Here is a 72,089-nt window from a genome sequence, read left to right on the forward strand (position 1 = left end):
CCACTGATCAACAATGTAGGTGGGAACTTTACCACTGACCACCAATATGGGTAGGGTACCAACCCTCAATGTAAAATGATCCTTCACTGCTGACCAGCAATGTAAGTGGGCACTTTATCTATGAGCACCAATGTAAGGGGTATTCTTACATATGACAAGCTATATAAGAGGGTACTTCTCCACTGACCACTAATGTAAGGGTGAATCTGTATCCATTTCAGACACCTGAAAGTACTATATGTAAGTACATGATGCCAAGGTGGTGAGGTTAGACTAAAACTTCCCATCTGCAAGGGCAAACCTTCAGTAAAATACTCAGATATTCTGAAATCTGTAGCATTATGAGCACTGTTATAATTATCCAGATTTTTTTTACTTAGCATTGGCAATTACACTTTACAAGCCAGAAACTTACTGGCAGAAGATCGCATTTTGGATTTAATTGGGAGATTTTGGACAATGTAACATCACTTATTAATTATCAAAGAACCATCAAAGTTGTGATAATTATGAACCTTCCATGATTCCAGGCTGAGATTTAGTTTTATGAGTAGGAAATAGATGTTTGGATTTATATTAGAACATAATGAACACATCAAAGCCGGCTGTGTACAATCTTAATAGTTGTATTTGTTTGTTGAGGATGTGGGAGGAACCGTCTTCTGTAGAATATAGAATTTGATACGACAAGCGCATCTCCTGTTTTCTTTCTCCGGATTCTGAACATGACAACTAAGGCTTTTACTTGACTTTCCTTACTTTTTTTTAATGGAGACATTTCTAAGGTTCAAATGTTGCCAATTTTAGCCCAACCTGGCTGGAGTTGTGAAGAATATCACATTCCCTTCCACAGAAACCATAGCCCTCCCATTGAAAATGCCTTCATCTGCTTTTCTCTGAAAATAGACATGACCATGTTTGTTTAGGCATCATATATGGTCAGCACTTCTTTGGCTAAAAAAAAACACCATCATATAAATCCAGATGCTTGTGTAGCGTTATGTTCATCCTCCCCTGCCATACTTTTCCTTGTCACAAATTTACATTGCAATCTGATCACAGGAAAATGAAGAAATGCTTCTTTCTGTCTGCAAAAGACTGATGGCATCATCCCAGCCTAGACCTACCTTTCCCAACCCTTTTACCATGGGGTAACTCTTGAAATAACTTTCAGGTCTCAGGGAACCCCTACCAATATTTATGATATGCCTAGTTCATGGTACATTAGCCCAACGGGAACAATGTTACCTTTACAGATATCTAAAATAATCATTGGTGTCAGTGGAAAGTGACCTGAGAGGCACAAATTACTTACTGCTCAAAAAATCCTTAACAACTTTTAAAGCAGAGGTAGGCAAACTCCGGCCTTTAGGCCAGATACGGCCTAGCCAGTATTCCAGTCTGGCCTAACGCCCCCCTAGGTATTTATTGTTGGATGTGGCCTAATTAAATTGTCGCGTTATCGTAAGTTCCCGCGATATAATCTATATCATTGAGTTCCCGCACAGTAACCCCAAATACTATGGCTAAAGAGCAGAAGCAACGCGTAGCTAACAGTCTCCCCAAGGTTGACCCTGAACGTTGTGTCTCCAACCCCGAATGGACTGACGGATTATTATTCGTCTAACACGGCAACAAAGCCCTGTGTTTAGTGTGCAACGACACCAACAGCACTTTCAAGCGGTCGAATATCAAAAGGGCATTTGGATGCCAAGCACGCGCACACGTACAGAGACTACACCGCGGATGAGCGGAAGACTGAGGCTGCTCTGTTGCAGTCACGGTAGAAAAAAAACCTTTCCTTGGACACCTTGTTTCTTCTAGCCTAGTGTGCCTTCATGACCTGCTGAAATGGCCCAGTAGTCCAAAAAGTTTGCTGTCCTAAAAGAACCCCAGGGTTCTAGGGTTATCTCTATTTTTATTATCATTGTTATGCCACCCTGTGCCCTGATAACTTGTTGCTATGAAATGTGAAGAAGAAATCATTGTTAAAAATAAAACTCAATAGCAATTCTGCAGCTGTCTGTCCCAGTTGATTGACAGCATAGCTTTTGCAGGATCAGAGCTGAGAAAACGTATAAAGCAGACCTATCACCACATATTTTATTTTATATAAAAGGGTGGCTAACATACATGTTCCATTTCGGGCATGCAAAGAAAGGGCTTTTCTCTCCAGTAAAAAATAAAAAGTGACAATCTCACACATACACACTGAAAGTGACACTTTATTTTTTACATTTTCATTGTAGTGAGACTTTTTGAACTTAGCAAGATGTTCCAGACGTTTTGCAGCTTTTCAAGATGCTTCATCAGTTCTGAAGAATACAAGAATAGGTCCAGTTGGATTTGACTGGGTATGCATGAGATCCGCACTTTCTTTTTTACATTTTCCGCAAGCATGTCATCCAATTTCAAGGCTGCGCAGTGCAAGATCGGGTGACATAGGAAGAAGAACCAGGAAAAAGATGACAGCACTCAATGTCCAGTCTGTGCCAAAAACAAGAGGGAAAATAACACATTGCAGGACCAACTGGACTAGGATCACTGAGGGATCAACAGGTTTCCAACTAGGTAAGTTTCCTTTATTTATTTTTTTTAAGGGCTAAAATTAAAAACAGTTCAAATACCACTTATTGAGCAATTAGAGGTAGCACATACTTTGCAGTTTTTATTTCATAGTACAAGGTTTTGTAAAAACTGCATTGACGTTATGTTCTGTGACTGTTCTACAGGTAGAATTTGAGGAATTATCCTATAAAAACAAAAGTAGCAAACTTTTTTGGAGCTTGAACCTTTAAATGAACATGTCATCTATAATTATACAAAGTTTCTGACTTTGTCTTTAAAGCAGGCATATAACTATCACTCTCTGATGTTTTATAAAGCTGCAAATTATCATCAGACACGGTTCTAGAAGACGCCTGTTCCTGGCAGGTATGTAAGACGGCAATCAAGATGTTGACACCGTCTCTCTATCTCTAACCTTCATGTTTTTCTCTAACTGCTGAGCATGAAGATATAAACCTCTGAATTTAAGGCCGTGGTCTGGTTTGCACTGTCCCAGCAGAGAACCAGAATCATCTCTTTGCTTCTCATCATATTCAGAATACAATGGCTGCGGTTCTTTTTATCATCTTACCTCCAAGCTGTGCAGTATAATACCAGCAAAAGTGCCCGTTGGGGACAGAAGGGTATGAGACAATGAATGCAATCTGCTGCCTGGAGATTCCAGGCAGACGGCGGCGGGGTATATACTATACAGTGGAGCTCATACAATGAAGACGTGTGGAGTATATAAAATGCAGCACAATGTACAAAGTCAAGCATTGTGAAGTATTTCAAACCTAGCATGTGACAACAAAAATATCCATAAGCAGTGGATACTATCAGTGAAAATGATTGCTAAATGTAGTTATCAGGCAGCTAAACCTTTGGCAAGCCTAGATTTTTCCTCTAAAGCTTGGTACCACACTGTACAGTTTATAAATGGCTCCCATTTGACCCATTAGGCTGGTTATAGCATTAAAAAAATCAAATGGGAGGTAAGGGCAAGTTCACTTTTTACTAGACAACAGGCTAGACTTAGGCTAGGTACACACGTTAGATTTTTGTCGCTGGAAAGCATCTTCCATGATCCCTTTCAAAAGACTGAAAGGCACATGACTGAGCGCTGTACATACAGCACCGCTCTGTTCTTTAGGGAGGGGAGGCGGCGAACGAGTGAGCGGCACCCCACTGAGCTCTCTTCCCTTCATTTGCATTGCGGTCATTTATCGTTCATGGATCCACCAGGACAGATCCATGAACGATGTCGGTTGGCCACTGTACACATGCCAGATTCTCGTCCAATGCTAGCCCTAAGGAAAGAATCGGATCTATGAACTATTTGTAGGTAGCCTTAGACCTTAAGCCTTTTTAGGTATACAGTATCTAAACCCAACAAGTCTTTTTACAAATCCGCTACTCTTGGTAGGTAAAAGATCAAAACTTATGGTAGAAAAATTAGCAATTATATTTACGTTGCCCTCATCTTTTGTTCATGGAGCCCAGGTGATGATGCCACCTTCCTTCTAGGAAGAGTCTTGTGCAATACAAAGCAGCTGAAACCTTCCAAGAAGACCCTTTTGGAATGGACTGGAACTTCTTTCAAGATTTCACCGGCTTTGTGTTCCACAGAACTCAGGAAGGATGTCACACCCCGTGATGTCAAAAGACAAAGGTAAAGTATATGTCTAATATTTCACTAAGTGGAATTTTTTAGGGGTCCCAAACAATATAAGTAGACCTAATGATGTAGTGGGAGTTCCACTTCAAATATGGTGGCTTTAATAATTCCTTTTTTTTAATCCATATTCTCATAGTACTCATGAGAATAACACATTTCCTGTCCCTAGGTGGCCACGGTCAATCCTCCACTTCACCTATAAAGGAAGCTTTGGTTGCCTTTGTTCATCTCCAGTACATGTAGGGTATGGGAATTAGATATTTACAAAAAAAAAGATTATATTGTTTTATGCTTCCAACTAAATTCAGTTCCAGTATTAATTTTCCGAATGGCTAGGAGGAGGAGAGGAAGTTTGGAGACTGGACCTCAGACCTGAGGTCTATGAGATGTAGGTAAATTGGCCAATCTGTTCAATGTAGAATGAAGCCCACATGATGGAAGGTTGTTTTCAAGGCAAAGGACATTGTAACTGCTTGGTAAAATTACTACACCCGGAGTTGGGTTTTATAAAGAACTCATACATTGCCGTTATGTCCAGGTAGCAGCCCCCACAGGGAATCAGAGGACAGAATGAGAAGAGAATTACAGTGTCGATGAGGATACTGAATAAACCTTTTTGTGTGTAGAAAAAGAGGGCATTAATGCGTGAATTATGGATGTGCCCAACAATAATTATACCAAAAGGTTATCCCCCCTCCTTCTGACCTTTAAATCTCGCTACTTGCTTTTGTATTGGATTTTCCATTAAAATTCATTTTAACTCTCCTACTGCACTTGTCAAAGACGAAACATGACTGACCAAGGTTTTTGTTATCCTCGTTTAATTCAGTTTTAGGCTGCCCAGACATTCTACGGTATGACTATATGATCTAGATCTAAGAATTACCAACAGCTATGAACTCAGGCAGGCCACAGGAGTCACCGGAAATTTATGCTGATCTAACAAATGTTTTCTTGGAAAATTCTCAGCGTTTGACCAACTTTATGGGTCTTGTGTTTGGTGATTTATTGATATAGGTTTAGTGGAAAGATAAAAAGAAGGGAGGGAGGAAGAAAAGGAGACATGAATGGAAGAGAGGAAGGAAAGGAAAGAAGGGCCATGTGTTCTCTGTTTTACCATTAACAGTATTTAACTACGTAATCTTCTCAAAGGACCACCACAAGGTTGGGTTGACCACCAAACATGTACTTGGGTTTGCCAAACTGGTAAAATATGGCTGCGAGCTTACAAGGCTACGGCTAAGACTACAATGTGTTGTGTTTCGATTGTCCAGGTGGTTACTGTGACTTACGGAAAATCTGAAAGTCTGAATTGTCAATGTTGAAAGAATACAGCAGATGTCTTCCAAAAGGACACTTGTTTTGTTGACAACTTGGACCAAACCAATGGCGCTCTCAGAAGCATTTACATGGTCTTCCAGAAAGGAGCCATTGTAGCAGTTTAAATAAGAAAATCCCCACCTGCATATTCTTTATGTAGGTTCTCATCACTGGCATCCAATCTGATTCTCATTTCATGGATGATGAATGTGCTGTGTACTTACTTTTTCCACATGACAAATCTGCATTTCAGTTCATTTAAATTAGAAGAATGACTACACCAACATCTTAGGTATATAACATATCCGCTGGCACTGCTTGAATAAAGATCTAAGGTCTGCCTGTTCAAATAGATTGAAACAACTTCCACGAGGTGTACTTACTTTATCCCATGACTGTATGTTCTATTTATTTCTATACTGGGAATACAGTTACAGAAGGTTACAGTAAGGGTACAGGTCTGCTTTATCGTATTGTCTGCACGCTGTAATAAGCTCCCTCTGGGTCTTTATGTACTTTATTCTTATTTGCTTTCTCTAACAGGTTTATTCAGCAAATACGGGGATGAATCTCTGCAGCAAACACTATGCCGGGCTAATGTGGCTTAGGATAATAGAATGTGATGAGTGTTTACTAAGACAATTAGGTTTCTGATCCTTGCTGAAGTGCAGCCAGAAAGGTTTATTGTTTTCTTACTCCAAATACAATAAATAGAATTTAAGCAAGTCTGATCCACTAAGATGGGGAAAAATGCAGCAATGTAGCAAGAAACAGGTTATTTTATTCACATGGAGATGGGCAAGGGAATTGTCAATGTAGGTGGGAAATTAAATGTCATTTCAGATTTGTGGGTTGACCATCGTATTGTAATGCAGGCTCAACTGTGCTCCCAACTGGTTGAAAGGGAACAGTACGGGCAGCACGGTGGCCATATAGGTGCTAACCTCTGACCCACTGTGCTGCCTGTACTGTTTTAATTCAACCATTGGTAACTCTGGCCTTTCCTTTAAACCAATGGTAACTCTGGGCATCCCAATTCAACCAATGGTAACTCTGGCCTTTCCATTCAACCAATGGTAACTCTAGCCTTCCCATTCAACCAATGGTAACTCTATCCTTCCCATTCAACCAATGGTAACTCTGGCTCTTGCAACGCTAGGTCCGAGGTTCGAATCCCAGCCAGGACAATATCTGCATGGAGTTTGCAGGTTCTCCCCGTGTTTGTGTGGGTTTCCTCTGCGTACTCCGGTTTCCTCCTACGTTCTAAAACCATACAGTTAGGTTAATTGGCTTCCCCCCATTTGACCTTAGACTGTATTAAAAGACATATGACTATGGTATGGACATTAGATTGTGAGCTTCTTTGAGAGACAGCTGGTGACATGACTATGGACTTTGTACAGCACTGTGTAATATGTTGGCGGTATTCCTAGGGATTACTAGGGATTGTTCTGACCACGCTTTTCCTTCTCTGGAGGAAGAAACACACCGCGAGGGCAATGCATGCAAACACATTAACCTGCGGTGTGGTTTGCCTTTCCTGGACGCATAAAGGTAGTCAACTTTGGGCTTAGGAGTGGCCTACTGCAAGTGTGAAAGGAGCCTAAAACTGCAATTGTGGGTGGGAAATCAAAATTTTCAATCCCAAATTTCAAAAAGCCACTATACGATGCTGGACAGTGAGTAAACAGAGAGTAAACAATATCAGTCCAGGACAGAAGATTTAGGATAAGGTTCAAGCATTCACTTTTCATAAACTATAATAAAACATGGAAGTTGGGTGAGAGGAGAGTCATCCGCTGCCTCTGAATACTTCTAAGTAATATAAAGTAATAACTTGGCTAAAATAAATAAATAATTAAACATTTTTTTATTCCTGTCTGTAAATATATAAAGAAAACACATTTCAAAGCCACAGTTCATTCTCTTTAAAGTCTTCACAAAAGCTACTTGAAGCTTGCCAAGTCCAAGGCTCGTCAGATTGGCATCTCTAGCTTCAATTGCTCCCGTGTTTGGGTATTGAAAATTAAATATGTATCCAATGTAATGTATCAGCATCATTTTTTTCTGTTTTGGAGGTTCAAAGGTGATTTTAGACTTTCAAGTGCCAAGGAAAAGCAGCTGGGCCGAGGCGGCGTGCAACTTTCACCAAGTTTCATTATCGCCCTTTGATGTGAAAATGTTTCTCTTCCATCAGTATTATGCCTTTTCCCCGCAGCCCGCAGAGAACTACGTACCTAATTGCAATCAAGAAAACGCCTGGAGAAGACAGTCATTAATAATTCATTGGGCAAAATCACACAGGATTGCCTTTTTGAAAAGTCACGTCCCCCTTTTTTTTTTGGGAAGAGGTTGGGAGGGGACCGGGAGATGGCAGACATCACTCGTTATCAACCGAGCTTCAAACAGGGACAACAAGAGGCATTAGGATGTGAGGGCTGAATCACATGTTTACACTGACAGATACACAAGGATTCTGTTCCTAATTAGCATTGATGGCTTTGGCTCTGGGTAAAGTGTCGGCTAAAGCAGAGGGGCTGTAAATAATGATGGTGTTGATCTGCTTTATACGCTGGCTGCCAGGATAAACTATAAACTACCGGAGGAGTTTTATCGCCTTTGGATGAGATCCTAGAGAGATGAGGGGCAGACTTTGGTGTCTTTAAAGTTCTGGCTAAGCTGAAACATTTAGAATGCATCGCTCATAAATGGAAGCAGTGAGGATGGGATTATAGGGGGCGTCATTGCTGAGTTGTGGTTTAAGTGGTAACCTATGGTCCTGTTCTTGGTGGGATGATGATCCGGAACAAACATATCCATATGGTTACCATGCTGGGTGTAAGCCACATATCATAGATGATTGTCACCCAAGATGAACGGTCGTGCTCACCGTGAAAGTCTAGAATGGTTTTGGTGGTGACTAGGTGAAAACAATAGTTGTACAAGTCTTTGTATAACTTTGGGGAGGATGCAGCACGGGGTACCATTTGCTTGTCTTCCACCTTCCTCTCTCCATAGAGTTTCCTAATTAAAGATCATTTTCACTGACAAAAATATGATGTCTAACTGACAGGGCTTTATTGATAAATAAAGGATAAAGATGACAGATTTGAACCTTCTAAAGCAAGTCACCAGAGAAAGCTGATTTATCAGGTCCTGCTGAAGCAAAATAAATAGATATTCAGTCACATAGGAATTGTATGAACCCAAATTTCCCTGCATATTTACTGTAATAGCAGTTGTGCAGTGGGTTTAAATATGAAAAAGCAGCCAATTAGGCACCAAATTCTGACCCAGTGAACTCTGTAAAATGGCAGAGGTGGTCAGACCCCAGCTCTTCCAGGACTTTACGCTACTAATTAGCATGAGAGTAAGGCTGTTGTGTTGCTGCAGTGCTGGGATCAATATAAATCTAGTTTTTATTCTATCTCGTCACTCCCTCCCACCATTGATTCAGAAGTGCAGTTACTCCTGACACACCTACCAGAGGAAACTCAGCAGCTCAGCTCACCCTACCCCTCCAAAAGCTTCCCTTTGTATTTAAGTATAGGAGATTCAAGGTCTGGAAAGCTGTTGAGCTACTGCCAGGACAGGAGGCCAGGGGTAGCTGAGCTGCTGAGTCACGGCTGGGATGGAAAGAAGAAAGAGCTGAGATGATAGATACCTTGCTGGTTGAAAATGGAGGCGTATATAAGCCGCTGAGTCAGTTTTGGGAGGTGGTGCAAGGTTAGCCCTGTTGCTTAGACACTGCTGAGACAGGAAAGAGGTATCTAAACTCCTAAGAGAATACTGGGAGGTGGTGAAGGGGCTGCTGAGCTGCTGGGAGACTACTGGAAGATGGTTCAGGAATAGCTGAGCTGCTGACAGACTACTGAGAGGTAGTGCAAGGGTAGCTGAGCTGCTGAGAGACAACTGAGAGGTGGTGCAGGGGTAGTTGAGTTGCTGAGAGACTACTGGAAAATGCTGAAGGAGCAGCTGAGCCGCTGAGAGGCTACTGCAAGGAGGTGCAAGGGTTGCCTAGTTGTTGGGAGACTACTAGGATGTGGTGTAGGAGTGCCTGAGCTGCTGAGAGACTATTGGGAGGTGGTGCAGGGGTCGCTGAGCTCCTGGTAGACTACTGGAAGATGCTGAGAGACTACTGGAAGGTGGTGCAAGGGTCGCTGAGCTGCTGAGAGACTACTGGGAAGTGCTGCAGGAGTAGCTGAGGTACTGAGACTACTGGGAAGTGGTACAGGGGTCACTGAGTTGCTGAGCGACTACTGGAAGGTGTTGCAGGGATAACGGAGCTACTAAGTCTCTGCTGCAAGGGGGATCAAGGATACTTGAGCTAATAAGTCATTCCTGGGACAGGAAACATGAGCAGCTGACCTATCGAGAAGCAGTGCAGGGGTCTCTAAACAGGGGAGGGGAGTGCAGGGGAGGAGTAGCTGAGCTGCTGAGTCACTTTTAGAAGGGGGAGCTGAGCTGCTGATGGTTTTTATATTGATTGTCTGGTGTAAGCTAAATATTTGTTAGCTTTGGAGCATTTTCTCCAGTTACTCCAAAAATATAAGGATGTTAAAAAGCAACAAAGCCTGCAGCACTCCAAAACGTTGTAGGGAGAGTATCACTTTGCGCTTCCCATATACGAGGGGGTGCTGAGAAGTTCCTGGCTTTGCCCAGAAAGAAGAGAGCCAGAGTTAATAAATAACACATTTATTCAACATATTCCCCCCTGAGACTGATGTACTTGGTACAGCATAGTTGCAACTTTTTTAGACCATTCAAATAAAAGTCCTTTAGTTGGGCCGCAAACTAGCTCTCAGAAGCATTTTTGATGTCAAAAATGTCCTCAAAACGTTGACCCTTAGGTGTTTCTTTCTTCAAAGTAGGGAACAGATAATAGCCCGAAGAGGCCAGGTCAGGTGAGTAGGGGGGATGGTTGACCAATTGGAAACCCAGGGTGTTCAATTTGGCAGGCGCAACGTTGGACATGCGTGCAGGTGCATTGTCCTGCAAAAAAAGGATCCCTTTGGTCAACTTTCCATGGTGTTTTGTCCTAATTGCCTCCTTCAGCTGGTCCAGGAGGTTTGCATAATACTGTCCGGTGATACTAGAGCACTGAGGTAGGTAGTCCACCAACAGAATACCGTCTTTGTCCCAGAAAACGTACGCCATTACCTTTTTTGACGATTTCTGGGTTTGGAAACTCTTCGGCTGTGGCGCCATACCTATGGCTGTTCCTTGGTTTCAGAATCATAGATGTGGAGCCACGTTTCATCCTCAGTCACTAACCTAGCCAAAAAGTCCTGTGCAGCTTCAAAATGGGCCAAAACGGCTTTGGATGCTTCAACTCGTTCCTTCTTCTGGTTACTGTTCAAACATTTCAGCACCCACTTCGCTGAAAGCTTGCGCATGTCTAGGATAGTGGTGATAACAAACCCAACATGCTCCCGCATCAAGAAATCTGATCATTCAATAAAAAATTATGACTGCATGTTTGGAAAAGTAGAATGGCACAGGGAGACATGCTGATATCTTCACTTCAGAATGATCATTGGGATTGGATTTCAAGCTCTTGTGGGCAGAGGGAGGAACGCAAAAAAAAAAAGAAATAAAAAATGATCTGGGCAATGATAATAAAAATTTCCCCCACTCATGCAATGCCTGTTTGATCTATGCGGTACGTATCTTAGACACACAAAGTCTTCCCTGAAGCGGATTTCATCCACTTTGGTGGAGTCCGGCGCCTCTGCTTAAGTGAATCTTCACTTGGGAATAATCTGCCATCTTGCTGATTTAGAGAAAGGAAAATCTAAAGTGAAAAAGCATAAAAAAGGGGATTATCTGGCATCATCAAATGATACAGTGCATGGAGGGTTTAGCCGGTGAGGCTGCAAGGACTGTGCATGCAGAGTCTATTGTACTGTGAAAAAGGACAAAGTGATCAAAGCTGAGCAGTACAATAAGATGGGAATCACGCCTGAATCGCTGACATTATGGAAAGCGCCCAACTCAGGCGGAGTGTGATTTAAAGAGTGATACCACAGCGCTACCTGGAGGCCAATGTGAATCACTGCTTTAAAGCCTGTCCCACATCCAAAAAATGTTAAGAATCTAGTATGCCATATTGTCATATGGGTAGAATGTGGAAATGTTAAACCCGTCGGAGCTTTTTTCTCTGCCTCCAGTAGGGAAATGTATCCTTTGTCCTGCCTGGAGACCCTTAAAAAGTTAGGAATAGGAAAGGTTAGATAGGAAATGCACTGTTTTGGGGTTGTCACAAGAACAGGAGGAAAGAAATCTTTCAAAAAGAACCTTTCCAGAGACAACCAAATTCTCACTTTTGAGAGACTTCTTTAACTTCCTGTTGTGTTCCTAGGAAGAGAAAAAATATCTCCTAATGTGATATGTTCATTAGCCACTAGAGGGAGCACTTAATTGGTACTAAGGTTTGGTTAATTAATTAATTAATTGGTTAATTAGCAGTAATAGATCAGCACTTGGGGGTGAGTTGTTTTTAATGGGTCAGTTGACTGATGGGCTTGTGTTGTAAGAATAAGAAATAAAGCAGGCACCAGGATGGGGCAGGTTGGGTGCTGCAAGTTAGATCAGCTCATCATTGGATGGAGAAGCTTGGTGGGATAGATAGAGTATCGATTGGCATGGGACATGTTCACTCCCTGTGGAGTTCACTCCCTATTGTTATGTTAAATTTCACAGAGCAGGATCCTGCAAAGGTAAGTTTTGGCTCAAATGATCAATATTCATATTGGATTTGTAAACAACCCGAACACTAAGCCCTCCCCGACCATGCAGCGTACAGCCATGCTGATAACTGACTCTGGGACCACAAATTGCATTTCCTTCCCAGTCTGACTGTCCCTGACCCGCCCCTTTCATTCATTGGATGCCAGTTCTTTCAATCACGTGGGGGTCCTCATGTTTTCATGTAGCTATACAGCACCTGACTGGCCCCATCTCCCATTAGCCATGATCTGACTGCATTGCATGCACAGAGACAAGTTACTAATCTGGACGACCCTTTATTTTACCATTTCATCACCTTAGACCCCCTATAGCACTTGTTACTCCTCTCCATGTCTTAGTGATGGAACTCCACACATGGCTCACTATGTGAGTGTACAAAAAGGTGCAAACTGAGCTTTCTGGTTGGTTACTGGTGGAAAGACAGAGAGAAACCTCGCATTCTGATTGGCTACTTGTTGAAAGTTAGAAAGAAGCCTCGCCTTCTGATTGGCTACTTATGAAATGACAGATAGAAGACTCACCTTTTGATTGGCAGCCCGTCACCTGGAGGCTGTTCTTGGTCACTTAGCAACAGGACGCCTGTCCTCCTGGTAGTTTACACGTTGCTATAGTAACAGAGGCCCAGCAGCAATCCGTGAAAGGAATCGCCATGTCCGCTCAGGTTCTCGTCTCCCGCCCGCCGGCACCTCAGACTATTCCCCCCGACAGCCTGCCGGTCCGCACGGTGGAGGCGCCCTATAACACGGGGGAGAGCTCCTCGTCTGGCCTTGCCACGGCCGGCTTCCGCACCGCCAAGTACCTGATGGAGGAATGGCAGCAGGCCGGCTACACGTCCTTCTACCAGGCGTTCAGTGACCGGGACAGCTCAGAGAACAATCGCCATGAAACCAAGCAGCTGGCGGGGGAGTGTGAGGCCCGGGCACAGCGCAGCCAGGCGGACTCCACCAAGAAGCTGGGGGAGAGGCTGCTGGACATCCATTACTGGAGATCAGAGCTGGGGAGGGAGATCCGCGACATCACCGGAGAGACCGAACTCCTCCTGCAATGCAAGAACCGCCTGCAGGGGGCGCTAGACGCCACTCACATCCCCTTCACCATCGCCACAGACAACCTGCAGAGCAGAGAGCGCAGAGTGGGCGGGGAGCTGGTGCGGGACGGGGTGGAGCTAGAGCTCATTAAGGTATGGGAGAGGAGCTTGTCAGGGGCGGGGCTTAACAAGAGGCAGAAGGGGCAGTGGGGTTCATTATCAAGGCACAACAGTGGGGGAGGAGCTAAACAAGGGGCAGAAGGGGCAGTGGGGTTCATTATCAAGGCACAACCGTAGGGGAGGAGCTAAACAAGGGGCAGGACTGGGGTGTGGCTTCTCAAAGGGCGGAGCTAGGATGTAGGGTACCAAAGTACAAAGCAGGGGGAGGGGCTTAACAAAAGACTGGGCTGGAGGCGGGGCTTATTGAACCATAATACTGGGAGGAGGAGCTTACCAAGGATCAACATTGGGGGTGGAGCTTATAAAGGTACAATACTAGGGGAGGGGTTTGTCAATTGGCAGGACTGGGGGTGGAGCTTACTAAGGCTCAATACTGGGGGAGGGTCTTCACAAGTAGCCAGCAGGGGGTGGGGCTTATTAAGGCACAACACTGGTGTAAGGGCTTATTTAGTAGCATGACTAAGGGGTGGAGCGTATTGAGGCACAATATTGGGGGAGGGGTGTATCAAGGGGCCAGAATAGGGGGTGGAGCTTATTAAGTCATAATACTGGAGGAGGAGCTTATCTTAAGTCAGAACTGGGGTCAAGTTATCAAGCCATCACTACGGATAGAGCCTATCCGTTGGGGTGGGGCTTATCATGGCTGAGCACTGTGGGAGGAGCTTATCAAGGCAGGAGTGGGGGCCTATTAAGGTACATCACTGTGGGAGGAGCTTATCAATAGGCATGGGTGGGTGTGGCCTATTAAGGTACACTGTGGGAGGAGCTTATCTGCAAGCAGGAATGGGTGGAGGCCATCAATGTACAGCACTGTGGGAGGAGCTTACCCTTGCAGACCATTGGGCACTGGGGATAGAATAAGTTGGGCCATGGTAAGGTTATGAATGCATAGGATGGGGGTGGAGTTTATGAAAGTTCTGGGGCTGGGGGAGAAGCATTAGCCCACCACATGTTACGCTTTTTGTCCCTTTATTCTGACTTTTTGGAAAACCTTTGTACGATCATGTGATGGCAGAGGGTAAGTATGGTAGAAATGTAATCACCGGGGTGAAGGTCCTCAGGGGAGGGCTTAGTGTTGGGGTATCAGGGAGGGTAGGGCTATGATCAGACTGCAGTTACTGCTTCCTTTTCTTCATGCCATATCTTCCCTGCAGACACCCATGGATCACAAATGACCCCCTATACCAATTAGGCACCAGTGCAGGGGTGCGGGCAGCCAGAAGATAAAAGTTTGTCACCCCCCCCCCCCCCAGCCTGCACATTGGGGCCTTGGGGTTACACAGAGGGTTATAGGGACTTGTAGGGACACCTACCCCCTCTGCCTGATCACACTGCAGTTCCTCCTTAGCTCATGACACCACGATTCATATAAATCCCGGCAATCACCTGACTTTCTTTTCTCCCTCCTAGGAAGCAGAGCTGATAAGAAATGTTCAGGAACTTCTGAAGAGAACCCTGGAGCAAACCATCCAGCAGATACGGTACAGCACATAGTGGGGGGCTTCTATCAGATAGGAGGCCATCCAGCAGGGCCCCGGGGGGAGGTGATTGTGTAGATAAAGAAGGGCTGACGGTGGAACAAACCAACCCATGAGGAACAGATAATAATCATGCCAAGCATAAAATAAATGGGGATACAATGACAGAAAACATCCACTGTGACTATTCTTATCAATGAGTCACATGATGTGAATCAAGACTTAGAGGGCGAGTTATTGGGGGGGATGGTAACTTGCAGGTAGAATAACAAACTTTCCTATTTTCTAAGAGAAAGTGTACAGCAGGTAACACGATGTATATATATATCTTATGATAGCTATGCTCCTTTACTGGAGCCGTATTGATGACCAACCACTTGTTTCATCATAGTTTTATCTAGTCTCCCGGTAGAAGATTATGGTCAGGAGAAATCTTCTTGGTCTGGTTTTTAATCTAACCTGAGGCTGGTTGGAGCTGAATTATTGAAGGCTTAAAGGGAAACTCTAATGGCATTTTGAGCACCATGGATTAGCTAAATAGTAAGAACAACAGTAGCAGCCTGCTTGGAGCTCACTGATTCAACCTATCCATTGAATGTGTAAATTTCAGCTTCAGCTATTGAGGTCTATAAACAAAAGAACGTATTATTATAATACAGTGCATAAAAGGAGACAAGGAGACTGGAGCTCCACCTGCTGGCTGAAAGGGAAATAAACACTATTGTATTCTGGGTATACGATATTCCATTTAGCGTGGTCCTGATATTCCTTGTCTATCATGTGTGTGTGTATATATATAGTGTATATAAGTGTTTTTCAACCAGGTTGCTGGGGGTTCCTTGAGCAATGAGAACTTTGTCCCTCTCAGGTCAGTTTAAGTGACCTCCAATAATCTTTTTGGGTATCTGTAAGGGTGAAATTCCTCCCACTGGCCAGCAATGTAAGAGGAATTCTTCCTACTGACCACCACACTAATATACTGTGATCTGTGGATATAGTAATTATAGAAGGGGGTTCACTGAAGCCAGAAAAATATTTCAAGGGCCCCCCCTTCTTAAAAAGCTCCAGAAACACTGCTATAGGTATACTGGAGTATTTTTTTCTTTCTGGAAGTGTTCAATTTATATTAAACGGGTAATCCCCAGGTTAAGGACATCCGATATACAAACAACTCCTAGATACGAACAGGGGGGGGCGGTTTGCATGACTGGCAGAAGGAATCTTTTGCTAAACACAGCTGAGGTTGTGGGTAATTTTAAGGACTGTGCTCTTCTGCAGCCTCTTGTAACCCTTTAATGACCAAGACAAACTCTGCAATTGTTTCTTTTTGCATATCAAAGCACAGCTTGCTCTGGATGTTAAGGAATATGTAGGCTTTATAAAATGTTTTTCCTAATTGCATCTATTAAAATAATGTACCTATTCCGACATACATACAAATTCAACTTAAGAACAAACCTACAGTCCTATGTCGTATGTAACTCGGGGACTACCTGCATTGATAAGCTTATTGCCAGTCCTAATCACCTGCTGCCACCTAGTGGTCATAGAGGTGTTTTACATGAAATATTCTGCACAAGGAAGCTGATTTCTGAATACATGCATCTGTCCTTTGGGATGATCAATAAATGTATGAAATTTCTTTGGAAAACACAAATTATACTTAACATAATTGGACAATCCAATAGATATAGCTCCTTCTTAGGTCTGCTGCCCATGTGTGTATTACAATCCTGATCTCAGTGGTCAGTCCTTTGTGGGTCTGTCCTTTCTTGTCACATATACACATATACAGCATACAAGAAAGCAGAGCCTGGGTTATTCCTCAACAATGATGACTCCATCTGCAGATGAAAGCATTGTCAGGGGGAGTGCTGTGATCAGAAATAACAACATACACTCATGAACATCATGAACAATATATATCTTGCTAGGTCACAATAATGAGAAGTATGCTTTTTGTTGTGATTCAGTCCATGACATTGCAGTATCAGACAGAATATTTTAGTAGGTGGGTTTGGGTTTCTTTTGGCTGACATCACAGCTATGAAGTCCTCACTGTCTGTTACTGGCCTGAGAAACATAAACACAATTCACCCGTATAACACCAGGCTGGGTCGCTCATTCACACATGTGAGGCATCAGTTAGCTGTCAGTGAATGTAGGAAATGGTTTGATGGAGCAGATTCCCATACAGGAGCTCCTCACAAAGCAAAGGGTCAGAGATAACCTGAGAAGAAGAACTGCTTGATTGGCAGCGTCTGCAGAAGATAGAGAGGATAAAGAGTAAAAAGATCTGAAAAAAGATCCAGGCAGATGATTGAATTATTTTCTAGGTGATAGAGGAGGATGGGACAGGGATGGGAGAACAAAGACATTGTGATGACTAAAGAGAAAAAAATATCTGTACCTTTCCAGGGCAAAAATTTGTTATCGGTCAGCAATATGATATCACATTCACCCTGCACTCAGCTGGGATGGGATGGTGATATAACCGTGGCATTATTTGTCTCCTCAGGACCAACAGAGATGCCAAGGAGAAGTTGGAGATGGATTGGTCGGACAAGGTGGAGGCGTATGACACGGATGACAAGTGCGGAAGATACAACAATCAAAGTACTGATATCCAATTCCATCACAATTCCTCAAAGTTTGAAGACAAGTAAGTACAAGCTGTGTGTAATGTATAACAAGGGGGTCCCCATGGGATGCATACATGGTAGTCAGCACATGGGGTGCATACATGGTGGTCATACATGTTGGTCCACCAATAGTAGTCATGGCGAACATAACTTGTGATCCAAAAATGTGGCGGTCATACATACATACATACATAGTAGTCCATACATAGTAATCATATATAAGACGCACACTTGGTGGTCATACACTATAGTCCACACATATTAGTCAACACTGATGTACAAAACTGGTGATCCAAACATGGTTTTCATACATTATGGTTCACATATGGTGGTCATACATGGTGGTCCATACATAGTGACCAACACATGGTGATCATCCCTGGTAATTCAAACCTGGTAGTCATACCTGGTGGTCCACACAGGGTTGTCACACACGGGGTGCACCTATGGTGGTGACCATACATAGTGGTCCATGATATTCTACTTAGAAAAACATAGCAAAAAGTCTGGGTAAATGCTTCATGAATCTCATATGAAAACATTTCTGAACAGACTCAAAGTAGTTTTGCTAACATCAAAATGATTCCCAAATATAACAGCCAGTTCATATCAATTAAAAAAATGTGCATGCATCCTATATAAAAATATACATTTCTGATCAGAATGGGATTGACTGTATCTGTTGCACATTGAATTTCCCTTTAGATGAGTCTTTTAACCTATTTGAAACACAAATAGCAGCATAGCTTTAATGTATTTATATGCAGTACAGTATGCATTTTCCAAAATGACCACTAGATGTCAGCACAACATTACTTCATGTGTATGGTACATAGCATGCATGTTCCACAAGGGCCAGTAGTTATCAGCATGGTCTTACTACCTGTTGTAGGCGCATAACATGCACTTTCTTCACTGGCCACTAGATGTCAGAATAACCTCACTGAATGTGCATATTACACAGTTTGCACTTTCTACACTGGCCACTAGATGTCAGCAGAACCTCACTGTCTGCTCCTACCACCCAATAGCCATTTATTACAGACATTTTGACATTGAAGAACAGATAAAATTCATTGAATTTCCGGATTCCAGAACAGAGGTGCACGAGGTCAAACTAAATGAGCTCTTTAGAGACTTAAATTATATCGGTGTAGAAAGGTACTTTCTTTTATTATTAGCTCCTGATAATATATCAGAATACGTTTTATGGTTAATTTTAAAAACTGCACTAACCTAAAGTAATGTGTCAGATGAAACTCCTACTTGTGATGTAGAAAATCAAAGTTAATCAGCTACAGGTTATTTATATACATCACAAGGATTTTAGCAAAATTGATTGCAGGTTCTCACCTTGTCCTGATAGATACTGAGACAGGTTATTGCAGTATCTTTCACCTTGCTGAGTAGGAGAGTCTGTCTAGGGCTGTCACATTTTCTCATTTTTTTTTACTAGCAAACTACCTTGTGAACTTTCTGAGACAATTCAATCTTAAAAAGAGTTGGCTCCCCAACACCCCCACCACCACGCTCCCACCTACTTCTTTGAATGTCAGAGCTCTGTCCTCTTCTGTAAGCATCTTATCTGTACTGGCCCAGCTCCTCTTCCCGCTCATTTTCTCACATGACCTTTATTGTAGCTGATGGGGGAGAAGTGAAAGGGATTATATTAGAGTATCTGTAGAACTGTGAGCCTGCTGGGGCTGCTGACATCACATCTGATTGCCCAGACTTCCCATCATAAAAAAAAATACTCCACCAGCTGCTCTCTCCGCTCCTCCAATGACCTACTAATAACTTCCTCACTCATAACCTCATCACACGCACGGATACAAGACTTCTCTAGAGCTGCCCAACTCTCTGGAATGGTTTTCCTCGTCCTATTCGGCTTGCTTCTACTTTCTGGTCATTTCAAAGGGAACTCAAAACCAGTTTTTTCAAACTTGCCTACTCATCTTCTTCTGTCTTTTGAAACCATCAATACTTCTTACCACTACATATCCCCCCTCTCATTGTGTGTAAATTCCCCCACCTACTAGATTGTAAGCTCTTCGGGGCAGGGTCCTCCCCTCCTGTGTCACTGTCTGTATTCATCTGTCATTTGCAACCCCTATTTATTATTCAGCACTGCGTAATATGTTGGCATCCTGTTTAATAATATTTCCTGAGAAATCCTGTTTAATAATATTATAATAATAATAATCTCCGGGCCCTACTAACAGAACGGCAGCGGGTGGAGGGACATAGAGTGCTGTGAAAATTTGGGCCCCTTATTTATATTTGCCCACGGCCCTGTTTTGTTTAAAGCTGTCTCTGGTAGCTGTTTAAATTTGACTTGTATGTATCATTAAATCACATGGAGGAGGCTTGGCAAACATGATGGGGGCTGTTAGATCTAAACTAGCAGTCTCATGTCTCCAGTCTATGGTCGTCTCCTGAGTTATGTCCCCAGTATCCCTTAACTCCTGTATCATGTCCGGAGTCTCTGACCATGTCCCTACCATAGTCATATGTCTTTATTACAGTCCAAGGTCAATTTTGGGGGTAACCAATTACCATAACTGAAGGTTTTTGGTATGTGGGAGGAAACCAGAGGAATATCTCGTAACACGGGAAGAGCCTGCAAACTCCATGCAGAAAGAGTCCTGGCCGAGGTTCAAACCTGGGACCTAGCGCTGCAAAGGCAAGAACACTTGCCCTGGATCACTTGACCTACAGTAAGCTGTGTACACGTCTGATGATCATCATCCGAGGCCAATGGACATGCTTGTCAAAAATCCAACATATGTACCACATTCTCCCATGGTGGATTGACCAATAGGCAATGAGCGCTGTTAACTCCTATGGAGAAGAGCTCAGTGGGGTGCTGCTCACCCATACTCCCCTCTTCATAGAACAGAACAGTGTTTGTACATTCATCTGTCACTGGAAACAATAAGGAAAGATCATTTTCAGCAATATCCATTGGACGCCTTAGGCATGTATATAGCCTCCATGGAGCTGCCATCTTTAGTGTAGTCAAGAAAATGGGTACTCTTAGTTCCATAGCAGTCTATGTCAACCTTGTCTTCCATAAGAGACCCTTTAAATAATTTTCCAGTGTCGGGGAACCCCTACTACAACCAATTGATTAATGGGAAAAATGCTATTTGCATTGGTCACTAGTAGTATGAATGCCTCCTATAAAATGCCACCTTAATAAACCACTAAAACAGTCCTTTTATGCTTCTGGCTCTGCTAAGTGGTGGACTCAGAACTATGCAGGCAATCAACCATGGCTCAAGGAGCCACTGGCAACGTTACTAATATTTTAAAACAGTAATTATATAGAGCCAACATAATACGCAGCGCTGTACATTAAATAGGGGTTGCAAATGACAGATATAGACAGTTACACAGGAGGAGGAGAGGACCCTGCCCTGAAGAGCTTACTATCTAAGAGGATGAGGAAGTAGCACACTCTGTAAGAACCCTAGTTGAGAATGACTGCTAGTATTTGGCACACATTATATGGGATGGGGGGACGTAAAGTACCTAGGTCAGCACAGACACTATATAGACACTCCAAGAGATGATGTTATGATGTGCAAGGAGAGAGGGCTGTGCTAGGGAATAGACTCTTCCTAAAGTATTTAGATTTTCTAGCAAGGTCAGAGGCACATTGCAAGAGAGTAAAACAAAGCAAACAAAGAAAAAACGCTGCAAGTAAGTATTTAAAATGTCTAATTTTCCATGTTTATACCTACAATGTTGTAGGTTAATGACAGGGTCTCTTTAAAGCAGAATCCTAGGCACACACATCTAAATACTGCCATACACATAAAGTGACCTTGCATGGCTGCCGGCTCTCAGCTGTCATTGGCAGCTTTGGGAACGGTTCCCAGTCATGTGATCTCCATGTCATACAGAATTAGGTGAATATAAGGAAGCTACTATAAAAAGCTTGCTGAATGTATGAGAAGAGTGGGAGGGAAATTTGTATCCTGGAAAATGGACTATAATGTACAGTATAATTCCCTAGTATTGAAAGAAATATAAATAAAATACTTTTACTTGTTTGCATGTTAGGAATTTAAAACAAACAAAAGCCCGATGTGTCCTATAATATGTATTATAAAATGAGTATGCAAATTGGTCATGGGACATATTAAGAAATTGGTGACTGTGACTTTCACAAAACTTTCATTGGTGGCGCTCTGTTTTAATCCCATGAACCATAAAGGGGCAATGAATGCTTCATAAATGTCAGTTTCACTGCAAATTTTATGCGCTTTGAGCAATTGTCAAGTTCACTGATGCATTGATAACTTTCTAATTTTGTAAAGGGCATCAGTGACTTATGTGACTTCAGTGACCTGTGGCCAATTCATAATCTGCATTCTCTGGGATGCCCCTTGCATGGTCATTGGGTGTAAAGCTGAATCAGTGTTTCTCGCCCAGGGTTCCTCCAGAGGTTCCTAGGGGTTCCCAGAGCAATGAGCAATTTGTTCCTCCCAGGTCAGATACCCCTGACTACAATAATCTTTTGGCTATTTGTAAGGCCAGCAATGTAAGAGGAATTCTTTCTACTGATCACCACACTCATATACTGTGAGCTTTGGATGTAGTAAATATAGAAGGGGTTCCCTGAAGACCTGAAAGTTATTCCAAGGGTTCTTCATGGTAAAAAAAAGTCATGAAAGGTTGCTCTAAAGCAGTGTTCCTCAACCAGAGTTCTTCCCTGAGCAATAAGCAATCAAGTCAGTTTAGGTGACACCAATGGTCTTTTTGGCTATCTGTAAGGATGACATTCTTCCCAATGTCCAACAATGTAAGAGACATTCTTCTCACTGACCACCACACTAATGTACTGTGACCTGTGGATATAATAATTATAGTAGGGGTTCCCTGAAGACCTGAAACTTATTTTAAGGGTTCCCCCATGTAAAAAGGTCCAGAAAGGTTGCTCTATATTGTTGGCATCCATGACAAATTCTCATTCCCTCTACATATTATATCACAGGTCACATTCAGATCTTGAAAGCAGATTGGCAGTAGCTCCCTCATTTTCCCAATGGGACTTTGTTGCAGTTCATCACAAATTTTCTACTCTTAACCAAATGACACATTTATTGTAGACTGACCCTGTAAAGATTTTCTCTTCCCATCATTCAAAGAGAAAAACCCAAAAACCGCTTTACCTTTGAAAAATGAGAACCAACTGTTTTTCAATTTTGTTTTGCATTTCCCATCTGAAAAGCATTACTCTCACAGGTTCTTTGTTTTCTTCCTTCTTCCTAATTATTTTTTGATGGTCTATTTGGAGAAACTTTTTCGTTACACTCGGCTAAATCACAAAAGTAGATAAATGAGATATATATTTTCTTTTGCTGTAACCTCCTGCCTATGTAATCTTTTTTTCAATCAAGACCAATGTAATTAAAAGAAGGTACGCAGCGCTTAGCATAAGCAAACTTCAGAAGAAAATGCAACAGGGCATGTTTTCATTATTACTTTTTAAATGAAGTTTATGTTTGTGAGTGGAATTGCTCAGCAAGTGAATGCCAAAGTTTGTTGGTGCCACAAAAGTAAATAAAATAAACAAATGAGGGGTCATTAAGATGTTTAACCATACAACCTGCAGTCATTTTTTGTCTAAGGCACATTCTGGTGTTAAAAATATGCAAATAGTAATGAAGATGTATAATGATTACATTGGTAGTCAGTAGAAAGAGTCCCTCTTAGATGGGTGGGCAGTGAAGAAAGGCTATCTTGCATTTGTCGTCTGTGGTGAAGTGCCACCTTATATAAGTAGTGAAATGCTTACTTTGGTGTTCAGTGGGAAAATGCCTTATGGTATTGGTGGTGTCAAGAAGAAAAAATCCTGCTTTGCCTTGGTGGTCAATGGAGAATGGCTATCTTACATTGTTGGGCGTTGAGGAAATCCCCCTTTGCATTTGTGGTCTATGGCAAAGTGCTACCTTACATTGGTGGTCAGTGGAGAAATGCCCCCCTTTATCTTGTTGTTCAGTGCTAAAATGCTACCTTACATTGGTGGTCAGTAAATAATGGCCCTCATACATTGGTGGTCTTTGGTGAGGCCCATCCTTTCATTGGTGGTTAGTGGGAAGAGGCCCCTTTACATATGTTGATCAGCGAAGAAACGCTTCCTTACATTGGTGGTCATTGAAGAAAGGCCCTTATACTTTGATGATCTATGGTGAAAAACCTCTTTGCACTAGTGGTCCGTAATGAAATACCTCTTTACTTTGGTGGTCAGAAAAGAAATGCTGCATTACGTTGATGGTCAGTGCAGAAATAGCCCCATGCATTAGTGTTTATTGGGAAATATTGGTGGTCAGTAAAGAAACCCCCCTTGCTTGAATGATTAGTGAAGGATGACCCTTAAATATTTGTGGTCTTGGGTAAAGACCCAACATTACATTGGTGCTTAGTGAAAAAAAAGGCCCTTTTATATATTGTAATCAGTGGAAAAATACCCCCTTACATTAGTGGCCAGTGGAGAAATGCCCTCTTAAATTGGTGGTCATTGTAGAAAGCCCACCATACATTGGTGAACTGTGGTGAACAACCTCTTAGTGGTCAGTGAAGAAATGCTCCCTTATATTGGCTGTCTGTCGAGAAATGCCTCTTAAATTCATGGTCAGTGAACAAATCCCCCTTATATTTGTGGTCAGTGGGAAAATTCTTCTGTACATTGTCGGTCAGTGAAGAAATCTCCCCTTTTTTGGTTGGTCAGTGGAGAAAATCTCTCATACATTGGTGTTCTTTGGTGTAGGCCCATCCTTACATAAGTGGTCAGTTGGGAAATACCCCATAAATTGGTGGTAAATGAAGAAATGCCCCTTAACATTGGTAGTCAATTAAAAAAATCCCCTCTTGATTTGGTGGTCAGTGTAGAATGGCCCATCCTAACATTGGTAGTTAGTGAAGAATAGCTACTTATATATGATGGTCAGTGGAAAAATACCCCCTGACATTGGGGTCCATTGAAGAAAGGCCCTCATACATTGATGATCTGTGATCAAAAGCCCACTTACATTGATGGTCAGTGAAGAAAGCCCACCTCACATTGGACAAAGGCTCCTGGAAGAATGGCCCCATACATTTCTAACAGTGGAAAAATGCTCATCTTATATTTATAGTCATTAAAGTAAGGCCTTCTTACATTGGTGGTCATTCAAGAAATGATCTCAAAGATCGGTGATCTTTGGTGAAGGACCTCCTTACGTTGGGGGTCAAAGAAGGAGAGCCCCGTACATTTGTGGTCAGTGGAGAAATGTCCATCATATATTAATGGTCATTTAGGTAATGCCCTGTTACATTGGTGGTCATTGGTATCAGTATTCCTTCATCTTGGTGATCGATAGAGAAATGCCCCCTGACAAAGGTGGTCACTAAAACACCCAATGTTACATATAATCAATAAAATTAATAATCCCAGCCAAGCAAAACATGTTGTCACTTCCAAAGGCAGTAAAAAGACGATTGTTGGTATAAACACCTTTTATTACAGTTTTGCTAACCCTTACTGTTATTTAGTAAGTGGATTCCCAGGAATAACGCAGCTTTGACTTGACAGCTTTGGGCAGACATGTCTGTTACCACGACAACTAAACTATAATGCACCGCCAAACTATTCAAACAAACGTTTTCTTCAGATTTCAGCACTTATCCTGCACTCACCAGCCAATCAGAGCCTAAATATCTGTTAATCAGACTTGTGCTTCTAGCTTGAAAAGTCACAGGTCTTAGTATGAAAAAATTTTAAGAACCTTGAGTCTGATTTATTGAAAAGTTGTAGGAACAGAATGCTCTACATAATCCGGGTTGTCTCATAGCAACTAGAGAATTGCAAAAATTGAATATGGTTAATGTGGAGATAGCCTGATCAAGCTTATAGATGCTCCGGTTGTACCCATTTGGCCGGTAAAGTACCAATTTTTCTGTCTCTGTTCCGGAGAGTCTTCGACTGATGGCCAGCATTATTTAGGTCAATTCCCCGAGTCTCACCTCCAGCCTGTGATTGGACAAAAAAGGAGAAGAAACATGACAAGCTTTCCACCCATTCCTTTTGCTACTTCTTCTTGTCCTATTCGAGCCTTTTTATTATTATTATTAAACAGGATTTATATAGCGCCAACATATTATGCAGCACTGTACATTAAATAGAGCCTTGCTGTAATGAGTTTGCACAAGACCAATACCAAACCACATTCAGATTCACGTCTTAAACAATACATAGTTGTATTTATTTGTGTATTTTACATTTGCTTAGAGTTCAGATTAAAGTCAATTAGTGAAATTACATGACCCCTTTCCCTTTTTTTCCAAGTGTTAGGGACATTGTCCTGCCTACCACAGGCAGGACATTGCCATGTGGTAGGCAGGGCACCTGTCTGTTGATATGAGTAGCACATTTAGGGAAGTGATGGTTTGCAAAAGCTCTCTGGGTTTCTTAGTTTTTATACATCTACGTTCACTTAACAATATAAAGTGTTTTAACACAGAAACCTATCTTCACTTATCTGTCTTTGTTCTGAGTGCAGTCAACTAAAGTTGTGATCTTATTGGCTGATATTGTTTCATGCACATCATTGGGTTATCACTGTGATGTTCTTGTATTTCATATCTGGCCAAGGTTGAACATTCCTTCATGTTCCTAAAGTCATGAGCTTAAGCTTTTTTAATCATTCTGTTAAGACATTGTGCAATTTATTCTTTTTAAAGCACTTCCACTCCTGAATCCTGGGCCCAGTACAGCCACGACAACATATACCGTGCAGAAAGAGAGAGAATGGCTTCCATCAATCTTCGATCTCTTATTGACAACATTCTTCAAGACACCTCCGAAGACCTGCGATCTCAGTGCGACAGCGTCAACAGCGCCTTTGCCAAGCGATGCGAGGAAGTGGAAGATTGCAAGAGAAAAATGGAGAATCATTTGAAGAAAGTAAGTGCAATTCATAATAAAATAAAGAAATGGTGTACAGCAAACACCATGAAATTATTTCCCACCCATTCTGAGTACAGTGGTCACTATGAAAAAATTCCAGATATATCAACAGAATCATTTGACAAAATGTTCCACCTTTAGGATATAAAAGCCACCATTGAGCTCCCGTTCAGTGATCTAGGGTCAAATGATTGGTGGAACCAACAGAGGTGGTGCAAAAAGATGGTCAAGTAAATGTGCCAAAGATGATAGGTCAGTGAAAGGTCAGTGAGTGCCCAGTAGTAAGGCATGGGAGTGGGTAGGACCATGCAAAACTACAAGAACTTTATTCATTATTTATTTGGAAGACTGTTGTTGTTGGAGCAACCGTATTAAACACACTCATAACTAAAATGAACTTTGGTGGACAGATCTATCAATTTATATCCTCAGGCAAACACAAGCTCGGGAAAAAAGCTCACACTTGACAGAGACAAAATAGTTTTTTTAATTAACACCATCAGTTTACAGTTAAAAGGAAACCCAGCGTAGAATTAATAGGTCTGTCACAAGCTTCTGATAAACCACTGATTGCCTCACTCCAGAATCTCTTTCTCAAGACCTCTATATAAACATTATTCACCAGAGAAATCAATACCAAATGTAAAGTAAGAATGATTATGAAGTGAGAATCCAGGCAGCAAATAACTAGAGAGACCAATGATGTCCGTATAGTCTAAATTGTTCCACAGAGGCTGGATCCAGCTCAACAGATCTTGCTATGGATTTTTACGAAACTGTTTTACACCATTATACTTGTCTTCTGTAATAGCACTTTAGGGTCTTATCCATAAGTCTATATAGACATACGCTCCATATAGACAACAGCAGAGAAGAATACAAATGCAAGGTGGCATCTTTATGCAATATACAGTTAGTATCTTTTATCTGTAGTTGGTAAGATGCCATCAGTCTTGATATACCGTCTGTGTTCCAGGTTTATTATGCTACTCAAACAGCTAAATTCCAAGCAGCTATTAAAGACACAAAATATTGCAGCCATGTAGCCATTAATGCATCTTTATGTGTTTTATAAACTTAGGCAGTGTAAAGCTATGGACAATGTTAGTTTTCTCCCAAGAGGAATAATTTTGAGAGTCTTGGGTGAAAATCTGGCATGTGTACAACAGTACCTGGATATTTTTTTTTATTCATTCTGGCAGATCTGTGAACAACTAACCAGGGATGACTGCTATCATTTTCTATTGGGAAGGACACAGTGGGGTGCCCATCGGTTGTCCTTTCACCTCAGTACAGTACTCGTTTTATTGTCACTCGAAATTATCAGTAAAGATTGACTCCAGTGACATAAATCATGTATACATTATCTAAGTACCCTAAAGTGACCTGGTATTGGCCTCTTGTGAATCCTGCACAGCAGAGCATTTGATCAGAAGAAAAGCAGCACAAGCACCCAATCAGTTGTATTGCACTGTTTGTAGCATTCCTATTGGAAGAAAGAGCAGAGTGACTTGAGATGAACTTTCACTATCTGTGGGGTCAAGACTTCAGGTGAAATCAGGTAACCTGTCCTTACAAATGGGGCTACTACTAGTTCAAAGCCCACCACCTCCAGGCTCCTTGTCCAAAGGGAGCTTGGCTCTTTCTAATATGGGCACTTCCCCTGGATAGGGGAACAACAGTAAGTTATGTTTAGATTAGGAGCAAGGCTTAGGCCATAAATTGAAAAGCTGACCCTTGGTAATTAAGTTAATTAATCAAAGAACAGTAAAGTACAAAGATGAATTGCATTAGGCTAATGCAATTAGCGGTGGTAAGAGTAGTAATCTTGTCTTGCTTGCTGAGGTTCTTCAAACATCCTCAGTCAGCCACAGGTGACTGCAGCTTGGATGATAATAAAGGTACAACTTGTAGATGCAAATAGTTTAATGATCTAAACTTAACCTGGAATCTTATGATCTATGTACAGCAGGACTGGAGTGTTTATAGGAAGTAGAAGTATCAGATGCCAATCAGTTTATGTGCTGAAAAAAGCATGCTAATAGGAGGAGAAAACAGAGTGACAGAGACACTTTGGTTCAATTGGCGAAACTTTCATTAATTTGCTTCCGATGTAGACACAAGTGGACAGCCCTCCAAAAGAAGGAAAAACCACTCATAGACCTTTTTCATTCATTGGAACAAGTGTACTCTGATTCTTGTTCAAATGACAACCCAACACCTTGGAGTGTCCTTCAATTTTAGCCATGGTGTACTTGGTTTTGAGACATATCGAGCGAGACCATGGAACCATAGAGTTAAGGAGGGTAGTATCCGCAGTGGAGAATACAGATAGTAATGAATAGCAGACCGTCATTCTAACCCCTCACACACCATCCAAGTCCAAAGAAAAAAGTTAGAGACACTTGACCTATCCCAAATGATACTTCATAAATACCTAACAAGCCTCGTACTCTGTAGCCCCTGTGAGTAGTACCAGCTGTATATTCAGTAGTGGAATGTTGTCGAAAAGCAAAAAAATTATCATACTGTTTAGTTTTGGTATCTTTCTCCAGCTATTATTAGCACAATTAATTTAGTCCCGTATTTTCTTTGACCCTTCTGCCCTGATATAATTCCTTCCGTCAGTTTCCATAACAACCTTCCAGGGTACCAGTTCTTGTCACATCATTAGAAAAGGGACTTGGATGCTATCAGTCCCACTTGTTGTCTGAGCTGCGCTGATATGACTCTTATTGGGAGGACACTTGTTTGTCAGTTGGATCTTGTATCATCCTAATAAAGCGAAGGTTTGTGAAGGTTTGAAACATTAAATTATACTTTCGGTGTTCTGTATTATTTGTCGCTGCTTATTTAGGGTAAAGGAAGAAGCACAGTTTAATGCCTTTCTCCTTTGTAATTCACACCAACCTTTCCTTTGAGCCCCCTATCACTGTATTCAGCCCTACCAGCCATACCCTGAAAACCCCAATACCCTGAATTATAAACCTATGAAAATACAAGCCGGTGTGTTCCTTGGTTCCACCTCCTCCCTCTTTACGGGGCATTACGGAATCCCTCATACTCTATGACACATAGACAAGTAGCTGTGCAAAGTAGGCCAATAGCTGAATTTAGTTGGTGGCCAAAGTTTTATAATGGACAGACACATTGAAAAATTAAGTCCGATGGTTGCATCACCGAAAATAACCTGAAAACTGGAGTAGTGAGATTTCCCTTTGGAGTTTCCCTCTTTGTACCACCCACAAAGACAAAAAAAGTGTAATTCTCTTCCAGCTAGGCTTTCGAGTTGCTTTGAGAATTCTTTGGGTTAGCGGGACTAAGTCAAGCCTATGAAAGTCTGGAGAAACTAACAATTGATATCCAGCACCCAGGCTAAACCATTTTAGATTAGGCTTGCCTTTATAGTAGATCTTTTGCCAAAAGACAAAACTTTTTGCCTTTGGGCAGAGTGGGGGAGGTTTGTAATCTATGTGGGATTTATCTTAGTTTTTGTCTATTGAACAATAACACAGGGACGGAACATGAGGAAATATCCAAAGCTTTAATATGTCACCAGAACAGGACTAGAGAGGATGCCTCTATAATCCACTAAAGCAGAGCTGTCTGGGTTATTTAAAAGTGTATAATAGTTTTTAAGACAACACCAGTTTAACGAAGAGAAAACCCATTGGGGGTCAATAAATGACACATAGACATCTAGGCTCCTAACTGTGAGCTCATAAAAACAGAAGTACAGAGTCAAAATACTACCTACAGATATTTACTGGCAAGTAGACCAGGTTGTGGCCCTCGGACACACCTGTGCAGTTGGCAAAACCCAGGCATTAAAGCAGAATGCAGTACAAGTCAACAGTAAAAGGCCAAAATCCAATGACAAGCCCCAGTTTTGGGCAATTAATGAAAAATTGTAGTCGGAAACAAGCAGAAGTCAGTAGTATGACAATGTTTCCTAATGGGGATGTATAGGAGCATACCATGTGGTTGTTGATGCTACAACATGTAATGACTGATAGAAAGGTTTGAAAGCCACCAAAGAACTCCTTTTTCAGTTAGTGACCAAGTCCTATTGGTTATTTAATCTAATGGGGATACCTGTTCCAGTAGCTACTGTCTAGGAAGGGATATCCTGTTTAATAATAATAATAATAATAATAATAATAATAATAATGTCCTCTGTCACACTTACCTCTTCCTCGCTAAAGTCCAGGTGCCTCTCTCCTGCGCCTGCGAGCCGTTCTGACCCTGGGTGTGCCTGCTCTCCCAAGTTTTATCAGTTTCACCCATCCCACAGGCCAATCAGGAAATAGCCTCTTAATCATCCCTGGCTATTTATCTAGCTCAGACACAGCACTCAGTGTTCATGCAATGTGTCTCCACTAGTGCCAACCCCCTAGCTCTGCTGAGCATTTCCTCTACACCTGCTGTTTAATCCAGTGCTCTCCCTGTCCAGCTCCTGTGTTTACCCCTCAATGCCCTGTCTGGTGTTTCCCTGTCTGTTCCCTTGTGCTGTTCCAGTGTTCCTCTGTGTTTGCAGTGATCCCTGTGTCTCCTGCCTCATCTGTGTTTCCTGTCTCTGCCTATGTTCCCCTGCGTCTGCAGTGGCCCCGTGTCCCCGTTGTCTCTTTCCTGGATTTCTGGATCTTGAATCCTAGCTTGTTCCTGACCTTTCTTGCTTGCTGCCTGCCTCAACCCCAGCCTTCCTTGACAATTTTTCTGCCTAGTGATTTGGAACTATGAATGAACCTGTGCACCCTGGTGTGCCCAAGGACCGCAACCTGGCAGTACCCCACAAATCCTCACCACTAGAGGCTAAACCTGTGACTGCAGCTGAATAGCTGGCCATTGGGACGATGGATCAGAACCATCGGAAACCATTGTATAAATAAATGCTGCTGGACCAGATTACCGGCTGATCCATTCATTGTTTTTTTTCTGATATTCAATCATTTTAACCCTCTTCCAAATAAACAGCATGCATTTCAATCAGGATCACTCATTTAAATAACACACATGTATCTCTGATTTTTCTCCCTCTGTTGTGCAGCCAGCTGACGCGTTCCTGTGTAAATAGGGATTGATTTATGCTGCACAGCTTTGGGGCTATACATACTAATATCCTTGCAAATATTTGAGCACCTACAAGAGCTACTGAGGACAGTTATTGCTTAGATAAAATAGGATGGGCCCTCATGGAAAAAAGAAGAGCTGAGATTTATTCCATCTAAGCCGTTTTTATTTTTATTCTGTCTTTACACAGACCCTGAAGGAGATTGGAGATCAAGAGAATAATATAGCAGCTCTCAAACAAGCTATTAAGGATAAAGAGGCACCTATAAAAGTGGCTCAGACGCGTCTGTATCAGCGCTCCTACAGGCCTAACGTGGAGCTGTGCCGGGACCCTGTACAGTTTCGGTGAGTCGATTATTCTGTGGCTCTGTTACTGGGGAAGGTGGCTGCAAAATTAGGGTCTTTGGGAAGTCTGGGAGTTTGGACTTAGCATTGCATTGCTGGGGGAAGATGTCTCAAAAAAATAGGGCACAAAATGTTTTTATTTCTCTTGTGTAACATTGACATCGTATGCAGGGCTTTTTTGAACAACTTTGGACCTCCAGTTTCAGCACTAGTAGCTGACAATCATACCTATTATGAATACTAATGGAAGTTGATGAAAGTATTTGTAGATCTTCAAAATCTTGGGGGCAGCACGGTGGCTCAGTGGTTAGCACTCTGGCCTTTGCAGCTTTAGGTTAGGTTTGAATCTTGGCCAGGGCATTATCTACATGTTCCCCCCTGCTGTCAACTCAATGAAGGAAATGCGTTGCCCTCAATAATGTATAAGTGTTTCCACACTCAAGTGACCATTGAATAAGTCCTAACTATGATAACTGATTTTTACCTAGTATTTATATGGCGCCAACATATTGCACAGCACTTCACAAGTCATGCCGCAAACTGCCCCTCACAATCTATCACAATCTAATGTCACTGCCATATTCATATGCCATTACCACAGTCTATGGTCAATTTCTGGGGTGAAGCCAAATAAACTTACTGCATGTTTCTGGAACATGGAAGGAAACCCATGCAACCACAGGGAGAACATGCAAACTCCATGCAGATAATGTCCTGGCAGGGATTTGAATGTGAGACATAGCGCTGCAAAGGCCAGAGTGCTAACGTCTGAGCCACTGTGCCACCCCATGTAAGTTTTAATATTTCCGTATGGTTCTGGGTTTGGGGGGAAGAAGGTGGGTTGAAGCTCCCTTGTGGATACCCAGATTTATATCCATACAGATAGTAGGACCCATGGAAATTGGACCCAGGACACTTTTGCTGTGTGGCACAGGAGCCAACAACACAATCACCATGTTGTAGGTGTACATTGCCTCTGTATGCATCTCTATATGGGACCCATTTATCAGGAAGTGGAGAACAGAAAAGTGTCCTCTTTTTTTTTCTTCCTAAATTGTTAGAAAATGATTTCCATTATTAAATAATAAGTCATTTTTCTGAAGGTGGGAACAGATTTTTTTCCCTGGTGGATACCTCAAAGGTTGTGGTTCACCTATGACAAACTAAAAGGTGATGATCAGGATGATCAGCACTCAATATATCTATTTGTGATAGATCTGATAATGAAAATGGCTTTCCTGCTGACAAGTAGCAATTCTTTCTGCTGATGGCCATTTTCATATAAGTGCCAGGTACAATTATTTACAGAAAATGCTTAAGGTTTAGGGTTATCTACTCCTTAACTACATACAGCTGCCTGTCACTTCATAGAGTGACGGCTTCGCCTGTATCCCAGATCACAAATGTTAACTTTCTGTAAATTATCATGTCGGAAGATTTTGATCCCGGGGTAATGCGCTATCATTTCATTGTTCTTTGCTGAAGTGTTTAAAGATTGATGATGTGGCTCTTAATAATATGTCTCGGTCAATTCATATCAGAGCTGGCTTCTGAGGCTCGGAGGAACAATGAGTCATGGTACAGCCACACTGTACAGTCCACTGAGATCAGTACTTTGATCACACTTAAAACATGCAGGACAGAGATGAAGGCTAACCAGACAGATAAGTGAACACATTAGATTGGGGGAAGGCTTTACCGATATGACAGCGAAATGCAAAATAGTCCAAGGCCCGCCACTGACATTATTGTACAGCCTCTAGGCTTGAAACGAGTTCAGAGGCTGAAACCTAAAGGGAATATACAGTGGTTTTGCATATATTTGTATTATGTATTATTTATTCAGGAAACAAAATGGTGGTTTTATCTACCGGTCCCTGCGTCCCCACTCTCTCCATTAGTGATGTATGGGCTGACAAATTAAACTACAGCATGCAGCAGGTGACCAGGCACCCATGTGCATTGCATAGGAAGAGGCCTTAGCATTGCAAAGTCCAGGAACTGGAAGTAGGAGCGTTGAATAAAAAAAGGTCTTTAACTGGTGATGATTTTTCAGTTTTTAAAGTGAAAGATTTGATTTAAACCCCAGCTGGAACTGTTTATATCAACCAAATACATTCCAGAAGCGTCAAAACTAAAGGACCCTATCTATAAAACAGGGAATCAGACATTACCTTATGGGAGTCTTCCAGGTCTATGTATTTCAATGGCAGTGATTGAATCCCACCATGGCTAATCTGAGGGAATGTCAGATTTCCGGTTTTATAAATAGAGCCCAAAGTCTTACAATTCATTTTCTTTATAAAGCAGCCACAGCTTAATCCAGTCCCCTGCTATCATGCTGCAAACAAGGACTGTTGCCCTCTGTGTGAAAGCATTGGTCTCTCTATAGAAGTCCAAAATGCCCTGTGTTGGGTCAGAACTATAGCTCTGCAATCAGCTGGGAGCATTGCTGATTCAAGAACTACATCTGTCAGCTGAGAGTATGTTGGACTTCTTTCGAGATACCTCTGCTTATACACAGGGGGTAATGTTTTCTTTTTTACTTAGATTCTGGAAGCTGGAAGCTTCCAACAGTAAGACTTAGTAGGAACTTGCTGTGCCGTAATTGGACCTTATTTTGCATACTGAGTAGCTTGGAGTCGGCACCTGAGATATCAGCACAAGGGCAAGCAATTGAGAAACCTATTCCAGATTTTTTGTAGTCACCGGAGGTCACTAGAAGATTTACAAATTGTTTCCACCCCGTCTAGTTTCTGCAAATTGCATTTCTGTCATTGTTGATATTGTGCATCAGTCTGTTCCAGAGTGTGTCAGTTATCTGGCAATGTCAAGTATAAGAAATAAGATAACTGCTGCATTGTAAGTAGCAAACCGTTGACCTAATCACATTCATCTGTGAAGGATAGGAGGGCTGAGCCTTTTTTTTCTTCCCTGACATCCTTTCCAGAATGGTTTTCATTGTGTACTATCCAACAATAAACCTGCAGTGTATTTTGTCATGAATTTGTGGAGGAGATACGCTTGCAGTTTGTTTTCTTTCTTTTAGGGGTCAAATAAATTCCCTAACCAGTGGTTGGAGAGCAGCGCTCCCGTCCATAGCTATTGTACAGGTCACACAAAGCAATTGGAACAGCTATTGTAACAGTTTAAAGCAAAGCTCATGATACTTCTAACAAGACTGAAATGTTACCAGGCACAAGCAAGGCTGTTTTGTTACTTTTCAGATTACCAAGGGATGGGACATGTTCTTTATATCAGCAAGGCTGTTTTGTTACTTTTCAGATTACCAAGGGATGGGACATGTTCTTTATATCATAAAGGGAATGAGGGACATGTTCTTTATATCATAAGACAAACAAAAAAAAAAGAATTGGTAATAAAAAAGAAAAGTAATAAATCTCACGACAATGTTTCCAGAAGACATCATCCGTTACACACAACGTTATAAATCTTAGTATTATATTTTCTTTGGGTTTTTTAGTGATATTGCTCTTCATTTTCTTCTCTTCTGTACCTCCAAAATTGCTGGCTGTTACAGTCTTTCTTAACCTTCTATTTGCGGAGAGATTTGCGTACCCATTACCCATCACCCATCACTAGGTCAAACCTGCACCCCCTCTACCAAGAAATTTAGTAATATAGGAATTTCTCAGGTATGATCTTCTTTGTGCTTTTTTGTCACCATTCTCTGTTCCTTCTCATTGTTGTTCTTTTACTGTATCCTCTACCTTTTATAACCCTTATTACTCTGTTTTCTACCACCCCATTACTGTCCACCTCTTGTATGAAGGTGCCAGATCTTTCAGCATGTATACATGAGGAATCAACAGGAAAAGGGCATTATTAGGTCACCTTGGAGCTCCTCTATGGCATCTAGACAAGTCTACTTGTAATTTGCAAAGCACAAATGTGATATTGTTGGATAATGTGCAGCTCTACCACTACTCTATGAACTGTTGTTTCTACCCCCTGGAGGGAGTTATGGCATTTCATTACCACACTTCTGTGCTCTGACGCTGCACCTGCCCATTGTTCTACTGCCTCCTCTTTTACCCCTTACATACACAGCATGCTGCTTCCTCTTACCCCGTAGCCTTGATTGGCTTCCACTGATTACTTCCTCCTCCTTGCTGTTTGTAATTTGCTCCATTGCTTACCATCTTTCTCCCTTTCTGTGCATGATCCAGGTCCATATTCTGTACCTTCTCATCCTTGTGCTCTTCCACAATCTTCCTTCTTATAAGTCACCCTCTGGTCCATTCTTCATCTCATATGGGTCACTGCTCTTCTCTGATCTTACAGTCATTTCTTATCTTCTTTCCCCCATCCACTACTAAACTTGGCATTATAAAAATGCCTTTTTTTAACTTTCCTGAACCTGTAACCATGTAACATTGCAATCCTGAATCTATTCTCTATTGTTTACAAGAGGTAGGAGTTCTTCTCCAGGTGTCCACCTTAATAGTTGCATGATGTGGACACTTTCTTTTAGCTCTTGAGTGGGGGGTCCCTCTCTAAAAGAGGATGCAACAGTAAGAAAAAGGGGACCATCCGGAGCAGGCACATCTGTGCTGGATTAGCTAACCTGGAGAAAATATCAAGGTAAGTATACCTTGCTTAACAAGATAGAAAAAACACATGGGTTGGATGGGGGTTAGAAGGTTAAAATGTACCCGAGGATAAGGCCTAGGCTTTTTGTAGTTTTCTGATCTTTAGAACACTGTCATTCACATTCCTCACCCCTTCCCCCCCCAAGATATCTTTAAATGTTCTGTTGCCCAATTTCTGTTCACCTTTTTCACCAATCTTGATCACACATCCACCAAGATTACCTTTTCTGTCCCCTGGCTACCTAAATTTTATCTGTGCAACTCCAGCATTGCACCCTCCTTTACTACAATTTCATGTTCACCAAATCTACTACCATCATCTCTTTTGAAAGGAACTTTATGCACCAAATTAGGACAAAACATTGTTTTATAAAACCTATAAGCATTTTAATGCATCCACAAGCCTTTGAATCTGAATGTATTATATGAGAAACAGAAGACTAAAGTTGGTTTGGGTAAACCCGTTGCTTATATTCCAAACTATGTATATTATAATCATTTCTCTGTGTACCTAGGCTGGTGAGTGAAGTGGGAGAGCTGACGGAGTCTGTGGAATTCCTCAAGCAGAAGCTGGAAGAGGCAGAGCAGTGTCTTCGTAACTTGGAGGATACCAGAATGTCTCTGGAGAACGATATAGCTAACAAAGCCAACACACTCTTTATTGACCGGGAGAAGTGCATGACCCACCGCACACGTTACCCCACTGTAGTTAAACTCTCCGGCTATCAGTAGCGCTGAGAAAGTCTGAACGGTATATTTCATATTTATTCCTGGTGTTTGAGATGCTGTGAGTAAAGTCTTTGGAAATTTACTGTTTGTTATTCAGCCATAAATAAAACTTAACAATAAATGCACCAGGATAAAGGAAGAATAATACAATAAAGCAGTTATTCCCTATTCCTTTTCTTTTTTTTTTCCTTTTTATAATTGACAGCTACTGCAGATATTTTGCAGATTACACTCTGACTGTCAAAATCCAGCTCTACCATGGGATAGCCGGGTCTCATTGCTGCCATATGAATACATGTATCTGTTTGTGCCATCATACAATTACATTGAACCCCTCCCTAAGATGTCCAAAAGAGATCCTCCACTTTGGCTTAGTGCTCTCTTTATTCTATTCTAGCCATTGTAATTTCATGTCTTGTATGAAGCCAGGAGGTAAACAGAAGCTAGGGCGTCCAGCGGCCAGTACCAGGGATTTTGCTAGTCAAGGACAGGGTGCAAACATGAGCCATAGTCTACCGTTCCTCAATTCCCTGTTATGAGTGTCCCATCTCCTAGCTTTTTGGGGAAGACAATGCTCTGTCCTTGTTCTGTCCTTCTCTCCCAGTGGTGCTCCTGCATTGTCACCCTGTCACATAAGCTGCTAATGCAAACTATAAGTGGCCATTTCACCTCCAATATTGTCACTATCAGAGAACCCACCATGGGAAATATCATGAAGCCATCACTGCTGTGCATGTAGATGACAGAAAAGAAGCTGCAGATGTTAAGTTTTATTTTTAATTTTTTTTTTAATCCATTTTATACCATTCATTGTCCAGGTAATCTCGTAAGAACTTTTTCTTGCAAATCAGGTTCTTTTACTGACCAAAGTCAGGCAAGTAGGAACTTTGTGATAATTGCATAGAAATGAACTCTTCATGTACAATTTGCTTTTACACCATCGGCTCAGTCCTTGGTGAAGTTCTGTTGTCACGACAAATCCAGAGGACAATGCATGACTGTCGACTCTGTGTAGGGATCAAGGTAAAACCTGCTAACAGTGGGTGGCTAGTAAAAAATAATGTTCCTCTGAGGTTTAGGAATATACAAAAGCTGAAGGATGATAGGGTAAGGTCAAACAACATTCCTGGTAGATATATATATATATTTTTAAATGTATTTTTTATTTTTAGCTTTCAGTTTTCACCTCTCTGAAAGAATTTATGATCTTTTAAAGCAGACTTAGATCCAAAGAATAAATATACACCCCAGCTCACCTTGTACAAAGTTAAAGCACAACAAAGCTGAACAATGGCTGGCATGTGGCTTTCTATGCTTCTAAAGCTTTCTAAAAAGCCAGTGGAGACAAAGAGGCCTAAGACTTGTCATAAAGCAAACCTACACTGCCTTGTGTGTGCCCCATTGGTAAGTTAAGCTGTCTATCACTTCAAAGGGATATTATTTTTTGTCTAGTGCCAATGGCTACGTAGTGCCAATGTCCCTCTCAGCATGTGCACTTATCCAGCCATGCTTCCTTAATGCATCCTCACTGCAGTATCCTTACATGTCTATGTCAGGTGTGGAGTGGTGTTGGACTTTAGTGTGATATATTCACAAGGTGGTGCCCACCATTGCCCTGTAGAATAGCAGCTTAGCTGTGCAGGCAGCATTACTTGGCAATGGTACCCATATACAGTGGACTCTTATCTACCAATGTCTTCTGAATCCACAGTTGTGTATAATGTCTAACAACTGCTAGTGGCCAACTGCACCCATCACCTGGTACTGGCTGCAAAAATCTGGCGAACATTTGAGTCGAACACTTTAGATGTGTTTTGTGGTCATCTTTCATCCACATCTGTTGAATCTGATCAGGTGGTACAAGGAAGCGTCCAAGGCATGTGCAGGATTGTACAGAAGACACTATCACCTCGAAAAACTCCAGTTCTCAAATTAGTATAATAGATTTGCTTGACAGTCTACATGGCTAATGGATCGATCATCCACACGAGTAACTGCCTATTTCATTATAGTCCTTACCACTATGATTTATCATTAGATGTTCATTCACTGTGTATAGGATCCACTCTGTCTATAGGGTTTTTATTTGGTATAGGTTTATTTCTCTAGTGGTTGAACTTGATGGACTTATGTCTTTTTTTAACCTAACTGATTATGTAACTATTATCATTTACATAGTCATGTGCAGCAATCTCTGCCATTACCAATAGACCCTGCACCCCTTACAATATATATATAAATACCAGTCATGATCATTTATATATTCATGTGTATCAATCTCTGCCACTACCAATAGATCCTGCACCCCTTACAATATTTATATACCAGTCATGATCATTTATATAGTCATGTGCAGCAATATCTGCCACTACCAATAGATCTTGGCCCCTTAAAATATAAATATACCAGTCATGATCATTTATATAGTCATGTACAGCAATCTCTGCCACTTTCAATAGTTCTGGCACCCCTTACAATATATATATTCACCATTCACGATCATTTATATAGTCATGTTTAGCCATCTCAGCTAGCTTCAGTCTCTGCTTGCTTCTATTCTCCATTATTCCTGTTTTTCCTACTGACGTTGCGTGTTACATAAAGGTAAGTAAGGTATGCTCACTATCCCTGGGGACTCGTTTATCAAACCCATCCAAGTCTCAGTAAATCCAGGACTTTGCAATTTGTACCGAAGCTTAACTTGTCTTGTTTCACACTCTGCACACCTAATACCATAAATCAGCACGCAGCATATTATATTTAACGGTTTCATACCCTCCTCGGGCATTTTGACTTGTTGGCAAAAGCGGTGACACAAATCTTGTAAATCCTGTTTCATAGATGGAGATTTTTGTCAAGGTTTTGTGCTGAGGATGGGTATTTTAGAAAAATATATTTACATATTTACCGCTATGTTGCTGCGTATGTTACCCTGAGCGAAGATAGGAATTAGTGTGAATGCGCTGACATTACGCTTCTCATGTTGTTTCTTTGAAATTTAAAGATATCCCTTTTATCTGCCCAACCATCCAGAGATTTGCAGACCTTTTAGGTGTCTTTCATCCTTTGCATTTCAGTACATTAAAAACTCAATGGATACCACCAAAAAATCCATCATGAAACCTTTTTTGCTGAATTTTTAGAAATTATCTATCTGCTTTTATCCAGTGTGTTTCTGAAACGTTTCTACCAAAACTTTCCATAACACCCCCAAAAATGGGAAAGTTTGAATATTTTACTTATTATTGCTCCATTTTGTGTGTTATGTAGTATAATAGACTGTCTATACCACTGCAACTACTACACTGTGCTATACAATATATACTCTGCATTGCCCTGCTATGTATATTACGCTGTACATCATATACTCTACACTGCCCTAGTGTACTGTGCTGTACATTATATGCTACACATTACTCCATTGTGTACACTACATTATACATACCACTCCACCCTCTGCATTGTGCGGAACATTATATCCTCCACTTTGTACACTGTGAGGTGCATTCTATACTCTAAATCATTCCACTCTGTACATTGTGCTGAATATCATATACTCCATACCTCTCCACTTCAAAATAGACTGCATTGTATCCACTCTGAACCACTCTTCATAGTGCTGTACATCATATACTGCAAAATATTCTACTTTCTAAATAGTGCTATACATCATATACTCCATACCATTACACTTTCTAAATAGTGCTATATTTATTGCTCTATACATAGTGCTGTTCATTATTTTCTCCATACCACCTCACTCTCTCCATAGCGCTGTACATCGTATACTCCATACCACTTTAGTCTATACAAAATGATGTACATCATATACTTTGTACCATTCCCTACAAAGTGCTATACATTATACACTCCATACCTTTCCATTTCCCAAATAGTGCTTTACATTATTTACTCCATATTCTTCTATCCTCTATGTTGTGCTATATGCCATATACTCTTTACCACTCCATTCTCTACATACTTCTATACATCATATACACTATACCACTTTACTCACTAAATAATACTGTACATCATATTCTCTATAGCACTCTAATCTCTTTAAAATGCTATACATCATATACTTCATACCAATCCACTCTATATCTAGTGCTGTTCATTATTTTTCCATACCACCTCACTCTTTGCATAGTTCTATACATAATAAACTCTAGACCACTCCACTATCGACATAGCGCTATTCATATTATACTCCATACCTCTTTACTCTATACAAAATGCTGTACATTATATACTCCATACCACTCCCTACAATGCTATACATTATATACTTCATACCTATTTTCTCTATACATAATGCTGTACAATATATACTCCATACCACTCCCTACGTAGTGCTATACATTATATTCTTCATTCCTAGTTACTCTATACATAATGATGTACATTTTATACTCTATACCACTCCCTACATAGTGCTATACATTATATACGCCATACCTATCCATTTCCCGAATAGAGCTTTACATTATATACTTCATATTGCTTTACTTTCTATGTTGTGCTATATGCCATATACTCTTTACCACTCCATTCCCTACATACTGCTATACATCATATACACTATACTCTTTTACACTCTACATAGTGCTAAACATAATATTCTCTATACCTCTTCAATCTCTTTATAATGCTATACATCATATACTCCACACTGCATAACTCTCTGCACCAATATTTTCTGTAAGGGTGACATTCTTCCCACTGGCCAACAATGTAAGAGACATTCTTCCTATTGACCACCAGGTGAATGTACAGTAAGTTGGGGATATAGTAATTATAGGAACTTCCCTAAGACCCAAAGGTTAATATGGGGAAGTCCCCTATGTTAAAAGGTTGAGAAATGCAGTTCTACAGAATGCTGTATGCTATAAACTTTACCCCCAATCATCACTTTGTTGAAGTTATTTTCCCCCCCTAGAACTTTTTTTGGAATTGAGTATCCTACCGCATTCAATAAAACACAGGCTTTTCCTTGTTTAAAACATTTATATTTGTCACAGCAGCTTCTCCTCAACCCATTCCTAATAACATGCAAATACTAAAAGTCAGCAATCTATAATAAATAAATCATTTCCAATCTTTTAATACATAACTTGTATACATGGTAATTGTTTTTTCCTGCTCACTCAGAGTTCAGCTTTAAATCTAGCAGTGTGAAAAATCTCTCCATCCCATCTCATTTAGATGAGTCTGTTCAGGTGCAGCTGCTACCAATTTTCAGGTTTAGCTATGAGCTATGTGCAGGGAACATGTTTTAATGAGCAGTTTCGTTCAGCTCTTCATTCCTCTTTCTCAAATACTCTGAAAACTGTGAAAATGACAGCAGCAAGTGTTGAAAATCTGCTGTATACCATACATGCAAACAAAGGAGAATGCATTGCAAATGATAAGAGCCGTGCGAGTAATAATCTAATTTTCTATAATACTGGTTCCTGTATTATAAGATCACTAGGGAGCTAAAGGGAGCAAACTCTGGGTCCCGCCGTGCCTTGTTGATGCCTCTGGCTTAAAGGGGGGCGCACAACAGATGGGGTCAGTAACTGCCTTGGTAGATGAGCAATCATTCTGCAGAATGACATTAATTGTGTCACTGTCACTCACCGTGAGCCTTGTGTATCCAAAGGTAGAGAAATATGTACTGTAAAACAGGTAACCAGATATTCGCTCAAATATATATCCTGGTCGGAATCTTCCAGGTCCATATGTTTCAATGGAAGTAATTGATTCCCACTAGGGATTTTCAGATTCCCTGTTTTATAAATAAAGTCCTATGTATTTCTGAAACTGTTGTGCTTAGCTTACATTTTCCAACACAAAAATGTTTGGGTTACAAAAGGATAAAAGTGTGTATAATGAGATAAGGGCAGCCCTCAGAAGATTTGGGGCCCTATCTTAGGTGGACTTCCTGGGCCCCCTGCCCTCATGTCTAAAAGTCCCAGCCAGGGCAGCCATCAGAAATTTCTGGGCCCTATACTAGGTGAACTTCCTGGGCTTCCCGGCCTCATGTCTAAAAGTCCCAGTGCCATCAAAAATGTCTGGGCGTTATACCATATAAGCTTCCTGGGCCTCTGCCCTCATGTGCCAGGTAGGGGGCCCAACAGAAATGTCTTGGCCCTATACCATGTAAACTTCCGGGGCCCCCTGCCCTCATGTCCAAAAGTCCCAGCCAGGGCCGCCATCAGAAATTTCTGTGTTCCATACCATGCATATTTCCTGGGCCCCCTCCTCAATATCTAATAGTTCTAGCAGTGCAAAAGTCAAACTCATTTGATCTGGAACACAGGTACCCATTGTCTCATAGCCCCCACACCTTGACAGTCAAATCTGTGGTATGTTGATACCCCTTATTGAGTTTAAGCGTTTCCAATGCAATGCAAAACCATTTTAGAAAATTGACCTCTTCCAGTTGTTAAAAGCTCTTTTCTTTTCAACATGGCTGTTCTCCTATGCACAAAGCCAGATTCATATAGACATTGAAGATTTGATGAGTTTAGTGTGGAGGAAATTGAGTGGCCTACACAGATTCCTGACCTTGACCCTACAGAATAAATTTTGGATAATGTGGAATTGTGAGCCAGGTCTTTTATTCCAATGTTAGTATCTAAATTTACAAATACCCTTTTGGCTGAATGACTTCAAATTCCAACAGCCACCCTTGAAAATCTTGTGAAAGCCCTCCCAGAGGAGTGGAAGCTGCTATAGCTATGAAGGTGGGGCAATTCCATATTAATAGCCATGGTTTAAGATTGGAATATCCAAAAAGCTCATTTAGGTGTAGTGGTCATGTTTTCACAAACGTTTAGCTATATGGCGTATGATCAGTTGGACTATTAAGTGAATTTGTCCCCTAAATAAGCACAAAACTAGTTCAATTCGAAAAACCAAAATAATTAACAAATAGGTATTTGGTTCATCATTTAGGTAAGAAGGACTTTTTACAGCAATGGACAAAGTTCTCCCTGGAGATCAGTATAGGGTACAGTAGTCGTTTTCCAGCATCTCCCCTGGGAATAGGTTCCCAATGATTGGAATGGATCTATGCACTCAACAACGTTTTACCACGTATTGGAGCACAGGTGCAGGAGGTACTTCAATAAAGTGGCAGCAGAAAACACACAGATCGGGAGACGCAGTACAAGCTGACATTGGGATTATCTCTGAAGAAACGTCAGTAATACCAAACATCTACACTCCACTTGAAAGACATTCTGCATTAAGTATACTCTAAGCTGCGAATGTGCACCTCTCATGAATCCTAACCAGTTAATTAATAAAATTATACATGTTATCGTCAATTATTATCAGCACTCCAAGTGAAATACATCCTATGGTTTACTTACACATTCAGCCAAGTGATACATTGAATATTTTTTTAGCAGATATAAGTATCTTGTATGTATGGTCATGTAGATATTACTAGGGGTAAACAGGAAGGATTCCAAAATGTAAATACTTCTTGGTTTCACCAAAACTGGGCATTGTTTTGTGGTGTATGGCTCGCAATTTCTTCTTTTTTTCTTGTTTGTTTGTTGTTGTAGTATTTTTAGTTGCAGGAATAGCTCTCAGTATTTCTGTTAGTGGTAGCAATACCCCATAGAATGCAAAATTCAGCAAGTGTCATGCCAGCAATGATGAACTCCAGCAACAACCCTAGCAAGTGTCAAGACCAGCAGTGATAAACCCCAACAATAACATCAGCAAAGGTAAGGGCAACTATAAGCCCTGCAAGTGTTATGCCAGCTGTTACTGGTTGCAGAATCTAAGTGATCCCCGGTCTTCACCAGCGCCCCCCCGCAAGGAGTGATAGGCCGGTGACCCTAGTGGCCACCGGACTACTTTGCTGCAAGGGGATCACCAGATCGTGGCCCCCAGGCTCTTCCCACCAGGGGATGACATGGATCAGAAGACGTACGGTTGGGAATGGTGACGAGGCCGGAACATTGCAAGTCAGGGAAACTTGACTGGCCAAGGTCAGGGCAGGCAGCAGGCCAGGCTAGTTCAGGTAACAGGCCCAGGACAGGCAACGGAAAAAGCAAAGTCAAAGGCAGGAAGTGCACTGAGAATCCAGCAATCTGAAACTGTAGAGGTTTAAAAAGGCCCACGAGGCAGTGGCAGGGGAGGACTGAACAATCAGTCGATTGGCTGCAGCATCTACTCTAGAATCCCCTTCAGCTGTGCACAGCTTCTGTGCAGGGGATGCCGATAATGGTGTAAAAATCACTGCTACAGGAATGCAGGTGATGCTGCAGCATGCTGAGCAGATGATCTGCGGGCGGGTTAGTAACACCAGCAATGACCTCTAGAAAGTGTAGGGGCCAGCAATAATAATTTTGGAATTTTGGAAATTTTAGCAATGACATTCTATGACTGTAATCACAACCCCTTCTAAGTATTAGGGTCAGAAATAACCCCTGATAAGTGTCAGGGCCCCCACCTGTTTTCTTTCTACTCTCTCTATATAAAAGGGTGGCTAACCTGTTTTCTTTCTACTTTCTCCCTCTAGTGCCTAGTGGTGTCTGGATAACCAGGTTTAAAGCTCAAATCCCCCCATGATTGCCACCTAAAGTGGAACTGTTGTTAAAAAAACATAACCAAATAACACTTACTTTTACAGGTGAAAAGTTGCGGATCTCTCTGCGATCCTGGTCCAATCTGTCTTGTGCCATCCTGTCTTCCTTCTTCTTCCCAGAGCAAGTTAGACACTGGGGGCCACCATCTTCTTCTTCTGGTGACATCCGATGTCACACCCTGCAGTGCATTTTCTTTTTTTACATTTCGGGAAATCAAGAGGGAAGATGAGGTTTAAATCTGCCACCTTTTTATCCTGACAACACCGGGCACTAGAGAGAAAGCGAGAGAGAGAGAGAGAGTAGAGTTATCCACTATTTTATATAATGTAAAAAAATTGTGATATGCTTTAAGGATTTCTCGGGTCCCCCTTCATCTATTCCCCTGTTACCCGTTCTCTATAATCCATTGGCTAAAGGAGGTGTTCAAAGTATGCCCAGCATCAAGTATAATATGATAAGTGCACACAAGTAACATGCAAAACTTCCAGGAACATATTACTTCAGAATTTACTTTTTTTAGGACCAGATATTTTTTTTTATTATGTCCTGTGTACTTTAGTACTTTCTTTTCACATGACTGTATGCACAAGCTATCAAGATTACTGGCAGTGAAGGAATTCTTTTTAGGAAATGTATATACTGGGAACTGAAAGAAAAGCTGAGACGGGTACTTTGGGCTTTTTGCCTTAAGTATTTTGTCCAAGCATTGAGCTACTTAGTTTCTTCTGGAGCTGCCCACACCATTGTTGGTGTGCCATAGTCATCATCTGTGATGTAAAGGATTAGTTGCTGGTCACAAAAATAAAGGATTAGCTACTGTTCACTAAAATCCCCATTCATCTGACTCCAATTTATTCTTCTTACCAAGAAAAATGTTAGCAAAAGCCATTTTGCAGCTGCTGCATTTAAGTGCTACAAAGTCATTTATGTTATATAACATCTGTGGGTCTTGAAGATTGGTATTGAGCACTTCTGATTTAAAATGTGGGAAAAGTCCAAGAGAAGCAATCATGAATGTTCTGGACCACTAGGAGGCTCTCCTGGCTTGCAGTATGATTACTAAAAATGAAAATACACATAGAAGACTGCAGACTTTAATATTGTGATTTATTTTATAATGCCAAATAATTCAAAGCTCTGTTTTCAATACCCTCTACTTAAATCTTATCACTATTAGATATGTCTTGCTTTTTTCTGGAAGTGTAACTGGTCAAATCACTGTGCTACTGACACTGTAATAAGCGGCTGTTAGTATAGTTGTGAGTACAAACACATAAAAGGTGCCATCTGCTTAATTATTAATCATTTCATATTATAAGTTCTATTATACCAGGAATTAGATTTGTTTAATGTTTTTATGGATAACATGGGAGCTGTTAGAATTAGGCATTGAGAATAATATGCATAATGTTACAGCGACTCTTCAAAACACAGGTGAGAGGGGACAGGTGGAGGTAAAAGGTTGACTTTTAAGTTTAATTTAAGTTCCAACATAGCATTGCTGCCAATATTTCACATGATTAAGAGTGACATTTGAGCACTTACACAGCAGCTTTGGTTGAAAAAAAATCAGCATCTGCACATGTGACGCAGTGAGCAACTATACCATACTAGAGAACCGTGAGTACTAATACCACTTACTGCAGCCCCTATTCATTCTAAATGGGGCTGCTGCAGAGAGACACTATGTGTAGCACCCCCCCAGCGGAAGCGGTTCCTGGAAGTAAAAGCACCACAACCTCATTCCCAGATTTTTTTTTTATTTGATTATTTTAAAAATCATATCTGGCCACTTACTAAAACTGATTGCTACAGTTTATTAGGTACAAGCAGCAATGCTCTGTGATTCATCGCTGTCAACTCCTTGTTTAATAATGTAATTAGTGTAAAGAAGAAGACAAAGCAGACGGAGCATTATCCAGGATCGGGGTCAGAAAATCCATCTTAATGATTACAATACAGGCCAGTGATAGATGGACTGTAACTCATTGCGAATGACTAGGATTAGATATGCTTGTCCATACCTGCTCATTGGTTGTATTCCCATCCTTCTGCCCATTTAGTAAATAAGAAATGGTCCATCAACAAGGCAAGGAATTCATGTGTCTGTGCTGACAATGATTTAGCCATAAAAAGGGCCTCTTTGTATTGCTTACAGAAGAGATGTTGTTTAAGTGTTGGCGCCAGAAGGTCAGGAAATGTATTTTTGCATCATGGAAAATGAATGGGGAACTATCATTTATATTTTTATTAAGCTTCAGACAGAGACAAGAGGGTGATCTGCTTAAAGGAAACCCATAATGAGAAGTGTAAAGTGATTGCTGAGCTCTGTTTCTGGGAATATTAGGTCCTTAGCTTGGTGGCTTTAATATTTTCTGAACGAGCATAGCGAAAAAACAGTTTATTGGCTTCAATCCAAACCCAAAATCTGCCACCATGCCAAACCCCCAACTGCACTGGTTCTCTGGTATCTGGCATGTCAACTATATCTTGTCTGTAAAGTTCCAGCACTAAAGTTTCTTCCCAGAACAAAGGGCAAGGGTATGTAACCACCGACCCCAATGCAAGGCAGGTACTGGGAGAAAAAGCGTGAAACACCAAAGATTTTGGGGTCCAAAAATATTTAATTTATCATAAAAGTCCAAAGGCAATAAGCCAACATGTTACAATGACTGTAAAGTTCCCCTTCATCAGGGCTTAAACTGGTTTGAAAGAAATGTTAGCCAAAATGGGTTAATGGAAAGTTCATTCAACTTAATATAAACATTTTATTCCAAAGGCATGCAGGTTGTGAACGAGAATTTACACTGACATCAATGCTGGGGCATCCTACTCCCACTGACTGTCATTTTTATTCCCAATGATACCAATATAGGAGTAATTTTACTCCCACTGACACCAATCAATGGTTTATTTTTTTTCCCAGTGATACCAATATATAGGTCATTTTCACTCCAATTGGCGCCAATGTAAAGTGCATTATTGCAACACCAATGTAAGGGGAATCCTACCTACATAGGAGTATATTTTTCTAACCCTCAGCACCAATGTAAAGGGAAGTCTTTTTTTCCATCTATACCAAAGCAGCTTTTCCTACTGACTACCAATGTAAAGGGCCATTCCTTCCATTGACAGTTGTCACCAGTACAGTTGGTTCCCCAGTCCCTGTAGGATGTTGGATCATCCTCGTTTCTTATCATTGGACAAAAATCACCAGGAAAGGTGAGAAACACCTTGGTGAAATTCCATTAGAACTTGTATCTATTCCCCATTATATTTAAAACTAGTAAAATATTTTAGCTAGAACCTTTAACATGCTCCCCCAATTTTGGAGCAGAGCCAAGCCATCGATTCGCCTCCACAAATCCGAAAACCTCCACCATCCACAGTGTAACTGAACGATATTGAAAAGAGCTGCCAGGAAATAGGAAACTGTTGATTAGCATCAGCAAGGCTTTCGGTGCAGTCTATAGCTGGAAAATTTAATGAGTTTTCAAATTAGCGAGACTTACAGAAAATCAATACCGGGTGACAGTACCGCCATAGGCGGATAAACCATTGCATTTTCTTGCATTGATCTGAGCAGTGCAACTTCTATGACTACATTTGGTACATTATTAATGGGGAGATTGCAAGGGATTTCGCAACTGCAATGTAACAGAGAGAGGGGTAGAATTAAATGATGAATTGAGCAGCAGTTCAATGGGGGTAGAATAAAAAGCATGTTAAAAATAAGGCGAGCTCACAGCCAATCAGAGTTTTACCTTCCAGTGCCAAATATTAGAATGATTGAAAGGTATTGCTGGTTGCTAAGTGTTTGTTATATTTAAACCCCATGAACCCCTACATGCCTGTGTGGGACATCATCCTGGCCAAATTAGGAGCACAGCCTTAGGTGCCAACGCTCTTGTTCCACAGTACAGCGTTGTCACCCTTAATCAGCATGAGAAAAAGAAAAAGAAAAATCTTTTACAAATTGCCCCTGCTGCATAATATTCCATTCTTGTTCTTGGCTTTGGCTACATTCTATTTTCTCAATTACTTGCCTTGTGTGTATAGAGTGACCCCTGAGATGGAGTTAAAGCATCTCATCCATTTTCTGCTCTACCCATTCTTGCTTTCTATACACTTTACTTTATCTATTACTCTAAGGAATTATTAAGTGCTTCCCATGTGTATAGCGTGACCCCTGAGAGAGTGTTGAAGCGGCTTCTCCATTTTCTGCTAATAGACCATCTTGTGCAGTAAGGGTAACAAGCACAATGAACTCCCTACTATTCCATCTTCCATTTTTGCCGGTGTCCTGTAGGTCAGAGGAGTCAGGGGCTATAGATCTTGAAAAAGCTAAGAAGAACTATTTCAGGGTATAACTAAGATGTATTGGAATCAATGTGGCCAGTGGCAGACACAACAGCGGCCCCTGTGCGAAATTGACGAGTGACCCCCCCCCCCAGACAACCTCCCCTCTCTACACCACCCGAATATCTATCTTTATCTCCCCTGCTGTCTTCTCTTTTTGCCATTCCTGCCTTTCTTTCTCTTTTTACCCCCCATCTCCTTCCCCATTTTTTTCTCGCCCCCCCCCATAAAACTTCCATTCCAATCTCTATCTCTCCCTTTCTCTTCTCTCCCTCTTTTTCTCTCTTCCTCCTTTTCTTTTTTTCTGTTTCTACCCTTCTACCCTTACTGCCTGAAGCCAATAGCTACTTGCAGGGCTCCAAGAGTGTACAGTCTGCAGGTTGCAGTGGCCCTTGCACCAGCTTGTATTGTCTTTGCCTGCAAGCCACCCTAAATAAAGTGGATCTATCAGCACATATATAAACGGGTGGCAAACCCTTTTTTATAAAGAAAAAACATTTTTATTAGTATATGTTTTTAATTTTACTGGGAACCCCCTCTATATATAAATCACGTATCCCAGGAGGTTTCAGGATGCTCCTTCGGCGTATGCTCACACTCAGACATGTGCAGTAGGAGCTTTCCCACAATGCCCAGTGCCTAGTTGACCCCAGAAGGAAGAAAGAAGATGGAACCAGACAGACTAACTAGACTGAGAGGGATCAGCGGCTTTCCACCAGTGTTTTTTTTCTGATAGTTTCACTTTAACAGCTGGCAGCATCTGCCCTCAATGTACAGTCCACGCCACTAGTCAACTTGCAGGAAAAAACTGTGCATGTTACAGCAGGGGCCCATGCTAGCTAAAGACTGTCCAGGGGCCCCTGAATGTTGTCATTATTGCTTCTGACTGGTGAACAAGTTAAGAAAAAATCAACCAAAATGAAGGAATTCTCCCTTTTAGGCCGCTGTCACTTTAAAATATGTCCCCATTGGAAGATTTCTCTCACCTCTACTATTTTAAAATTCCTCTCACTTTCCTTTCCTGTAATTCACCACTACAAAAGTTTCTTAAATCTCTTTGTCTAGAGATACACTTGAAAACATATAATAGAGGTACAGAAGTGACAAGGGGCACCTATACTCTACATTGGATGCTATTGCTATAGAAACCAGAAGGCCAAGAATGTCACATGACTAAACAAGCTGTCAGGTTGAATTGCAGGGAACCCCACATACATTTCCACTTATAGAAACCTACAAATTGAAATGAACTTGCTGCTTCTATTTAGGTTTCAGAAGGAATTAAAGCTGCTCATAGAGCAACCCAATCCTCCAATCTCCTTTTCATCCATCAGCACTTGTATTGGCTTACCCAGTTGGGTATAAACTAACCTGCGGCCTCCCCGTGCCTACCAACAACATCACAGAGTTGCCATGATGGATGAGGGCAAAGAGGGCACCATCAGACAGCACCATCTATTGGGAAACCATTACACTGCACTCCAACTGATAGAAAGATCTCTACCCCCCACAAAGATCTCAATCTTCACAATGAGAAATTGTCTATCATTTTGCTGGAGAGAAGATGATGAAGAAGACTATCACCAGTCATCATTAAGACCTTCAGGACATAGTAGCCCTGTTTCCCATGCCTCCATAACTCCATTGGTGGTACTAGGACTAATGCCACTCCAACATTCACAGACAGTAGGGCCTACAATGCTTCTACTAGTTCAATGGAAGCTGACTTAGACATTTAGACCCTTGCCTCAGCCAAAGCTAGGTTCATGTTGGATGGTTGCACAGCTCATAGTGCCCCATCTATTTCTCTGAAATCTGACTTGGACCCTAAGACCCTTGCCTGGGCTAAGGCTGGGCCAATGACAGACATTTGCAGGGCCCATCGGTCTCCAATCTATGGATTCGGCCACTCCTCTAGACTTATACAGCAAAACCCTTGTCCCAGGCTGGGTTAATGATGTATGGTTGCAGAGCTCATAGCTCCCCAGCCTCTAATTCAGCTAATTCTCCGAAACCCGACATGCACACTAAGATCTTTGCCTCGGCTTAGGCTGGGCCAATGACAGATATTTGTGGGACTTCCATGAATTTGGCCACGCTTCTAGACTTGGACAGCAAAACCTTTGCCTTGGCTGCGGCTGGGTTAATGACTGATGGTTGTAGAGCTCAAAGCTCCCCATCCATTGATTCAGCTAATTCTCTGAAACTTGTCCTGAGACACTAAGACCCTTCCCACTGCCGACCTCCTAGGAGCAAGCATCTTCTAACGCTGCAGGCAGCGTCCCTTAACTTAAATAATTATTTTTTTAATCATTTTTTTTATTATCTAATAAATAAAAAAAACTTTATTTTACTGTGTTTTATGCTTTATTCTTTTTAATATTCTATTGTCTGGAATGCCACACTATATAGTACATGAGAGTGGTGTAAGTTAGAGCTAGTGATAAATATTGTAATAAAATAAATATGGACTTATGTAAGGAAGGCTATAACCACCAACTTTTTGAGTTAATTGGAAAACTCCTAAACAAAGTATTGTTACCAAATTGGTGGGGATTTCAGGGGTACCTTTGGGAAAATGTCCCAAACATATAAAAGAGGCATGTTGTTTTTCCATAAATCAATGTTAAAGTATAGTCAGGAATACCTGAATACCAATATTTTTCAGTACCAGCCAGCAATTTTTTACATTTTAAAAAGATAGAATTGTCAACAAGGGGATCAGGAGAACCCATAGGAGAACCCATATGTTTTGTTATTTTAAGCACAGGTGTAAAACACTTTTTTTAAAAAAAAAATAATGGTTATTTAACATCACCTAATAACATCAAAATACTTTCATTTACATATATTTTTATTTATTTATTTTTTTTATAAATTTTGGTATAAGTTAGCCTTTACATTCATATTTATATTTTATTTTTAAATTTTTATTGCTATGTCCCTGCAATAAAACAAACTTACCTGATGTTTGCTGATGATTGAATCTTCTATTCAATGTACGCATGTGCAGCTCAGTGTACAATGATGGCATATGCAGTTGCCGGAAAAGTAATGCGAATGGAATATAGGGGAACGTAGGTAGAGGGCCTGCATGACTTTGTGCACAGGAGGAGCAGAATGGAAAATGTTAAAGGAACAGGGGAAGTGTTCTGAGGGGCAGACGGAAAAAGCGATTGGTGGTAGAGAATTTGGGGTTGGAGGGTAGAGAGAGGTAAAGTAAGGAAACAAGAAATAGGGGGTCTCTCTTTCCAGGACAGCAAGGAGGAAAGGGATCTGTCCTTCCTCCTAATAGGTTGTAGAAGAATGGGGGTTTGGGGTTTGTTATTAAGGTTGGCGGTTTGAGGTCCTTAAGGAAGTGTTTTTGGTTTATGGTTGGGTAAACCCATCTATGGTATGGTAGTTAGGAGGTGGTGTACCCAAAAAGTGGGTATATGGGTGTTGGTGGGCTGCAAGAATTTATATTGGTTCACAAGGCGCTGTACGCGGGAACAATAATATCATGGCAGACCCTTCTGGGCAGAAGGATTTAGGGTCTTCAAGGACCTGCAACCTGAGGATACAGTGTTAGGGTATTGTTATATTTTAATATAATGTTATAATTATTTGCCACTAGGCCGTTTCAGGGGTAGTCAGGAGCATACTAGGCCGGACTCTCTCTTAAGTCTTGCCTTAATGGCTCCACCCCCACCAGGAACTCCCCCTAAAGGGAAATCCCTCTCCTCCGCAATGCATATGGAGGAGAGGGAATGTTCCCTATTTACCCCAGCATTGGAAGTGTTAACGCGGGCCGTGGTAATAGAGAACAGAACCACAACATGGAGGCCCAAGAGCCACATGTGGCTCTGGAGCTCCGGCGGCTCCGGCTCTGGTAGTTTGTTCCGGCTCCGACGCGGATTGCCGGCCTGGGATTAAAGGCCGGAGTTTGCCCACCTCTGTTATATGGTTATTTCAGATTGGTTATTTTGGTTAATAAAATGTGTTGGATAATAAGCGTCTGCAAAGCCCAGGGGAAGCCCAGGGGAAGATGATGGCGAGGGGAGTTTAGCCCTGCTTTAGGTCAATCAAAAACATTTTTTTTAAACACGACCCTTTCATCCATTCACAAATTCCATTCCTTGGAAACCTTCCATGTAAAAATCCGCAAATTGCAGCCTGTCTAATTACATTCCAGGATATTAATTTGTCCCCTGAGCTTTGTTTATCTTGTTAAGTCTCCCATGCAAAAAGCAAGATTGAGCGTAGGAGACAGTGAGCGAGCTGACAGTGCATCTTCTTCCAATATTAATTGCAAGCTACACATAAACAGCGGGGGTATGAATGGGATTCTAAGGAAGGGTACAGAAAATTACACAGGATTAATAATATTAAAAAAAGAAAAAGACTTAATATTACCCAGAAGCCTCCACAGCAGGACAAAGGGACGACATGGAATCCAAGAATTTATTTGTGTGGCAGAATCAAAGGCTTTATGAATTAATTCCAGTGTTCAAGGAGAGTGAATTGGATTATTATGCGTCGCATGTTTTGCAGCCAAAATCAAAGGCAGCAACAAAGTATCTTATTAAGGAGGGGTGTTCTTGTTCATCAAGAGCGAGCGGCACAATGCGATCATTTTCCTTCCTTTCTCCAACGCTAATGAAACTATTACCTGCCTTCCCGGAGCAAATGGGACGGCTTTTTCAACATTTTAACACTAGAGATCGTCAATAGGACTTAGAAACCTCAAAAATGTAAAAAAAAAAGTTTGGTCTAAAATGATTGGAAGCGTGCAGGTTTTCTTATAAAAGATTGATGTTCTTCTGTAATCAAAATGAAACATTTAGAAACAATTGTAAAAACATTGCTGACCACATAATTCAGCAGCTTCCAGCAGATTCCAGGGTTCCTCTAGCATTGAACCTTTCACGTCAGTTTAAGTGACACCAATGACCTTTTTTCTATCTGTAAGGGTGACATTCTTGCTAATGGCCAGTAATGTAAGAGGAATTCTTCCTACTGTCCTCCATACTAATGTATTGTGAGCTGTGGATATAAAAATTATAGAAGGGGTTCTCAGAAGACCTGATATTTCATGGGTTCTCCCAAGGTTGAGAAAGGCTGCTGGTGTTTTTTATTATTTCTGGGTGAACACTAGAGGGCAGCAGAGTGGCTGCAACTTTAGCTTTTCACCCATAAGAAAACATATTATCATATCAATGTGGTTGGCTACATGTGTAGTATCAGCTCTCTACATTACAATGGGGTGGCAACAAATAAAGACATTCCCAATGAAGCATGATTTGTAGCCGCAGGTATAGGATAGAAAGTTTTTATGGGGATAAATATTTTTAGTACAACAGTAAAAGAAATGCAACATAAAATAAATATAATATATAATTGTGTTATCTTTAAACCAGTGCTGGAAACTCATGATGATCCTGGATGATGTCTGAACAAAGATGCTGCTGGTACTAAACCAATCACTGCTGCCCCATTGGGTTGCTCTGGGTAGATGCTACCTATAGAATCTCCTTTGAGGCAACAGTTCACTAGCTCGGGGAATTGATGACTGCCCAAAACCTCACCGCCAGCCTTACACTCTCTAAGCCAATGGACCTGATTTAAAGCTCCCCAACACTGGAGAAGATAGTCTATCACGGGAGAACCTGGGTGATCCAGCAAACCTAGAATGGATTTCTTAAAAATCATTGGCTATTAGTCATCAGAATACTTTCAAGGTTTGCTGGATCACCCAGGTTCTCCCACGATAGTCTATTTTCACCAGTCTTGGAGAGCTTTAATAAATCAGGCAAAATGACAGAAACATCCTTACCTTGAAGCTGAGCTCCAGGCAAACATCTATATTTATAAATTATTCACCCATCAATTTGGCTGTTGGATCAATCACAGCCATTGGAATCCTTGTGTATTGATCACTTGATTGCATATTAAATAGAGGCTCACTCTGTCACCTAGTGGCCAGATTTAAAAGTGCACAACAGTCACAATAGTAAATGCTGTATCTTCTATCGAATAAATGGCTGAATCCTGGCCAAATTGACGGGTGAATAAGTTATAAATACAGCCCTAAATACAGGGATGAAATGCGTATATGAGAGCTATTTAACCCACTAAAGGATTCAAATTTCCCCATCTAGATTTGCCTAGAGTGAAGCAGCATAATAATTACTCATCTCTCAATTTTACACCCCCGTGAGCACTACAGCAAACCTGATTGGCTACTGGCTACTTTTGCTGCTTCTCTTTCAGACCCTTAGAGCCTTGCCTACTTGCATTAACATATTTATATTTATATAATATTTAAAATGAATACAGCTTTATATTTGCACAGAATTCATTTCTTTTTTTTTAAACCTTATTTGATTTTGTTCTGCCGCTGGAATTTGACATTTTCTTCAATAATTCATTTTCTTGCTGCGACTGTTCACTCTCCACCTAACGTCCCATCCTGTTTTATTTCCCCTCGGATAGTAATTATCACGGCGTAATTGCTTTGCCAAACAAATCACTATGGAGCACAATAAGTGGCGGATAAGATTTGGGAGTGTGGCTGTCACGCTGAGACAAGTGGCACGTTTTTGGGTTTTCCATTAGTGAGATTCTGCTCCGGCTTGGAGCGAAAAGAGAATTTTAACAAGGGGAAGCTCAAACATTTTATGCGTTGCCCACACCGGCTGTGGTGAGAGCTGAAGCCCTACTGCTATCAGAATGCTCTACTAAAAAAAGAATGTCCCCTTTCAGTTAAATTTGAAGATGTTCAATGAAGAGGCATCCCCGTTCTGCTGATTTATACACCTGGAGGGATAATAGGTTCACTTTCATTATAATGAATTATTAAATGCCATTGATTGCTTCATAAAACTAATTATCTTATATTCTTTTCTATTGATATTAATATTTAATTTATTTTTTATATTAAAAACTGAAAAGCAGCCCCAAATTGAGTTTAAAATAAAAACAGGAGCTCAATACTTGCCTGCTCTCCAGAGCTGTCTCCTGCAGTAATCCAGTTCTGCCACAAGGTGCACCCTCAAGACGTTGAATGACACCCAGCTTCAATTTAGGAGCCAATTAGGACGTATTGTGAGTTCAGAGCATCATGGACATGCCTCTTGATGAGGAATCACCACCGCAATGCACTGTTTGTTCATTCACGCAATGTGGTTGGCAGCTCCACAGCAAACTGCTCCTTAATGAATGAGACTTGCACATGGTTTTACTGCAAATCTTCATACAACAACTGCACGGCAACAAGTCACTTTTTGGAGCCATGTCACAAGCTGCATGCAACAAATGGTTCACAACTTTTCCCATTAACTCAAATGAGAGATGTTGGGATTACACGTGAGCCCATGGCAGTAACCTGCAGCTCACTGTGAGTCTGAAAGAACCCTAAAGACTGACATTGATGTAGTACATCTCTGAACTATCTAAGAGACAAAAAGGACCTTTTGTGTCCCAGGAAGTCTTGATAAATTTGTAAAAAGAAAATTGAAATATGGCAAAAAATAGAACAGGGGAAGAGGGCTCCAGGGGAGCACTGAAATATGCATACCATGTATTTTCTGGTATGTGAAGGTGCCTAGGCACTAATGTTAAGTGTACATCTGCAGCGTAGGATCATAGACACCTGATGGAAGATCAACATTTCCAATGAAGGATTACCAATGAGCGCTGTACACACAGCACTGTTCTATTCTATATGGAGTAGAGGGGAAGGATGAGCATTCAACACTCCTGTGTTCTCCTGCATTGAATTGCACAGTGGTCATTCCCAATCAGTTGGATTGATGAACAATGTTGGGGGACCGCAGTAAAAATACCAGATATTCACCCAATACAAGCTTAAGGCAAAGATTATCTGACATAAGTACGTAACTTTAATGCTTGCCTCAGCAAATTTAAATCGAAATTTGGTGTTGCTGTGCTGTAATAGTTCTCCTTGCTGGAGGCTCTGACATTTGGAAGCAAAGCCCTGTCTCTATCATAATGGTGCCTCGGCTCCTCATAGGGACATGGTGCAGAAAAAGACATGGTAAGTTGGTAATTGGTAAAAGATCAGGTACAGGAAGACCACAGGTGATACTGGTGACTGGTCCTATGCCCGCTGACTACCATTTTTGGGCAAAGTTTGTTTGCTCTTTAATTCTAACTTTCCTATTTAATGAAAGCTTGTAAACTATATTTGTTAGTAGGAAAGCAAAGTCTGTACTCAATACGACCATTGCTTAGTAAACACTCTAATTGTTCCCCCAGCTTTTGCTAACAAGGGGCGCTGGTAGGGGGTCTCCCTCTTGCATTGCAAGACCCCGACCCCAACTTTGTATCACCATTTAGAGGTTTGTTAAGAAAGCTTTAACACTTTGCAATTACTTTTCTATTACTGCACTAGTTATTTCTGTGCTGTGTCTTAAATCTCATAACGTCGTTTTCTTTTATGATAAGGTTGATCGAAATTATAGTACCGAGCGGCAATCATTAAACAGATACGCTGCCGTCTTCGATCGTTGAAAGAGATGATTGTAAATATAGGTTTGCCGCAATACCTGCTCTTTAAAGAGTAGCAATTTGTTGAGAAATCAGGGCTTACTATTTCTCTGTTACTTTTATATCAACATTTCTTGATTTATTTTTTATTAGTAGTTTTATTTTTTATTTGTTTATAAAGGAAAATGAGAGACATAAATGGAACTTCATGGCTGCCTTCTCCTATCGGAAATGCTAGAGCAGAGGCTCCTCAAACATTTATTAGATTAAAAAAATGTAATAATGCTACTTAATGATATCTTTATGATAGATATCTCATAATACTTACATTTATGTATCAAAATTAGGGATGAGCGAGCTGTGAATCGGGCCTTTCTCGTTTACTGAAAATGTAAGTGAGAACGGCCTTTTGATTGCATCATCCAGCGGTGGATATACGTTGCTATCCCTGGGCACTAGAGGGTAATTAAATTCTAGTGCCCCGGAGATCGCACACTCTTCTCAATAAATGCAGCCACAGCTGCAATCATTGAGAAGATGCCCGGCACAGGAGTACTTCCTGACATTGTAATATAAGTATCTCTTACAAATGATACATCTGTATCTGTAACAAATGTATAATTTGTAAGAGATACTTATTTTACAATGTCAGGAGGTTCTCCTTTGCTGGGCATCTTGCTGTGGCTGCATTCATTGAGAAGAGTTTGCGATTCCCAGGGCACTAGAGGTTAATTAATCTCGCACGAACAGGAGAATTTCCAGGGCTGAATGCAGCTCTGGGAATCCTCCTGTTTTAATTTCCTCTTCCAATAGTTTCGTGAAATAGTTTCGCGAAATTTGCAGAACCATTAGAACAGGGGTCCTCAAACTTTTTAAACAGGGGGCCGGTTCACGGTCCCTCAGACTGTCGGGGGGCCGTACTATAGTTTGAAAAAAAAACAGGAGAAGATTCTTATGCACACTGCACAAAACGTATTTATTGTAAAAAAAACATGAAAGAACAATACTATATGCACAGCACACTTGCCGATCATTAAAAAAAAAAGTGGCGTTTACTTTGGCTTTAAAATTGCTTGAGATTATTCCTCAATTCCTATGTGCATTGGAAAATGCACAGATAAATTTGAATTTTCACTGTGTGTATTGAAAATGCAAATTTATCTTGCATTTTCCATGCAAATGAATAATCTCAAGCAATTCATTAATTTGCTTCTTTTTATACACCCTACCCTACACCCAACACTACCCCACACTTTTTATTAATTAAAAAAGGGCTGCTAAAAAAACTTTGTTAGTGTCTGCTACCTGTCACTCACTGCTGCCTTCATACATGGATCACACTGCAGCACATGTGTACATGATCAATGTGCATAGTATGTTTATACTATTTACAAATGTACATTGATCATGTACATTTGTGCAGCAGTGAGCAGGGAATGAAGGCAGCAGTGAGTCTGCTTTGCTCATACCTTCTCTGCCTGATGGCTTCAGCCCGACAGCTCCAGCGTTACCCCGGCAACAGTGGTGTCACGTCACCGGGTTCCCTGGAGTGCAGATGGCAGGCAGCCAGAACTCAGGCAGGAGAAGCAGCCTCAGCAGCCGGCGGGCCGGATGGACAACTTCAGGGAGCCGTATTCGTCCCGCGGGCCGTAGTTTGAGGACCCCTGCATTAGAAGTTTGAGGAAATTTTCATGACAATGCCAGAGGCATTATGGTAGATAGAATGCTGAAAATTTACTAAATGCATAGCAATCAGTTCTTTGGCATCACTGACTCTTCTACTTTGTTTGAGGTGGGTGTACTCATTGGCCTTCCAACAATATTTGATGTGGGTGTACTCACTGGTCCCCCAACAGATGTTAAGGTGGTTGTACTCACTGCCTCTCTAGCAGAGTCTGAGGTGGGTTTCACTGGTTTCGCAACAGACTTTAAGGGGGTTTACTCATTGGCTCTGCATAGTCTGAGGTGGGTGTACTCACTGGTTTTCAAACTGTCTCTGAGAACGGTGTACTCATTGATTTTTCACCATAGTCTGAGGTCGGTGCACTTACTGGCTTTCCAGAGGTGTCTTTCTAGGGGTGGGTATACTCGCTTTTGGGTGTACTCACTGGCTCTCCAGTCTCTATTGGGTGTTGTTTTCTAACAGTACCTTGGGAAGTTGTACTCACTCTCCAATAAAATCTGAGGTGAGTCTACGCATTGGTTTTCCAACAGTCTAAGTTGGGTGTACTCACTGGTTTTCCAACACTGTCTGAGAAAGTTGTATTCACTGATTCTCGAACTGAGTTTGAGGTGAATATGCTCACTGGACCTCTAACAGGGATATGAGAGCATATGCATAGTATGTGAACTGAACACATTTATCCTTTTAGGAATAGTGAGGGTGGAAGTTTACTGAAACACAAAGCCAAGTATGCTAGTAAGCACCGAGGGGTCAAAACTCTCATCCCAAGGGGTGTTTTAGGTATGTAATGTACAGCTGAATATACTGTACAAAGGCCAGGCATGTGTAAATTCTTTCTTCTATCTCAAATTCCACTGTTGGCATACCTTGAAAGGGATCTATTCAGTAGCCTGAGCTCCCCAAGCTCCTGCTGGCACAAAATCAGTTCAGCTGTGGAACTATGTCTATCCTCAAAGCAACCAAAGGTGGCATAGATGCAGCAGTGTAGGAAGATTAGGGTTCTGACCTACCTGTCACATGGGTAGATTTTGGTCAACCTGTTGCTGTTTTGGGCTCCAAGTCTTAGACTCCAATCCACCAAAGGACAACCATATGGAAATCCAGCTGGTAAACAGAAGGCTTGAAACCCAGCTATGCCACCATGTCTATGAAACTCACCAAACAGCACTTTTCCATTTTTTTGTTTTTTTAATAGTGAACAGTTAAAAACCCTTTCATGCCAAGAAAGTCAATAGAAGGTTGTCCTCATTAGAAAAACATCCTCCCTCAACTTTTTTTCTGGAGACAATTGTTCAATTTTGTTTTCCAGACACTTTCAGAGTAATTTTCCCCTGTGAGGGAAAAAAGCTTTAATAATGATTAAGAAAACATGAGAAAGCTTCTATGGTGTTGTTCTATACATGCACTTTCAATCCCCTTCATCTCTATGGTCTGGCCCTCACACTTCATTTCCATATCTGAAACCAAATTTTGGAAATATTGCTTCTGTTGCAAAAACTATTTTAAAAGAATAGTCCGCTTTGTAGTGCTTTATTGACTGGCTTTTGTTCCTTTTTGACAGGTCATCAGCTGATATTGTCCCTGAAGTGTATTTGCCCTGCAGTAAATTGAATCTCATTTGTGGGGTATCATGGCCGAGTGATAATGATTTGTCGGTGTTTTGTGAGTTTTCAGTTAACAATGCTTCCCTTCGGTCCTGTATACAATGGGCATCCATCATTCACAATTCAATAAAGGGATCAAGGTGCTTGGATAGTAGCTTGTGTTTCATGCGATTCTGCTACAAAAATGCTGACCGTGGGGAGATACTTGTTTGACTTGTATGACTTGTTTTATGCTTACCAAACCAGGAGGTAGACTTAAAAATTGTAAAAAATAAAAAATGCTGCAACCTTATAAAACAAACTAAATGTACTTTCTATAAATTTCTTGGCAGGATAAGTTGTGGTCTACAGCAAGATAGGTAGCTGATCTCAACCAATGTTCTTCTTCCAATGGTCCCAGGACACCTACCATCCACCACACCAATGAGGATGCTTCCATAATCTATTTGCCAACAGTTAGGCAATTACTTTTTACCTTGGGGATATTTATCTTGTAAATGGCAATTGACAGTGTACCCTAGATATGATGTATGAGTTGAAATGGACTTAAATCCCTTTAGGTCAACATAAGGTTCTACTTGAAGTTCTGAGTTATAATTAGTGATGATAGAATATGCCCAGGTGTCGTTTATTGCATGGTCAATGAACATTTTCTGCCAAGTCGGTTTGTTATGAACCTATTGAAGCAAACCTATAAATGGTCTCTGATGGAAGCCCATTTATAAGTTTCATTGCGGGAAGTATTACAATTAGTTGGTCTTTGTCAGGGCATCAGTCCCACCATTTAGAATGCAGTTTGCCACATGGCAAATTCTTTAGGGTTCACCTCTTGTGAACGCCCGTATTAAAATTTGCTGCAAAGTTGTGGTGAAATTGGACTTCATCAAAAGGTTGATGAATGGTTTCAGTCATCAATGGTCATCAATGGTTATCATCCCATCCAATCACTGAGAAGCTTGACCTAGTAATGTGAGGTAGGTAGGTGATAAATATCTGAAGTATCTTTCTAGATTCTTGTTTCTGTTGGCACCATCCCATTGGGATTTTTTTCTCGTCCTGGAATTATGGATAAAGAAAATTTTGGCCTAAAAGGAGCACTAGCTCTGGACTGCTTTCGAAGAGGTGGTGTGTAGAGGTGAATGGTAAGGAAACATTCAATATGGGTCAAATTTGGTCAAATCAGTTAAAAAATCTTACCAGATTTGGAAATTACAAGCCAGAATTTGAATATTTTTTTTGACCCCTATTATATCTGGTATAGGTATATGGGAATAGAAGGGCTTGCTCAACATAGCCACCAGTCAATCCCAACACTGGACTCAGCCCTACTTTACCTGCCATTACCCCCCTTTATCAAACCTTCCTGCCCAAAACAAACACTTCACATCTGAAGAGCCCGTCATGAATAAATGGCAGTCAAAATAGGATTTCTTGAGACTTGATTGAATCTTACATACCAGTCACATTTTCTACATGCCTTCAGATTTGATCTGATTTGAATAAATTGTTCACATCTTGTTGAAGAAAGCACAAAGCGAACACGGCTGACATATTTTTAGAACACATAATTAGATGACTCAAGATAAATGTAGAAAAATCTACAATTATGTAATTACTGAACCCTAGGCACATATAAAAGGCATATATTAGTGCATATCTGGAATTATTACTATGTCATGCATTATATTGTATTGAAAAACAAGCAGTGTAGGTCCGAAAATTTGGACTGGTATTCTTCACCTGCAGCCCCATACAGCAGTCCTGGAGTGTAGGAGGTACAAACAGTATATGGAGCCAATCAGTCCCAACCATGTCCTAACAAGAAGCCTGCTTATAGGAGGAGAGATAAGCTCGTCAATGTGGAGACTCCTCCCCTTCTGACTTTACTGCCTGATACGGGATACATAAGCCAAATATCCTAGGAGGCTCCTCTGATCTCAAGCATGTGCAAAATGGACTTTCCTCTTCTGTAAAAAAGAAAGAAAGAAAAAGAGTGCTGACCTTATGCATGTGCAGTAAGATTGGCAGCATCACCCAATCTCGTGCCTGCGCAATGCAAGATCAGATGACGGAGTAAGAAGAACCCAGAAGAAGAAGAGGATAACAGTGCCTGGTGTCAAGTCCGTGCCAGAACAAAGAAGGACCAGATGGCACGGGACTGAGTGGACTAGGTTTCCACCTATTATTATCTTATGTTTTTTACGTCACGCTTATCCCTACCCTTTTTAATTCTACTTCCAAAATACTCAGGTGTGCTGTTTCCAGTGGGTACCCAAAGGACGTGTATGTGTATTTTGTCATTACAAAAATCGTGTTCAGTACTAGTACATTCCCATTTTCTCAATGCTCTATCTCTCAAAAATGCTATTCATAATCGTAATGGGCACCCAGGTGTGTAGAATGGAACTTGGCACTGAGATCTCACCTATACAGTCCCTGAGAAATATAAGGAACCAGATGGCTCCATTCTCTAGTTCTGCAAAACGCGTTGTACCTTTTCTTTGGAATGACCCTTTAAAAGACCAATGAGGCCATTTCAGAAAGCTTGGATGGGTTTTGAATAGTAGGAGTTAACACATTTTCCTCCAGAAATACTTCACAACCTATTATTGGGCATGTAGCTTTCTGGCTTCATCAGATTCTCTGAAGATAATTTACCAATCAAATAAGCACAATACAGGAGCACTTAAGGAAATTAGCACCTGAAATTGCTGCAAAATCTAAAAACCACTTTCCAGGAAAAAGAGAACAGATGGCTTCTATGAATAAACATAGAAAGGCTGATTGATTCTGTTATTTTCTAAAACCAAACTTTTATCTAGGCTTTCAAGGTTACGGCTGTCCTTTGGGATATCACTGCCCCATGACCTAACCCCCCAGGACTGCCAATGGCCACATACTGACACGTCATAGAGTGTTATTATTCTGTGACTTGCTAGTATTAACCATTAGATACTTGCAAGTGGAAACAGTTTAAAAATCCAGCTAATAATCCTCAAATGGGAATATGTGGGGTTATTCGGTATTATGCCCACGACAAAAAAATCATAATACAATATTGTTTCCTAATTTATTTAGTCCTGCAGATATGAATCTAAATATTCAAACATAATATGACATTGTTGTTTATCCATCCAGTACGTAAAGGGATAGACATAGTGTGCTTTTTTGTATTTGCCCCAAAAAACTGTTTGTTACAGGCCTCAGTAGCTTAAACTGAATTAAAATTCCAGAATTAAAATTAGACATATTCAACAACCAAGCTTTACCTGTTTAATTTTCAGTTTCATAGTCTGTTTCTGGCCAATTTTGGTGCCCCAAGTAAGGTGACCAATCCCAAGCTCCACCCATGTGAGGAAGACAGCCCTAGAGTTAACAATCTCCAAAATACAGGGCTGCCATGAAGGGAGAACAAGGGGTACTTCTCTACCAGGCTTGATCAAGAGAGCTCTATTTTTAGGGTGCTGGAACTTTTAGATATGGAGGAAGGAGGCGACATATGGGGCTCAGAAATTTCAGATGCATTACTAAGGGATAGTGATAATTTACTTGCCAAATTTTTAAGGTTACCCCAGCAGTATTCACTCTCTCAAGAAAACTAGAGAACTGCACCCTGCATTGTAGACTTGTACTCAATATTTGCAGCCCAAACTCCATCAAATGACATACCTTGTCCCATCTGCTGGTTGCACCTCTTCTTCCACCCCGGACCTATACCATACTAAGTGTGCCACTTTTAACATTCACCCACAGCACCCGTGCCACACAAGCAAGAAAGAAGGTTTTTTTTTGTTGGGTTGGCCATATCAGAACTGGAGAATGCAGTCTGTGGACAGCTCTGACATGTTCTGTCTGGAACATGGCTATTCTGGGAGGTTGGGGGTAGAGTGGGGAGGAAGAGTGGGGCAACATCCCCCTGGCTGACCACTTATTTCACAATACCAGCCCCAATTTCATGCTTCACTGACAATGTTTTATTCAATCGTTCCATTGTAACTCAGAAATGACTCCGGCACCTATTTTTCATTCCGTCGCTATCCATCTTTCTTACGCCTAGCATAACACCTCCTGTACTTCTCAGAAAGCACAATTAAATTTGTCTGCTCAGAGGCATGGAACAGCTGCATTACCGTACAGTGAAATTCTATTAATGTAATGAATAGAAAAGAAACATAATCAGATTTTCAGTTAATAATATTGAATACTACATCCACTAACTGCCCGCAGAAATGAAAACACATATGAAGTGCAAAAATAAAAAAAGCCACTTTCTGGTTTCAAATATAATCCCTCTATGGTGTCTGAAGCAGCCAGGTAGTGTTCAGATTTAAATATTTAAGCTTTGTATCGGCTGTGCCGGTTGGAGTCTGCAGGGCAAGCATAATAATTACCTAAAAGCCTTTGGATTTCCAACTGTAAAATAATTTTGTGATGGTGTAAAATATTATAAGATGGCCTACGAGTGCAATTTATGTTTTTCTTCCAACACTTGGATTCAGTTATTAATCCGGACATTACCAGTTTGTATAATTCACCTGGGTGCTCTGGTTTTCTCCCACAATCTAAAATAGACAGATGAATTAACTTGGTTCCATGAAACCTAAGCATAGTGAAATTGTGTGTCTGGTATATAAAGTATAGTGAAAGTTCCTCTAGGGCGGGCACTAATAAATTATAGTTCAATGTTCATGACTGTCCAACTTCAGTTCCCAAGGGCCACACACAAGCCAGGTTTTTCTATAGAAACAGTAATTTTCTGACTGAACCACATTCCCTATTTAATGTACAGCGCTGCGTAATATGTTGGCGCTATATAAATCCTGTTTATTAATAATAATAATAATAATAATCAGCCAAAAATTGCTGTCTTGCAAAACTCTTGAGGACCTAATGCTTTGGGGGAATTTTTTTTCAGTCATTTTACAACTATGCTATATATAACCTGGAATGATTTGATCCAATTAAAAGGATAGCACTGCCCCTTTCTCTATCTAGCTGATAGAGCCCTAAATGTATCTCAGTAAGTGAGATTCAGTATTAAAAAGCTTAGCGTGCACCAGAAAAAATGTTGTCCCTATTTGTCTTGGTAATTAGTGTTATTGGGGCAGAATGTGATGGAAAATTTGACACATGCCACCAGGGCAAAAGATAATATCTTCTAGTATGCACATTCACTGCCTGGCCAAAGCAAAAAATGCTCTCCAATCCTGTGGGGGCAGTGTTATGATCTGGGGTATCTGTAAGTGTTATAATCTGGGGTACGTGTAGCGACATTGTTATAATATGAAGAGCCTGTAAAGGCAGCGTTATGATCCTGGGTACCTGTGGGACAGTGTTATGATCTGGGGTGCCTGTGGGGGCAGTGGTATAATATGAAGGCCCTGTAGAGGCAGTGTTATGATCTTGGGTACCTGTGGGACAGTGTTATGATCTGGGGTACCTGTGGGGGCAGTCCTATGATCTGGGGTGCCTGTAGGGACATTGTTATATTATGAAGAGCCTGTAGAGGCAGTGTTTTGATCTTGGGTACCTGTGGGACAGTGTTATGATCTGGGGTACCTGTAGAGGCAGTGTTATGATCTGGGGTACCTGTAGAGGCAGTGTTATGATCTGGGGTACCTGTGGGGGCAGTCTTATGATCTGGGGTGCCTGTAGGGACATTTTTATAATATGAAGAGCCTGTAGAGGCAGTGTTATGATTGTGGGTACCTGTGGGACAGTGTTATGATCTGGGGTACCTGTGGGACAGTGTTATGATCTGGGGTACCTGTAGAGGCAGTGTTATGATCTGGGGTACCTGTGGGACAGTGTTATCTGGGGTACCTGTGGGACAGTGTTATGATCTGGGGTACCTGTAGAGGCAGTGTTATGATCTGGGGTACCTGTGGGACAGTGTTATGATCTGGGCTGCTCATGGGGGCCGTGTTTTAACCTGGGGTTGCTTTAGGTGGTCCAGTCTAGGTCCAGTAACATTTCCAAAACCTGAGGTCAGCTGATTTCCTGAATATACCAAATGACCAGATTTTTCCATTCCATTTTTATTTTCCATATTGGCATGGACATATTCTAAGATGACAATGCCAATTATTTATTGGGCTCAAATTGTGAGAAAATGAAGGAGCAAAGGACAGCAATGATCTGACTCCCATTATCATAAATAAATGAATGAAACTTTGCATGGAAAAAAATGTTGTGACATTGCATAAGTTTATATACATGGTACATATGTACATCTTGAGTTTTTTCTAAATCATGAAAAATAGCCACGTACTTGGTGAACCGTGAGCTTCTTAGTTGTATATAGGAGGCCAATAAAGTCACTGCTACCTCTGACTCCCGGTCTTGCCCCAGGTTTGGATGTTTTGTACATATCATGCATGTGCTGCTCACTGTTTTCTCTTTGCTGGAGAGAAAGCTGTACCTGAGGACCTACAGTTCAAGGATCTCCCCACTTATTTATTTTGTAGATTTGTGCTTCCTCCATCGCTGCTGCTACTCCTTGATCATCACCTCACCAGTCATTAGATGACCAGTTCTCAGCACTAAAATCAGAAACCAAATGGCTGCTCCTCCAATGTGAGATTAATGAGAATATCATTTTCAAGTTTATGGCCCCTGACAATCACCAGTCAATAAGATAACTGCCCACTGTTTAACTCAACATCAGGCTCAAAGTTTCATTGGCAACCATCATCTGTGATCACGTTGTGTATTATACCTGCTGTGTACCTTAATACATATTCAGCAAAGGTTTCTTTGGTTCTTGTAGAACCCAACCAATGTTGAACATTCAGGTTTTTCTTTTGGAATAAAATAGGAAAACCACTTTTAGGTACCATAGTCAACCATAGGCGACCAGTTTTGGGTTTGCTAACCCGAAAAAAATTCAACAAAGCTATTTTTAGCCTGCAATAAAGGAGTCTGGTTTTTGAGTAATGGGCAAGCATTTATCCACTCTGAAAAACAGACGTAATTATGTTTTTCAAATGATCATTTCTCAACGCTCTTTTTTTCTTTACGTTTTAACACCCCAGTGAGCCTTTCAGAAAGATCCTAAATGGAACCTGAATCATCAATAGTTATAACAGTGACAACATAATTATTCATAAGAAAGCCAATTTCTTATCTTCGGGAGATATAGAAGGACGCCACATTCACTCAATTAACAGAGGAAAGCTGTGAGAGCTCATAATGGAGTTCACAGGTTTAAATCAGGAGGTTTATTAATCTTCCTTGTCTCTGCACCTGATTCTCTATTGTTCAGCTGAATGTGGAGCTTCTGCAATAATTGGGCCCAAAGATAAGTCACCGTGCACCCGGCACACTGCCATTTTTAAGGCCTTGTAAAAAGAGATGAGGGGATAATTAAATTGTATAGTTGCCTTTTGGTTTGTCTGCATGAATACCTTCCTGATATATAATTGTGTACAATAAAAAGTAATAATAAGCAATGATAAAGTTCTGCTATATGGCTGTGCTCAGGCTTTGGATACAGAATCCAGCTGAGCACTCCTTTGTTTCATCGGATGGTCCCACTATTGGAAGTTTTGTAGGCAGACGATTCTTTAGCAAGGTTCTTATTTTTTACTGAGGAATATTTCTCTCTATTTCATCTTATGTTGATTTGGCCAGTGGTGGACAATAAGTGCCTGGAAATCTTTTTTCATTCGCTTTAGAGACAGCTGTCAGTTTTTTGTCATTGTCTAGATCTCTTTTCCAAAGTCCCTGTCCTGTTTGGACTGGATTACCAGAATATCATATAAAGAATATGCGTTAAAAAAATAAAGAATAGCAATGCAAAGCTGACTTCTATTCCATATTTTTTTTAAAACTTGGAAGAAGAGAAAAAAAAAGCATGAAGGAGAAGGGAAAGAATGAGAGGAGAAAAGGAGAGACACGGAGGAGAGAAATAGGGAAATGGGGGAAACAGAGAGAAACAGAAAGAGAGGGTGAGAGGAGAGAGAGAGAGAGAGAGAGAGAGAGAGAGAGGGGGGTTCAGAAGGAATGAGTGAGAGAGGGAGGTGAAAGGAGAGATGAAAGAAAGAGAATGGGGAATGAGGAGAGAGATGTGAGGGTGGAAAGAGAGAAAAGGGAGATAATGATGGGGAAGAAGAAGAAGAAGAGAGAGGGACATTAAGAAAAGAAAAAAGAGTGAACAGGAAGAGAGAGAGAGGGAAAGGAAAGAAAGAAAGAAAGAAAGAAAGAAAGAAAGAAAGAAAGAAAGAAAGAAAGAAAGAAAGAAAGAAAGAAAGAAAGAAAGAAAGGAAAAGTAAGAGATATATAGAGCAATAAAGAAAGGAAGAGAGTGAACAGGAAGTGACAGAGTGAACGAAAGAGAAAGAAAGGAAGAGAAAGAGAGAAAGAAAGAGTGAACAGGAAGATAAGAGAGAGAGAAAGAAAGAAAGCAAGAGAAAGGAAGGAAGAGAAAGAGAGAAATCAATAAATTAGGAAAGAAAGAGTGAACAGGAACAGAAGAAGAGAGAGAGAAATAAAGAAATAAAGAGAGAAAGAAAGAAAGAAAGAAAGAAAGAAAGAAAGAAAGAAAGAAAGAAAGAAAGAAAGAAAGAAGAAAGAGAAATTGTGTGTGTGTGAGAAAGAACAAAAAAAAAGAGAGAGAGAGAAGGACAGAAAGAAAGAGCGATCATAAAGAGAGCGTGAGAGAACAGAAAAAGAGAGAGAGAGAACATAAAGAAAGAAAGTGAAAATGAGAGAGAAAAAGAGGAGCAAAGAGAGAGACAGAAGGAAAGAAGAAAGAAAAAACAAAGAGTATTTTAAAGCTATAAAGTTCACATTACAACTTCACTCCTCATTATTCATTCAGTATGAAAAAGTCCTTTCAGGTGACACCAGCAGACTTTTATACATAATTTCACAAGCTGTCTGATATGTTTGATTTAAACCACTGTTTTTCTCACAGAGGACAATCTCTGCCACTTCTCTTTCTTCCTCCAGTCTCCTGAGAATATTGTATTCAGTGTGTGTCCGAATTATTTTTCACCATAAGTGCCTTGTGGTACAGATTTCTGACATGATTCATACAATGCTGTAATAACATGCACAATGGATGAAGCTGTACAAAGGAATCTCATTTTGGTTCCTGCTGAGACTATGAGCAAGAGAAGGAAGCCAGGACCACATTTAATTTCCATCATCTCGAAAAGTGGAACTGAACTGTCATACCTGCTGCGGATGGGCTTGCTTTTGGGCTGAGGTTTAATTTAATTTTGCTTTTTTCCCCCTCTGGGTTACAATGGAAGGAGCAGCTTTTGAAGATGATTAAAACATTTTCTTTGTCCACACACAGTGGAGGGAGATATTTTGTAGCTGGAGCATAGTGAAGATGTTTTAGGTAGATGACATGCCGAATGCATCTTGTCAGTCTCTATTTTATAATTAGTGTGTCTGTGCCCAGACTACTATGTGCTTCTAACTAAAAGAAAAAAAAACACCTACTAACCTCTATAGCTGCAGGCACTGTGAAGTCATTCATCCCAAAGATTACAACAGAGACGTCAAAATTGCTTTTACTGGATTTCTACAGCTTATATCACTTGCTTTTTCTATACATTAAAAGACTGGCAGACTGCCAAATCCCTGCTGCAAGACAAAAAAGGAGCTATATATATATATTTATATATATATATATATATATATATATATATATATATATTTATATATAAAACCATATTTTTCTGCAATTTGTGTCCCACTGGAACAAAAATTCCCCTAGGTAGATTTCCCCTTTATTCCTGTTCTGGTGACAGATATATTTTTCCCCATATTCTGTCCTCATTATGTTGGTCTATGAGTGTTGTAAAGTTTGAAGGACCGTTTTGCCTTCGAGACTATTTAATTTTTCATAGTATAGAATAAACGAGGCTCTGGAAACATCTCTCAGGGACTTTGGTTCATATTGACAAGATAGCAACATGCAATTGCTGCAGATTTTTTGGCTGCACGTTCCTAATGTCCCTATTCCACCACATCCCAAAGGTGCCATTGGACTGGGATATAGAGACTGTG

At 41.0% G+C, this 72,089-nt stretch overlaps 1 protein-coding gene and 1 long non-coding RNA gene across 2 annotated transcripts; one reads left to right on the forward strand and one right to left on the reverse strand.

The window, feature by feature from the left end:
- The first annotated feature begins 12,832 nt into the window (after nucleotides 1-12,832).
- On the forward strand, nucleotides 12,833-37,503 carry TEKT4 (tektin 4). Its single transcript, XM_072417472.1, has 6 exons — nucleotides 12,833-13,475; nucleotides 14,913-14,983; nucleotides 17,499-17,642; nucleotides 26,353-26,575; nucleotides 31,839-31,993; nucleotides 37,122-37,503. Exons 1-6 carry the CDS (start codon nucleotides 12,945-12,947, stop codon nucleotides 37,336-37,338), a joined length of 1,341 nt encoding a protein of 446 aa, XP_072273573.1. The 5' UTR covers nucleotides 12,833-12,944; the 3' UTR covers nucleotides 37,339-37,503.
- On the reverse strand, nucleotides 25,197-54,792 carry LOC140335093 (uncharacterized). Its single transcript, XR_011921658.1, has 3 exons — nucleotides 54,684-54,792; nucleotides 45,966-46,199; nucleotides 25,197-25,642 (listed from the first exon to the last, which is right to left on the reverse strand). It is a non-coding gene; the product is annotated as an uncharacterized lncRNA (long non-coding RNA).
- Nucleotides 54,793-72,089: the final 17,297 nt, after the last annotated feature.

Source organism: Pyxicephalus adspersus, chromosome 7 (assembly GCF_032062135.1).
Source record: "Pyxicephalus adspersus chromosome 7, UCB_Pads_2.0, whole genome shotgun sequence".
Lineage (NCBI taxonomy): Eukaryota > Metazoa > Chordata > Amphibia > Anura > Pyxicephalidae > Pyxicephalus > Pyxicephalus adspersus.

Bases quoted from the DNA above. Each gene is read 5' to 3' on its own strand.
- TEKT4 (XM_072417472.1), top strand. From the start codon at position 12,945: ATGTCCGCTCAGGTTCTCGTCTCCCGCCCGCCGGCACCTCAGACTATT. The intron at 14,984-17,498 runs GTACAGCACATA...TTGTCTCCTCAG, and splicing joins CAAACCATCCAGCAGATACG to GACCAACAGAGATGCCAAGG. The intron at 31,994-37,121 runs GTGAGTCGATTA...CTGTGTACCTAG, and splicing joins CGGGACCCTGTACAGTTTCG to GCTGGTGAGTGAAGTGGGAG.